Genomic DNA, 72089 nt, shown 5'->3' on the forward strand with positions numbered 1-72089 from the left:
AAGCTCTCCTCAAATAAAGCTTGCCCTATTAATATTTGCCCCTCTGTCATTCTACCGGCCTGCAATCTCCTTTTGGCCCCTTAATTTTTTTTTTCTCTCGGCCTCGACCCCTCCCCAATCTATTTCATCCAACCCTTTTTACTCCCCCAACTCACCATGATTATAATTTATAATCACAAGAGCCTGGTAATAGGCATATTGAAGGTCCTTATAAATATTGCTATTACTTTCATTTTAACAAATAATTTGAGTGCCCCCCCCCCCCCCCGGCGGTCATGCAGGTCGGCTTCATATGTTCCATAATGGTGTAGGCGGTCGTGGAATTTACAAAACATATAGTTGTTTTATATTTTCTGTTTAACATATACCGAGATGCTGATGACATTGGACAAACTTAACACGATATTTCCCAAACCTATATCTTTAACTATACAGTCAATGTTACACATTCTTGACATCAGTTTGACTTTTTGTAATTAAGGAAAGAAATAATAATCACCGAAAATGAAATAATTTATGTGTCAGGTATATTCCGAGCATTTTTAGACATCGGTAAAGTATGAATTTCAGAGACTGAGTATCAAAATAAAACACTAAAACTGCACAGTGGTCATCGCGAGGGGAAAAGGTACGTGAAATATACCACCTGACTCCAGTATCGGACTGGATAATCTGAACAGACAGCCAGGGCGATCAGCCCCGTCTGCACACGCTAAAATTTAGCATTCTGCGGCTCGCGTGCTAAGAATGAACTTGATTTGTCTGTTCATTACGTAACTCATCGTGAAAAATGTTATCCAACATTGATTGCTACACTCGTAATATTTAATGTTATGTATGATATACACAAAATTATGAGATGATAACCCTTCTTCGGGAGAACAATGGTATAGTAGTTCGAATCTAACTATTTTCTTTTAGAAATATAACAAAAAATAACCTGATTTTGAAGGCCTGAAATTTTCTTATGAATGATGGAGAAAATAAGCTACCAACGTTATCAGGTTGGAAAAATTATAGTTAATGTAATAAGATATTTTTTTAAACAACAAAAAATTATGGGGATATTGAAAATAAGGATTTTGAAATGCTATATAAAATTTACGCTATATTTTCATAAATTTTGGCATATTGTATCACTCATCAAAATGACTGGTAATTCGCCTTCTTACACACACTTGCTTATAGTTTCGATATAGGTTGATACATCGATAGTCAATATAAATGATAAACATTCATAGTCTTACTAAATTTAAACGATTTAATTAGTTTTTAGGATTTTAATATCGCAGACATTTTGGAGAGTGAGCAAGAAGATGCTCGTAAGTGTTGCTAACAAGATTGTTAGGCGACCTACCGCGAGAGGGCTTTTATAATGGCGGGCTCCGCTGAGTTGATGCAAAGCCTATAGGCGGTTCACGTACGTGTATTAGGATGGTAATTCTGTACACCATTGCATCTAGGTTGAATAAAATATTCATCACAAATATTTGTGCCTTATTGTCAAACCAAATTTTCAAGCAATTGGTATAATGTTTTTTTTCAAATCTGTGTTGAATATTATTCAGACATACAGCATTTGGATATAATGTTATTATTAAAAATGACAACAGAAAGAAAAGAAATGGGCATCGTCTGCTACATGTACCACAAATAGCATTTTAGAACTTTTATGATACACTTTGAGATAAAGGACAAAAGACTCCCAACTAACTGACAAATAATCTCAATCATATAATACCCCTCTAGTAAATCAGAATAATCCTCATTTAATCCCCAAAGCAAACAAACACATATGAACATGAGGGGAAATACCAGCATGTGCACTTTTCCTTCAGTAAACTAAATTCTTTGAGATAAAGAGTTTATTTATGATATCAGACCAGGGGGCCGTTTCATAAAGCTGTTCGTAAGTTAAGAGTGACTGGTGATCCTTTCTTACGCGCTAAACCATCGCCAATTCAATATACCATTTACCACAAGAAAGGTTCACCAGTCGTTCTTAAAGTCGCTCTTAACTTACGAACAGCTTTATGAAACACCCACCTGGACTATTTTGAGCCATGAATTACTGTCAGTCATCACTAGTTAGGAATCCATAAAACAAATATTTTGATCCTGTAATCACTAGATAATCACTCTTGTATATTGACAGATCACTAAAATTGGTGAAATTAAGAAAATGTGAAGGAGATTGGCACCTGTCAACATGATTTCTCATCTCTCAAATTACACGTATTCAGATTATTATTGCAGTTCTTCCTACAGATACATTCAAGTATTTGTTTCAATGATAATACCACCCCCCCCCCCCACAAAAAAAGAAAAAAAATATTGAGTTACAGGCATAAACAGAAAACATTGGAGTAAAAGGTTAGGATATCCGATCTAGGCCATTGTGACTCCTTATATTTCAGTCTATCATTTTTCCCCAATTTCACCCCCCCCCCCCCATTTTATCAGTTAATACAAATCAAGTTTGTATACATATTAAACAAAAATAATAAATCAGCTAGAGAGTGTCTAACAATAAACAAAACTGACTGATCACATTAAATGTAATATTAAAAGGGATGGTCCAGGCTGGAGATATTTATATCTCAATAGGAGCAAAATGCTGAAAAATTGATCAAAATCTGAGAACAAATAACGAAGTTATTGAATTTCAAAGATTTGCATTATTCCGGTGACGTGTCTTTATGAATATTCATTACGTGGGCTGATGTCGTATCCCCACTTGTTCTTTTGTATTTTTTTATATGAAATTAGGTTTATTCAAATTTTTTCTTTGACAACTGATTAAGTGCATTTGTTTATTACCGCAACTTATTTCATCATAATGGAGACACATCATTTACAGATGTATGAAAAAATGAAACAATTATGATTTCATGTAATAACATAAGAAAGTGGGGATGTGACATTAGCCCACCTAATCATGACGATGTGCATATAACTGTTTTCACAAAATATAGATAATCTTTAAAGTTCAATAACTTCGTTATTTGTTATCCGATTTTGATAAAAAATTTCAGCATTTTGCTCTGTGAATTTTACTCTATTTATTTAGATATAAATATTTTCAGCCTGGACCATCCCTTTAAAGGGTCAAGATTTGTTCAACTTGCTCTCATTTCTTTATTTCTGTATCAATTGTGTTTACACTTTGTACAAATAATCATTGGGTAACACCACACTTGTGTGGTTCATGAGGATGATAAGGTCATAGGTCATCTAAGGGTCATAATAAATCATACAAGACTCTGTTATTTATATGTGGTTCATAAAATATGGACATATGTAGTTAGAAATGAGGCAAAAATTTGGGGGATGGGATTGGTTGAGATATATTTGGGGAAAATTTGGAGTAGGCTAAACAAGATAAGGAAAAGAAATCAGGAAAGGGAGGGAAAAGAAATGTGTGTCAATGTATAACTTCCCTCTTTTATTTTTTGCTCTTCACTCATCTTCTCTTAGATGGTTGCCAAAGGAAATTTTTCAGGTTTTCTGTCCATTTGTCTGTCCCAATTTTCATTCTCATAACAAAAGAACTGTTGGAGGGATCAACTTTTAATATGGTCCAAGCATGCATACAGTAGTGTTGATATAGTGATAGGTTTGGGGTATTAAGGTCAAAGACCAAGTGTCACAGAGTTTTAAATTCCAAGCAAAGATATTCATTGACTAAAGATCCGGTATTTACAATAAACAACCAACAAATCCTCCTGTGTATAAAGCAGAAAGATACAAGGTGTACATACAAAGATTACTAGTATATTAAAATAATATCTTGCTTTTGCGATACCCGGGGCCCGTTGCAGAAAGAGTTGCAATCGATTGCAACTCTAAAAATCATGCGCAACTTGATTTTCAACCAATCAACAGCGCGCATTTGGGACTTGCGATTGATTTTTTGACTTGCGTTTAATCGCAACTCTTTCTGCAACGGACCCCTGAAGATGGACAATGAGCTGATTTGGAGATCATGAGGTCAAATTTCTAAAGGTCAGAGGGGTAATCATCAGCCCACCTAATGAATATTCATGAAGACATGCCTTGAACTGTTTCACCGGAATAATGCAAATCTTTAAAATTCTATAACTTCGTTATTTGTTATCCGATTTCGATGAAATTTTCAGCATTTTGCTCTGTGAATTTTACTCTATTGAAATATAAATATCTCCAGCCTGGACCATCCCTTTAAGATAATATGAGAAATCAACTGCAAACTTGGCACTGAGTGAAGATGGGAATTCAGGGTAACAAGGTCAAAGGCCATTATTTCAAAATGGCAGAGTCATCAATCTTGAAGTCACTGACAACATGATTTATGAAACATTTGACCTTGTCTTGAATGCCAGTCATTGACACACACATACATATATTGATTAACTACTTTAACACACCAGACATGATGATATAATTAAAGACACACCATAAATTGTTGTTTATAAATTAGCAAATTTATTACAAGCATTTCCCATTTTGTACACTAATATTGCTGAATTGAATTTAATGCATAGACAAAATCTGCCTCAGTAGGTAAAGCAATATTCTATTCCATATTCAACACAAGAGGGAGACTTTCACATGGCAAATAAAGCGATGTTTCTTCAATGAGGGGGAAGGGTGACTTTTACAAAACAAGACAAAGAAAATCATCATTTGGCTCATTTCTACAGAGGTTGTTTTTCACATGGAGGGATGTGCAGGAATGCAAGTTTATGACTAAAAGAGAGTGTTGAAAGAGGGAGTTACATAAAATAAGGGGAAGATGGCATCTTTCATCCCTTTGTAAAGTGAATATTTGATAATTACATATTCACTTTACAAAGGGATGAAATATAGAAGGCAAGGCGACAATGAGAGTGAATAAACTAAGAAAAACAATTAAGATATCAAAAAGAAGTTTAGATATTAACTCAGCTACCTGAAAAATAAAGAAAAGTATAGAATTTTAAGTTATGTTTTCGGTTCTTGCAGGTATCATTAACAAAGATACAATGACCTAATTCAGAAAAGCTTGAGAGATAGAGAGTGGGGAAGAAAAGAAAAATGCAGAAAGACGGGTTTTAAAATTTGAACAAAGTATTACTTGGAACAGAAAGGAAAGAGAATGTGAATAGGATAAGAGATGGTGAGTGGGTCCCGAGAAGTAGAGAGGTTGATAGAACAAGGTGGTTCTCGAAACAAGGTGGTTCTCGAAACAAGGTGGTTCTCGAACCAAGAGTCTCGCCTGATATCATGATCAATATAATATGCAATATGATCTTTTGACCTTAGCACCCTCATGGACACACGTGTGGTATTACCCACTGGTTATTTGTACCAAACACAATTGATGAAAAAATAAAGAAATGAGAGCAATTCAAACAAAAACTTGACATTTTGACCCATTTATGACCTTTGACCCGATCACCCTCATGGACACACATGCGTATTACCCCCCAAGGATCATATGTACTAAGTGTCAACATAACTGATGCAGAAATAAAAACAAGTTAAACAAAAACTTTAGCATTATCATTTGACCTTTTGACCCCTATATGACCTTTGACCCGATCACCCTCATGGACACACATGTTGTATTACCCTAGGATCATATGTACCAAGTGTCAACATAATTGATGCAGAAATAAAGAAATGAGAGCAAGTTGAACAAAAACTTTAACATTTTCGAACAGACTAACAGGTTAAGTGATTACGAGGTCTCTACCGAACTTCGTTCAGGCGAGACAAAAAGAGAGAATTATTGAAAAAGCAAAAAAGGGAAAGGGGAAAAAGTGTCTAAAAATGGAGACATACAAATGCACTCACACATCAGTAAGTATTAGAAGATGATTGAAAATGAAGAGTGGTTAAATAATTAAGGGAGTGACTATGAAAAAGTAATCACAATTTTAAAGGAATTTACACATATAAAAAATAATAATAAAGGAGCAAACAATAAAATAAAAAATTGAATTTCTGAACTATAAAACAGCAGCAGATAGTACAAGGCTACAAGCACCTACATGCAGTGAAAATCACTAGTTATAAATAAATAAGAGAAAGAAAGGAAGTTAACAGAGTCCTGAATTTTTTTTTATTTAGTATTCTGAAACTTTCACAACCAAATCTAGAAAACGCAGAAGAAAAATACACTCATTTTATGATAAATAAATAACTTTGGTTGAAGGATTTTGGACATTAATTAACAAATATCTTTACAGTATCATTTTAAGCTTAGAATAATTCAATAAAGAATGAGTTGTGGCTTTTGAAAAGGTTTTCATTGTAGTAAGAAAACCACCGGCAAATAACAAATTACATAAAGCTATATATACAACACTTAATTATTTAAATAATAAAATAGCTCATTTTTTAAATAATATATGGAGTTACATAATTATGAGCAATAGATATCAAGTGTCTGCAAGTGTGTATATACATTAAATGTAATGAGAAGCAATGGAAACTGGAAATAAAAGAAATTAATTTGATACCTAATATCAATGAGGGTGGGAAATAAATCAAGAATGAATGGATCTTTAATACAGAATAATATATGTACAACCAGTGTACAATAAATGTAAAATCAAAATTATAATTATAAGTACACTATTGTACAAAGAAAAGAGTCAACATAGACAAATAAAATAATAAAAGAAGAAATTCATTGAGTTGAGTTCAATGCATTGAAACAAATTTGGCATAATATATTTCCACCTTCGCATAAGTGCAGAATCAATTTTACTATAAAGCAACATATTTTTGTGTGCACAGATCAAAATCAACCTAAAACAATAGATGCTACTGCAAACATTTCCATGCTGATTCAATATTTGAGCATTATGAGCAATTCTGCATTGATGTAATGACATAAAATCTGACTGCAGTGAACTCACTGAGAAATTATTCATTCATGTAGGGTTTGATATCTTGCCCCTTTGAGACTAGTAATATGCTCCAGTCATTTTCTAAAAGTTTTTTTTACCAGAGTAAGTCTATAAAAAAAAAAAATTACAGGAACAATTTTAAAAATGAATTTTTCTAAAAATTGTGATTGTCAAGAGAATATATGAGAAATAAGATTGCAAGGTTCATCAGATATCAGAAAGTAGATCAGAATTTTATTCTAAAACAAGGAATAGAAAATATATTAGGATTTACATGTATTGTAGTCTAGATGTATCATACAAGCATGGATTGGAAATGAACTCATCAAACTGAAATACAAGTAGATCATTTGTTTGAGAGGCGACTACATCACAACTGGTATACAACATACAATGTATTCTCCAATTACGCTGGCTCTAACAATTAACTACATGATACCAGTATGGGACTTGTTCATTGCAATAAATTAACAATAGAATGTTTAACAGTCTCTTCTTTTGCACTAGTATGGGGAGTGAGCTTATTTGGTATTACAACACTCATCGGAGGGGACCTTAAGCCGTCGGTCCTCTGGTTGCTTGCTTACAAGCATTCATGCTTTCTTAGCAATCAGGTAAAAAATCACCACCAATCAATCAATCAAATGTTGGATTTAAGGAGGAAATAATCAAACAATATTAATGTATGATAGTAATGATACTAGTAGTAGAGGAAGTAAAGCAAATATTGCATGTAGAGTTACTGTCTATGACCATTTCTGTCATTTTGAGACTTTTCACACTCAAGGTGGAATGCAATTCTTATTCAAGCATTGATTTATACTTTTTGTAAATACTCTTGCATATTTTTTATATCACAAACAAGGAAATTTTGGGTGATTTTTCAAGACTACAATAATTACCATATATTCTAGGAACATATATTATCAAAGTTCAATTTCTTAGCAGAAATACACATTAATGACATCATAGGTGGGTTAAATTGAGTATACAAATATGTTTAGGGAATACAATGAGAATGAATAAACATTACCCTGTTATAAACTCTTCACTCTCCTGTCTCAATAGTATATTATGGTACCAATTATTTCAAGATCAAGATTTAAAAAAAGGAATACTAATTAGGAGATAAAACCTTGTTTCTCTGAAACTGAATAGTTTAGGTAAACCAACAGAATCACCTGGAAAAAACAGCAATGTGATTAATCACTAAGTTTTATGTTATAAAATCGACAACCTATATGGTTTTAAACTTAAATTGACAGAATAGTGACTATATCCTGCAGCTTGAAAAGCAATATCCTGACAGACCAATGTATGTTCATCAAAATTGAGTTACAAGGTTTTACCATATCACTAGCAATTGTATCTCAATATCAAGTGAAAATAGGACATTTCAACGAAAGCAACTTTTTGGCAATATGATCCTTGCCTGGATACACTTTTAAAAAGATAACATTAATCATACTACAATATAGACAAATAAAAAAGGCACAAAGTGCAAAAGTTCAACACACAAGTTAAAAAAAAACATAGAAAGCAAACAAATAATTCATCACATTATTATTTTCTGCTCCAGTCCTTTGCATCAATGCTTAATAGGCAGCCTTGCCACAAGTAATATATATATTTTATTATATCTATGTATATATATGTACAACATCCCTTTACAAAAGGGTCTCAAGAGTCAAAAAATGCAAAATTCTTTGTTAATGCTAACTGGCAACAACAATAATTTAACAGAAAACAAGCAAACAAAATCTTGAGTTAAAATAATATCCAGTGTATTTAATATTTCATCTCCCTTTTTCAGAATTTCAATAGAGATGGAAATAATGCTTTGGAATAAGTCTTGAGTTGTTAGTATGAGCTTGAGCTTTTGTGATAAAGAATGAATGGAATTTAATTAAGTCCACTACTGGGTCCCATATCACATAGATTTGCAACAATTGTAACTATCAAACGATCAAACAATGATCTGGATTAGACAACACCAATTGATCGCAAACCTTTTGAGACTAGGTCTACACATCATTATCTTCCAAAATAGTTGTTAGCACTGGGATGTTATTTAGAAAATAGTTTTTGTCATCTGGCTGGCAGAAGGGTGTTAGAATTGACATGAATCCCCATTCCTGTTTGTCAGGCAGAAAGACAAACCACACCATACAGTAGCGTGTGCTTTATACCAGCAACAAAGAAAATCACTGGTTATGTACAACCTGCTGCCGTTCAGCCAGCCAGGCTGCTCATATACACCCACCACCCTTGGGCCAGCCACCCTTGTCATACACAACATACGGCCCTTCAGCCAACCAAGCGACCATTTGTTTTTGTCCAGTCAATGTAAATTAGTAATTTTACTTGCAAATAAAATCAATACTTGTAAAGATTAATGTTACATATCCAAAGCTCATGAATTTAGTCAAGAGCTTATAGTTAGTACTTTTATAACTCAACATAATGAATTATTTCATAGTCTAGTGATTAATAATAAATGTCAGTCTTTTGGTAGATATGAGTAACATTGTTAATCAAGAGAATATTACCTGGAATAAATTCCTGGTTAGAGTTAGCGAAGAGGAACACTTGTTGTCTGTATGTTATAAACCTATCATGACCCATATACACACATAATAGTACTTTTCAAAAATCAATATCTTCCTTTACCAGCCCTATCTTCTGGGGACCTTAATTACATACATGAGATAAAGTCATATAAAATATGTATAAGATGAGGGCGACGTTGCTTCTAACGCCATATAAAAGAATACGTTCCCTATTTCATATTCAAGTGACCAACATCATCATTGCTCGAGAAGTTTCATGATCACAACGGATCAATGTATACTATACAACTTCCATTTTTTGTAAATCTGACTCAGTTTTCAATAGGATATACACATTAACACTCAGTCACTAAGAGTAAATGCATTGATTGTCAAAGGAACATTTCACAACTGGGCTCCATACACATGTATGTATCTTCCTTCAAAAAAATAGATTTGGAATATACATGACACACAGATTTTATGGCAGTGAATGTATAACAATCTACACAAAGTAATGTTCTTTCTTTTGATTAGTAGTGTATCTCTACATATGTTTCATGATGTAAAACTGTTGAGTTATTTAGCAAGTTAATATAAAGAAGAGAGATAAAGAGCAAAGTAAGGATGAAGGGAGAATAAGAAAATCACAGTGTTTCAGACAAATCCAACATTGACATGAATACGTTTTTCAAATGTGACAACTGATGATTAACAAATGTTCATGTTTTCGACATATATAATGAACATTATAATGTAAAGGTACATCATACATACAATGTCAAGCACCACAGATGTTTCTGCTTCAAATTTATAATGATTTTTCACTTTGAGATGATCATTATTTCCTTCACTGATTAAACTATAATATCCTATCACAAGTTTGGCACTATAAGTGAGTTTCACTAACTGTACATAAACAAAGGTGATCCTTTGAACCGTGTACTATGCATTTCCTCTCCAAACACTATAGAGGATATCCATATAGTGGAATCACACAGAGCTGTATATTCAAAGATTGGTGTCATTAAAAATGAATCTAATTATTCAATAATTTCACAGAACTTCAATAGTTCTCTCCAAGAATTTCAAGTGCATGTAAAGCTATTCAGATTCGCATGTATGCTCTCTGAAGTCTTTAATGGCACATACAATATGTATGGCCTCACTGTAAATATAAATACCCGGTACACTCTGGATTTACCCTTCAGTTATACATTATGGGACAAAGGTATACTATGTATTCACTCTGGCCATCAGATAGCATTGCAACTTTGACAGATTAGGGCAGTCATTCATGAACATTATGAAGTATTGAATAGCTAATCCAAAGTTGAATTAATAGAGATATCAGTTATATTGGCTAGTAGTTTATCCAAACTAGAGGCTATTATGACTTACAAGCATAGCGATCATGTGAATCCAGTTCCTGCAGACCTCTTTCTCTGAATAAGTTGACAAAACAAAGGGGCCAAGGTCTTCCTTCATAGAGATGCATTTATTACCACAGTTTTCCTAACAATGAGACTTAAAATCTTGGCAAATGAAGAAAAGGTTACTGACATTGTAGAATATCTCTGTGGTATTTCTCATAAGGTCTTTCAGACAAGCTAATGAGAAAATAAAGAGTCTGTGATGATACATCTAGCTCACACGGGTTGAATGCTTTTTCCAACGGCAAATAAATCACTGTACCTCTTCATATCCTTCCCATCTAACACCACACTATTAACACCTGACTTTGCTGGTAAATTGTCTTTAAACATGGCAGAATCTCGAATTGAGTCTCTATTGTTGCTATTTTTCACATCTGTGTTTTTTGTCTTAACAGCCGTAGTAGTGATGGCTGGGGGTGGCTGACCCTTACCCCCGATGGGTTTGACATTGACGTGATAGAGCAAGCGGTGGCGCCGCTTTGTGACGAAAAGAAGAAGTAGAAGGACTATACAGATTGCAAGGAGGATAACGAGAATTGACATAACGACTGGGTAGACCGGGAAAGGATGATGTTTAGCAGCAATAGGTGTCTGATTATCACCAGACTGTTCCGCAATGTTGGAATCTGTTGGTTTAATAGAGAGAAAGAGAACACAGAAAGAATACACAGATATTAATTACCTAGGGTTTTTCATGGACAAAGTTATATTTTTCCCCACGGGATAATCTTTTGCCTGAAGCGCGCAGTGCTGAGGGAAAATATTCTCGCGAGAGAAAAATATACCTTCGGAGGGGAATTGAAATGTTATCTATTAAACAGACCAGGTAATATCTCTTATATTATATATAAGAACCATATTGCCTTCGTCTAAAGACTCGGGCCAATATGATTTTGTTGCGGACAATACATTTGATGTTCCTCTCAAGGCCAGTCAATATGATATAAATATATAATGTCTATGCACACCCTGTTACCACGGCTTTACACAGATATTAACTAAAATATGGATATTCATAAACTGCATTGTTGGGTATCTTGACATGTAAAATTTTTAGTTTCAATTGTGCTTTAATGAATAATGTAAGAAAGCTAACATTTTAACATTTAATGATATAAAATATAAAATAATGCTTTCATTGACCATTAGCAGGTATAAAGAAAGCTAACCAAAGTTATCGACCAATCAAAATACTATTAATAATTGTAGATCCACATGAATGTGTTTTATAATCTAGCTGTCGTAACAGACTATTAAAAAAAAAATAGTATACATAGAATTTCATGTTAGCACGACTGTATACATTGCACAGATTTCCTGTGTGAAAAAAAAAATACTAATGATTATCCAAATTACCTTTATCATGATAAGGTTTTTTCGTCTTTGGTTTTTCAGGGCTTGGAACTGGCTCAGTTGCATCAAAATCTAGCAAAGACGGGGACAGAATGGCAACAAGCAAAAATTATTGGTAAAGGTATTGGTTCTGCAACATTAGTTGGCTACAGAACAGAGGTTTTAACCCATTATACTTTGAGCAACTATTAGATAAAAAACTTTCTAATAAGAACCTGTACTGTAGACAAAATATTATCAACAAATTTGTTATTCTCTTATTTATATAAAAGTTGTTCCTTTAAAATGAGAACTTTTCAAATGTATAACAAGTGGTGTGAATATTAATTAATTGCTCACCTTTTTCATCAGTGTGTGAAATCTTTGTAGGCCATTTGGTTTCAGGTTCAAATATGTCTTTATCTACAAATTCAACCAAATGATATTTCATTTGAAACAATTAACATTAATTACAAAATACATCACAGTAATGATTCAATTGACATAATAGGCTGGACGAAATGCTAGGTTCAGGTTGGTATAAGGGTGAAAACTCCATTAATATAGCAAAACATGCATTTTTATCTAAACTATCTATAACAGTATACAATCTAAAATTCAAAATCAAACTGTTTTGGGGAATATATGAAAATCTAAGGTAGTTTTTCACTTTATTACATATTTTTCTTTCCTTTTATTTTTGTAATCATGTCTGATTAATTAGATATCTAAAGAAGAAAAAGATGAGATAAAGAATGAATGGATTATGAAAATCTTGGAAAATTCTAAAAGTATAGTGAATTCTTGTAAATTAAAATTTGCAAAGAAATCTTTTAAACAACAAATAAAATTTAATGTCAAATTTTTGCAATTTTTCAATTTTCTGAGTCAAGATTTTGACATCATTTTTTTCTGAGACAGAACATTTTACTAAAAGAACATTTTTACTACAATAAATATTTTAGTTGCATATTTGAATAATACTAATAGATCACATTAGCCCTGAAAAATATTCTTGCACTGATAACGTTAACTTTAATAAACAAGATACTTTACAAATATTTATGGATAACATAGACATCTTGGCTGGTGACAGAAAACCAATTAAAAACAAAGAAAATGAACAGTCATCTTTATCACATATCTCTTAATATAAACACAGGTGTTTTGAGATAGGGAAAGAATTTCAGTAAGCTATGATAACAAACCAGGGTCACATCTTATGTAAAGTTTAAATCAATATCAGCTATGGAAGGCCAGTAATGCCAGAATTCATCGCTAAGTCATCACTATACTCGTGCACTGCATGCATCAGCAATTTGAGCAATTAAAAAATCATTTTTCATTTACAAAATGACAGAGCAGTCTGATTTAACCATGCTGGCATACTATAGTGGAGAATTTGCGGCATGAGTTTCAATCAGTATAACTGTATTTAGTCATGCACACATTGATATTTTTTTGCATAGAAGAATATTCCACAAATTGAAGTCAATGCATTCTTGAAAATGGGTGTGCTAAAACTGTTTTTTGTTATAGAAGTCTTAAACTTTGTTTGCACATTGGAGACATACATGCAATCAAGAGGATTCACCCTTTGACCTTTCTGGCATGCGGTATTCACTTGAAGTATTTGTTTGAAGAATTTAGAAATGTAAATACTTGTAAAATAATTTAGTGGCTCTTTGAAATTGAATTAAGTATCAAACTATGAGACTTAGTGTCTGTGTTGGTTTAGGAGACCACATAAACCTCAGAGCCAGCAATTTATGATAAAATGCAAGTTTTGAGAATTTACACAAATTGTTAAAATGACTACCACCTTGAAAAAAAAGGTAATAATCATTCAACTTGTACAGTGGACGTATCCACTCTGGAGAGTGCTCCAGGCACTAGGTTTTGGGGGGTGGGGATTTGTATCCACTCTGGAGAGTGCTCAAGGCACTAGGTTTTGGGGGGTGGGGATTGGTATCCACTCTGGAGAGTGCTCAAGGCACTAGGTTTTGGGGGGTGGGGATTGGTATCCACTCTGAAGAGTGCTCAAGGCACTAGGTTGTTGGGGTGGGGATTGGTATCCACTCTGAAGAGTGCTCAAGGGACTAGGTTGTTGGGGGTGGGGATTTGCATCCACTCTGAAGAGTGCTCAAGGGACTAGGTTGTTGGGGTGGGGATTGGTATCCACTCTGAAGAGTGCTCAAGGGACTAGGTTGTTGGGGGTGGGGATTGGTATCCACTCTGAAGAGTGCTCAAGGGACTAGGTTGTTGGGGTGGGGATTTGTATCCACTCTGAAGAGTGCTCAAGGGACTAGGTTGTTGGGGTGGGGATTGGTATCCACTCTGAAGAGTGCTCAAGGGACTAGGTTGTTGGGGTGGGGATTGGTATCCACTCTGAAGAGTGCTCAAGGGACTAGGTTGTTGGGGTGGGGATTGGTATCCACTCTGAAGAGTGCTCAAGGGACTAGGTTGTTGGGGGTGGGGATTGGTATCTACTCTGAAGAGTGCTCAAGGGACTAGGTTGTTGGGGGTGGGGATTTGTATCCACTCTGAAGAGTGCTCAAGGGACTAGGTTGTTGGGGTGGGGATTGGTATCCACTCTGAAGAGTGCTCAAGGGACTAGGTTGTTGGGGTGGGGATTGGTATCCACTCTGAAGAGTGCTCAAGGGACTAGGTTGTTGGGGGTGGGGATTGGTATCCACTCTGGAGAGTGCTCAAGGGACTAGGTTGTTGGGGGTGGGGATTTGCATCCACTCTGAAGAGTGCTCAAGGGACTAGGTTGTTGGGGGGTGGGGATTGGTATCCAATCTGGAGAGTGCTCAAGGCACTAGGTTTTGGGGGGTGGGGATTGGTATCCACTCTGAAGAGTGCTCAAGGCACTAGGTTGTTGGGGTGGGGATTGGTATCCACTCTGAAGAGTGCTCAAGGGACTAGGTTGTTGGGGGTGGGGATTGGTATCCACTCTGAAGAGTGCTCAAGGGACTAGGTTGTTGGGGGGTGGGGATTGGTATCCACTCTGAAGAGTGCTCAAGGGACTAGGTTGTTGGGGTGGGGATTGGTATCCACTCTGAAGAGTGCTCAAGGGACTAGGTTGTTGGGGGGTGGGGACTGGTATCCACTCTGAAGAGTGCTCAAGGGACTAGGTTGTTGGGGGTGGGGATTTGTATCCACTCTGAAGAGTGCTCAAGGGACTAGGTTGTTGGGGTGGGGATTGGTATCCACTTTGAAGAGTGCTCAAGGGACTAGGTTGTTGGGGGTGGGGATTGGTATGTATGTTTGTTTTTTCAAAATCTTTATTTTAGTTCTGAATGTTTTGCTGTAATTTGTCAAGTTAAGGTACTCTGGATTTTTTGTTAAAAGTTTGTCTTGTAACTTTGACTAAACCTTAATTATCAAATAAGAAAATAATCTTGTTTATTTGAAATTAGTAATATAATGAGAATGTTACAATCAAATACAAATTTGTAACAAACAATCTAGCAGGCTAAAATGAGCTTAAATTTTTCATATGAGAAAATACTGCATGAAACATTTTGGGGTCCTCAAATTGAGTCATATAAAGCCTTGCATTCTGATCACAATTGATTAATGGTCAGCTTGTTACAACAAAACAAAAGAATTCATTTCCTATAGCTAAATTGATCTATTAATTGCAAAATTGAATAATTAGATACAATCAGTAGCGTATGCATGTCAGTTTCTTGTAACATCTACAAATTTGCTTAATTTTCTGTCTTTTTTTTACACTAAACCCAGTATTATAGAAGGATTCTTCTTAAATCGCCTAATTGCCTTGCTTATCATCTAATAACTAAACATACTACTACATTCCAGAGAAAAGGACTTATCACACCTGCAAATAAATTTCAAGCAAACATTGTGGAAGCCAAAATAAATTTCAAGCAATTACTAACATTGTGGAAGCCAAAATTAATCAATTTTAAATTGAATGACAATTAAACAATTTGAAAAGAATAAATACAATACATTATATTTCATGTACAGAAATTTTCAAATTGTGGTATGCACAGACTTCATTGCACATTCTTTAAAAATATTTTCATGACTTGTGATATCTTGTTTTCTATGTCTTTTGTTTTCATAGGACAAAACAATATAAATATTTATGCATTATTTAAATAAGAATAAAGATGAAGATGTTGATGATGATGATGACGATGACGACGACGATGATGATGATGATGATGATGATGATGGTGATGATGGAGACAAAGACTATGATAAATTTTAGTGAAACCTGTATCTAAATCAATGATGAAGGATGCAGAATTACATTGTCCTTTATTGGCAATGGGTCCTAACAAGCATTTGGTGTGTTACATGAAAACCGATTCTCTTGATAGACTATTCAGTCAGAGGGTTTATTGATTGACATGAAAACGCCATCACTATTCAATACAACAGGCTGATAACAAATTTCAATAATTCTTTAAAACTGCAATACAAATGAAATTTACCTTGACAAACTGGACAACATGTCCCTGCTACATAAACCAGATTTTCACACTTCATAACAGGACAGTGTGATATTGTACATGATACTCTGCTACCCTCACAGACACAGCTGGTACAGTTATCAACTCTCCAAGTTTCTCCACTAACATAGATGTCACCTCCTGACTTGCATACAAGCCTTGTATCAGGATCTAATTAGTATGAGAAATATTTCAATTCAATTGAATTACTGAAAAGTTTAGAACAATGGTGCTCAGGGTTGTGGCAAAAAATTGAATCACTTTATTTACAGGTTAATTAAGGTTACATTAGTAACAGAGTGACCAAGTATGAACTAGATTGATGATAGATCACTGTACTGATATCACAATGGAAAAGACATACAGTTAAAATGCACTCAATTTAACCCATACCATTTATTATAGATCTAATGTTTAAAAAGCTTGTACATAAAACCTTTTAATTGTTTACAAATAAAAGATGGAAGAATTGTCTTTTTTTTTATTTACAGATGATTCTATACCATGATAATTTATGCATAATGTTCCAATGAACACACTTAATTTTTTTTTTTATCTCTTTAGATCATTGCACCATAATAAAAACATCATGACCTACACAAATTGAAGATTATTCTCTTGAATTTTGTATACAATATAGTATATTTGTGTTTAAAGAAATAGGATAGAATTGGGTAAATTCGAAAGGCTGTGAATGATTCTGGTTTAAATTGTAACAACAGTTATCCATATTTTGGATTACTTATTAAAGCAAAGTTTGTATATCCTGCTGAATAAATGAATGTTGTCTCTGACTCACCAATACATGCTGGACAGCATTGTCCTTTCTTAAGAAGTGGTTTATCACAATCAACTGGTGGACAGGTCTGTGAGAAGCACATAATCTCACCATCAATACATTGACAACTAGTACAGCTATCTTCCTTCCAAGTAGCACCATGTTGAAAGGTTACTCCATCAGGTAACATACAGGTATCTTCTAACGTAGGCTCACCAATAGCAACCTCAGGAAGCACTGAACAAAAAATAGACAAATTGTATGTTAAGTCAATAGAGGTATACAGATTTAACAACATTGACATTGCATAAGCACTCTGGTTTTCTTTGATGGCAGATGTTTCAAATTCATAGATAACACTAGGTGTTGGTATTGGACAAATTTTAGGCCAGCCAAAGTACAAAATATGTAACGAGGCTGCTTCTGGGTCTTGAGCTCTCAATAAGATATGTATTATTTTTGTAGACCAATATTCAATGTTGGAGCTAGGTAAGAGAACATAACTCAATGTCTTTAGACCAACACCACTGCTTAACTTGAAATCTCCCATTCTATCAAGCCTAAAAACATCTTGTAACTAAGGGTACAACTCACAAAGCATCTTTGACATAACAAAAAATCTAACAATCATTGCATGAGTAGGTTTATACATCAAATGGGTTACATTTGAAATGAATAGAATATGGGAAAGAAAAATACTGACCGTCTTCGCATTCTGCACAACAGCGAGAATTCTTGAAAACAGGATTGACACATGGCAACGGTGGACATACTTCTGATGAGCATAGCACTTGTCCTGCATGGCACATGCATGAGGTACACTGACCTAGCATCCAGGTCTCTCCTTCTATGTAGTATTGACCACTGGCTGATTGACAAACCTCAGAGAGAATAGTTGGCTGATGGGTGACATCAGAGTCTGTTTCAAAAAATAAATAAATTATCATCAAAATGATGTATAGCAAATTACATTCAATCTAAATAAAACATTGATTAACCCTTAACGTGCCATGAACACATATCTGTGCATCCACTGGAGTGCCACGAACACATTTTCGTGCAATGGTCATACAGCTATTGTTATGCCTATTGCATTTTGAGGAGTGCATTGTATGCATGAGTGATTCCATTGTTCAGTTCAGCTTATGGTCAAGAGGTTTAAAATTATTGTCTCAGGAGTGATTCCCTTTTTTTATAAAACAATTAAACATAGACTCTTTGAAAAAAAAAATGGCACTCGCTGATAACAGTGAATGGCACATTAAGAGTTAAAAACATATTTAAATTTGTATCCATTCCATAGATAGACAAAGAATGCACCATACAAGGAATTGACATACATATTTAAATATTAATTTAAAACATCTTTAATATAAATACATAATAATATTGAAAACAGCATTATGACTAAGAATGGCAAAAGACAAGGTAATAAATTTTCATGCAGAATTTTGAATTTTGAATTTTTAGCAAATAAAATTATTTAGGTTTCCAATTTTCTGTTATATATTGAATAAGAATTATGGTTAACCAAGTTACCAGAAAAAACAATAACTGAAAGCATTGTGAGCAGTATGTATTGAAATGAAACACAAATCGAATTTTCCGGGAAATTTCTCATTTTGCTAACATTACAATATTCAAAGTGACATTAAGATGGTCTGTTGAATATTGAAAGAGTAAGCATACCTTGGCATGTTGGACAGCACTGATCAGGTCTAATAACAGGCTTACTGCAGGCTGGTACCTGACATGTTATTAGACTACACATCTCCTGTCCATTACTGCAGTAACACTGACGACATCCATCATGCCAACTCTCACCATCATCATATACAACAAGATCTAAAGTTTGACATGAGCCTTCAGATGGAGTAGATGGTTTAGGATCTAACCCACTTGATGCTGAGATAAAAGACAAAAAACGAACAAAGAAAATATCAGTATCTCACAAAAGCTTACTAAAAACATTTTTTTAATGACAGGATAGGGCAGGATTTAAAAATCACAGTAGAAATTCGAATAAATTGGTGCAAAACTATAAGGCAAAAGCTAGTTACCAAAGAATTATGATGATGAGATTTTGCAGCTTTCAAAAAAAAAAAAAAAGCTAGTGTTCTAAAGGGGACATTATCCTCATTACCTGGTGCATCAGATAGTTCTTATTATTGTTGTACCGGGGGTCCGTTGCAAAGAGTTACGTTTACATGCAAGTAAAAAAATCTATCGCAAGTCCCAAATGCGCGCTAATGATTGGTTGAAAACCCAGTTGTGCATGATTTTTAGAGTTGCGATTGATCGCAACTCTTTCTGCAATGGGCCCCTGAGGTAGCATTTACTGAAAACAGGATTTTTTTGTCATTTCAATGAGAAGCACACATATTATATGAAACCTAAGTTTGAATGGGATATCAATGAACATGAAATATGGTTTTGTGAAACCACACCCTGGTTAAGCATGCTTCTCAGCAATCAGTTTAAACCAATAATCCAAACCATGGCAAATGATAAGGTCATAGTTGATGTCATACAAACATTTACATTTGCCCAACCCCCCCAATATTTCATTACCACTGACATATACAATATTCTAAAAAGATTCACAATAAATGATTATTAATGTAGTCTACTTCTTGAATTGTGATCAAATGCACAATATACAGTACCAGACTTCACTTTCTATTCCTGAACAAATAACAGCCGCTGAATGCATTACTCTCCAAATCCAACATTATACTAACAGACTGATACAGGAGAAATAGACAATGATGTCAACAAATCAATTGCACATCATTGAATATTGTGGTAAAGAGATATGACTGAAAGAGATTATGTGGTTAAAAGAGATGCAAGTGTTTGTGGTTATTGCGGTTATTGACTGAAAAGCTGATCAGACTAAGCGGTTAAATGCCCTGTCCTAACAGTATTATGGGTTTTGTCCTGAATCTTATGCCAGAAAAAGAGGGCTATATATAAAAACTGATTCCTAATCAGATGTTATTATCCACTCCACACACAAATATGAGACCATAAATAAACCCCACACAATTAGTTTTGTCACATTTATCTCCTGTCATTTGAAGTAAAAACAAATTCATATTGCTGTTGTGTAGAAGGTTATTTTTTCCCTTCAATTCCTATCTCTGCATCTTCCTTAATCTGTCTTATTATCTTACTATCTATATGTTATTTTGCTCATTCTCTTTTTATGATAAGTATAATTATGAATACAAAATTATTAAACACACAGATACAAAAACAAACACACACAAGACAATATAAAATTTGGCATAGAATAATCTCCTTAACATTACACAAATATTCTGGGTTATTTAAATTATTATCTGAGTGTTGTAACTGCTAACATATCTAGATGGAAAGTTCTGGAAAAAAGCATTGAGACTTCAATCCAATGTCTCTTCAGCATTCTCGTTGATTTTGGATGGATGATGTGAAATGGAAATGAGAATGAAAACTTACCCTGACATTTACATATCTGACATCCTCTATCATTGATCTCAAAGCCATGTGTACAGAGTTTCTTGCAGTCTGTCAGGAGAGGACACTTTCTACACTTGCACTTGAGACATCCATGACGGCCCATCTGATAACCATAGAGACAGGACTTTGTACAGGAATCCATAGGCTTGCATTGCTGGCAGCGACACGTATCACAACCATTCTCATCTTGACGGAAACCAAAGGCACACTTCCGCGTACACTCACTCATGTCCTCACAAACACTGATTTCTGGTGAAAGAACAAAATGGAAAACCGTATATTTACAGTTGATCTACAAATATTACAAACAACTTTTTTTTCTAAATGAATCATGTAAAATCTGGAAAATTTTTGAAAGCAAAAATGAGGATAAGCTGAATTATTTCCAATATCATAGCTGTTAATGTATTTTGGAAATCATTATCCAAGAAGAGTAATAATCTAGCATAGCCCTAAAAACTCAAGTAAACAGAAAAATCAACCAAAGTCAAACTTGTCAATTCTTGGCCATTCTGGCGAATAATTTTTTTTTATTTTTTTTATTGAGTCAACTGTTTATACAGGTATAGGGTGATTTTTTTTTTTCTTTTCATTGATAGAGTGTTGAAATGATATGGATCTGAAACCAATTTACTCTTAATCAATTACACTGTGAAGAGTCTTCTTGTGGTGATGTAGTGTTTGTCAAGTGTCAGTCTGATCTACATTATATTTTGTCTGGTCGTGGTCTGATCTTGGTCTGGTCATGGTCTGGTCTTAGTCTGGTCTTGTACTGGTCATGGTCTGGTTATGGCCTGGTCTTTGTCTGGTCATGGTCTGATCATGGTCTGGTCATGGTCTGATCTTGGTCTGGTCATGGTCTGATCTTGGTCTGGGCATGGTCCTGTTATGGGTCATGGTCTAATCTTGGTCTGGTCATGGTTTGGTCTTGATCTGGTCTTTGTCTGGTCTTTGTCTGGTCATGGTCTGATCTTGGTCTGGTCATTGTCTGATCTTGGTCTGGTCATGGTCTGGTCATGGTCTGATCTTGGTCTGGTTATGGCCTGGTCTTTGTCTGGTCATGGTCTGGTCTGGTCATGGTCTGGTCATGGTCTGGTCTTTGTCTGGTCATGGTCTGGGTCTGGTCATGGTCTGATCTTGGTCTGGGCATGGTCTGATCTTGGTCTGGTCATGGTCTGATCTTGGTCTGGGCATGGTCCTGTTATGGGTCATGGTCTAATCTTGGTCTGGTCATGGTTTGGTCTTGATCTGGTCTTTGTCTGGTCATGGTCTGGTCATGGTCTGATCTTGGTCTGGTCATGGTCTGATCTTGGTCTGGTCATGGTCTGATCTTGGTCTGGGCATGGTCCTGGTCTAATCTTGGTCTGGTCATGGTTTGGTCTTGATCTGGTCTTTGTCTGGTCATGGTCTGGTCATGGTCTGATCTTGGTCTGGTCATGGTCTGGTCATGGTCTGATCTTGGTCTGGTTATGGCCTGGTCTTTGTCTGGTCATGGTCTGGTCTTTGTCTGGTCATGGTCTGGTCATGGTCTGGTCATGGTCTGGTCATGGTCTGATCTTGGTCTGGGCATGGTCTGATCTTGGTCTGGTCATGGTCTGATCTTGGTCTGGGCATGGTCCTGTTATGGGTCATGGTCTAATCTTGGTCTGGTCATGGTTTGGTCTTGATCTGGTCTTTGTCTGGTCATGGTCTGGTCATGGTCTGATCTTGGTCTGGTCATGGTCTGATCTTGGTCTGGTCATGGTCTGATCTTGATCTGGTCATGGTCTGATCTTGGTCTGGTCATGGTCTGGTCTTGTTCTGGTCTTGGTCTGGTCTTCGTCTGGTCTTGGTCTAGTCTAACAGACGGGGGAGGAGCTTCATGAAGTAGTTTGTAAGTTGTGCGTCTCTTGACTGAAAATCCTCTCTTAGGTGCTAAATCAGGTTCTCAGTTATTTTATTCGCATTACCTACAGTTAAAATCTTTATTGTTAAATTATCATTATTAATTATCAATCATTATTACTACTAAATATCTCTATGAAACAACTCCTGTATTCAAGGTCTTGTAAATGTGGGAATAAAATAATCATACACCTATCTAAAACTAAAGCCTAAAAGGACTGCACGTACATACCTGGTAAACAATCACATAATGAACATCCATACTTGTCAGTCACATAGCCATTACTACAGCTCTCTACACAGTCTATAAGAGGACAAACAATTTCTATGTGCCTTGTACTTGTAGGTGTGGTCATTGTTGATGTTGCTGCTTCATTCCTTGTAGATGTTGATACTTCTGAACCTGAAGGCAACATTGTTGTTGGTATTGCTCTTGACGTTGATGGTGTCGGCACAGGTTCTAGGAGTGTGATTCAAAAAATTAAAGAAGTATAAACTGATCAGAGTGCATATAATTACGATGTTGCCTTGTCAAAGTTTGTTATTTGTTCAGTAAGGAGAGAGTGGGCAGGATAGTATCCAGTGAAGTATACACATCATAAACCTTAGATTAAGTTTATAGGGAATCTGTCATTGATATTTTCATAATACTATAATTTTTGTTGTTTTTTTTCTATTGTTTGGTTATAGTCAATAACCTCACGAAATCAACAGAATGATGTGAAGAGAGCATGGTGGGCTTATTATACCAGTGTGTGAACAAAAGCTGTGAATGCTCTCTCACTATCGTGAAAGAATTGATAATATATAGAGGAATCTTTCATGGATCAATGCGGTGTCTTGACATGAGCAACAGAAAGTACATAATATATAAATGGATGGATAGATAGAGAGATAGATTTAAAAAAAGATGGATTGATGGATGGAAGGGTGGGTGGATGGGTAGGTTGGCAGGCAAATTGGTGGGATCAGATACTTCAGAACCTACCTGGAAGACATTGACAGATAGGGCATTCATTCTCATCCTTCTCATAGCCATAAGGACACAGTAATGTGCAGTTAGACTGTGGTGGTGGACAATCTAGTGGGTGCATGGTTATGAAGTTAGTCACAGCTGACAAAGATAAGAAGTGATATTCATATTAACGGAGGTGCACTTGACAAAAGAACTTGAAAATCATAAGAGGTTATTATCTAAACCCTATGATCATTCGGTGAGACTTGGACATAACTAAAGCATAGTATCAGAATGAAGGGAAGAATTGATACCAAGATCCAGTGGTATATGTTGGCAAGCATCACAGGACAGACCCCAAACCCTCTATCTAAACCCTGATTCTGGAATGATATATATATATGTAGCAATTGCTTCTGATACATGTAATTAAGAAAACTGAAGTAAACTTGCAGCAATGAGTAACAGTTAGAACTGAGCAAAGGACACAGAGGGGTCCTAAAAAATACTTAGAATGGCCTTGATTTTGGCAAACAATAAAAAGATGACTGTGAACATAAATACAGTTCACATCAATGTGTTGGGACATATCTGATGTGACATTTCTACAAAAACATCTATGATCTCTAATATGCAAAGTTTGGTATCTGTTGATATTATACAAAAATATATACAAGGTTTCTCATACACAACTTGATTATTTGGTCATCAAAGTGAATTGTAGGCTAATAAAGCTGGTTATACTTACTATCACAGACTGGACAACATATTCCTGGTACTGTCCTTGGATTGTAGCATCTGACTACACAGCTAGAAGTCATACAAGCCGATGTGCCATCAACACATTCACACATAGTACAATCATCCTCATCCCATTTCTCCCCATGAATCTTGATACCATGTCTACTAGTAAGACAAAGCTGATTCTCCTCAAGGTTACAGTCTTGTTGGACGATGCAGTGTGCCCAACCAGTCTCACATTGACAGGTCTTACAGTTACCTACAGTCCAGGATTCACCATCTCGGTAGCTGCGTTCATGGTGGGTACAACCTTCTGTTACAATACCTAATTAGAAAAGAAAGATCACAATATTATTAGATTCAAAAGAGAAACCTCCAGGTACAATATATACACAGAAAGGATTGGTGGAAATAATATCATAATTATGTAGAGCCATTGCAGGTGATATGTCTTTACTCCAGTGTTAGAAGGGTAGGGGACAATGTCATGTACCCAAGATCCAAAACTAAGTATATACTGTAAATACGTTTTTTGTGGAATATAATACAATTTGTTCAATTAATTAGATGCCTTATTCCCAAACGACGATTGATTTATGGCTTGTTCGATAGACCTGTAAACAAAACTATTTCCATATTTTTGTATAAGGTTGAAATTGGCAACAAAAAGCAATTTTTAAGTATGGAAAGCTAATCCTGGGGGGCGTTTCATGAAAGGACTTGTCGGACATTTTATCCGACAAGTCCCATTTTATCCGACAGTTACCATAGTAACAGTACCTCTCAGCCAATCAACATCAGAGAAAGATGTCAGATCTGACAACTTGTCGGATGAAAATGTTGATGAAACACTCCCCAGGATTGTTCTTATGTGTACTTATATCAGGAACACCATCCATCAAGGGCTCTGACAACCACATACAACAAGCCATTTTGTAATCAGAAAAGCCTTAACAACTGTCAGGGTTTGAATGCAGTCTATGGAAGAAAACTGTAATCTGTGTCCAAGAAACTGGTCAATACAAACCTTCTTACCCTTCATGATCAACTTACATTTCACATTCACTTTGTTCACTTCACTTACCTCCCTTCTTTAAAGGCCAAGTCCACCCCAGAAAATTGTTCATTTGAATCGATAGAGAAAAATAAAACAAACATAACGCTGCAAATTTCAACAAAATCGGATGTAAAATAAGAAATTTATGACGTTTTTAAGTTTCGCTTATTTGTCACAAAACAGTTAAACGCACAACTCAGCGATATGCAAATGAGAGAGTCGATGATGTCTGTCACTCACTATTTCTTTTGTTTTTTATTGTTTGAATTATACAATATTTCAATTTTTACAGATTTGACAATAAGGACCAACTTGACTTAACCATAAACTTTTAAATAATGGTAATTCCACATGTTCAGGGAGTAATAAAATTTTGTTTCACATGACAATGGGTAGATAATTAGAATTTTTCATATTTCATATAATAAAATACAAAAGAAATAGTGAGTGGGTGACGTCATCAGTCTGCCAATTTGCATACCGTCCAGGATGTGTATATAACTGTTTTTTGTGAAATTAAGCAAAAGTTTAAAATGTCATAACTTTCTTATTTTACATCCGATTTTGATGAAATTTTCAGTGTTTTGCTTGTTGGATTTTTCTCCTTCTATTCAAATTAACTTTTTGGTGGGGTGGACTTGTCCTTTAATACATTCCATTGTGTAATGACCCTAGATTTCAATTTGACTTGCAGGTGTACATGATGAAATTTCCCTGGGCAATTTGTCAGCAAACCTACTTTTCACATTAAGTTTGCAATCTACTTTGCAAGTTGATGTTCTAGTTTCTTGCACAGAACTGACGGCCCATGTCAGGTAGATTCTTATCCCATGTGGTCGGGTTTTGCTTTACTGATCATATACAGTAAGTTGGACATACAGATTCTTATCAATTGATTTGATGACAACATATTATACATCATGCATAAAACAGAGAATTTACCTGAACATTGTTACTCTTAAAGTCACACACTAAAATTTGAGAGTGAGAAAGTTGTATTTCATTTTCTGATCTCTTCAATTAATAATACGAAAATAAAATTGCTATATTGGCAACCATCACAACAGGTTGCTTAATATTGAACTAAAAATCACATATATGAAACATGATGAAATCTCTGTCAATTAATGAATGTGTTTGAAAACTGAATCTACAATAAATATCAAATACATTTTGATTAGGCCTGAGTAGAACCAGTCAGTCCGGGACACTGGTGCAATTTCTTCCAGACTGATAGACTGCTAGAATAAAGAAAAACATGAAAAATTCAGTATCTTCAAAGACTGTTAATATCAACCACTTTTCAAAGCATTATTCCCTTATCTAGATCTATATATCAAAACTTTCACATGATACTAAATTTCAAAGTAAAGCTATGAAAATAGTAATGAGCAAGATTTTTCAATTTTCTTGCTTGAATTTTATCAGCCCAAAACATTATAATCCCTGTTAACGAGCACAGCCATCTTATTCTGGTTGTGATCGCATTTGTTTATAATTGCAATTCTGCAGAGGAGTAACTAAAAGTGGAAAAATTGCAATCAGATTAAAATGGATGTGCCCATGCACCTGGGATTAAAACAATTCGGGCCTATAAATTGAAGCAAGAAGATTGAGAGATCATGCTCAGTTCTATTATTTTCATAGCTCTTCTTGGTTAATTTTAGGTTTGGAAATTTAGTCTCATGTGAAAATTTTGATTTACAGATCAAGAAATAAAAAGTGATTGAAATTCATAGTATTTGGTGACACTGAATTTCTCATGTATTTCTTCATTTTGGTGGTCCACAGGTTAAAAAAAAAAACAGGATGTCTCAGGCCTAATTTTGACATTTAAAGCTTGGAAATATATACAAAAATAAGTGTGCATATCATTTCATAGAACACAATATAGCAATTTAGCATATACAAAGTACTCCTCCCATTTTTTGCTAAATTTTCAAACCTGAAACTAATTCTCTTAAAAAAGGATGGAAACGTGAGACATAGGTATTTGATTCAGTAATTCTACTTGGGGTAACACTAAATCCATTCTCCTGTGTCTCCACATAGAATGGGGGCAAAAGAGACTTGAAACCAATACAACATCAAAGGATCCTTGCGCCCATTGTCTTTTATAAAGTATCTTTAGAGCTTAGGGAATTAAACAATGCTTGCACCTTGGACACTCTGGAGTGAATTTCATGCTTCTTTTCAACTTCACATTCACTGATATCATGGCATGGAAGCTCACCGTGAAATTATCTTGTTTTAAATGTCAACAAAAGCATCATGACAGAGTTTGGCTGAGATGTAAAGACCATGCTCTTTATACTAAATGTAAAAGCTTATTTAATGCAGAGACATGTTTTCACTAGATACAACACTTTGTTCACTTTACATGTAGATGTTGAAAATTCATGTTCTTAATAGTTTCTAAGGCATGTTCACACTAGATGTTGTAAATGAATGTTCTCACTCAATGTCGGGTATGTTCTCACAAGGTGTAAATGCATGAAACACAATTTTGTAGATATACTCAAGTAGTTCAGAGTAAATATCAAGGTGATATTCACTAATCATTGATATTGTACTATATTGTTTGAATATAGTTTTGCGAAATGTTTTAAAAAGTCTGTACATAAAGAAAATGACTTAATAAAAACCTAGACATGCAGCGAAATAATGACCTATTGGTATAGGAGTCTGGATTTAGACTGCTTTAGATTTGATGGAATTCCCTGTTGACAGTCATCATCTTAAACTAATCCAATGAAGTGGTCCAGGGTAGGTGTTTCAAGAAGCTGTTTGTAAGTAACATATGATTTTATGAACGACTGGTGACACTTTCTCGTGCCAAATGATATAACCCTGTATAGCTAACTTAGTACCTGAGGTGTTCCAGTCCTCTGTAAAGTCATGCGTAACTTTAGGAACAGCTTTATGAAACACCCACCAGATGTAGTCTGTTGACATCATCAGCAGAATGTATAGCTCTACTGGAGATACTGTTGGGCAATAAGGTCAATGCTCTCAGGAAGTTTGAAACATTCCATCTTGTGACTCAATAGTCTACATAACTCCAAGAATACACTCTACCTCTGGGTACTTCTTTGCAATATTTCAATTCAAACCATGAACCCATAGATAAAGCACTGTTATACAGAAGACGTTACATGGTCTTAAGAAATAGTTTTCAGGATAGCTTCTTGAATCACTTCATGTGTCCACCTTACTACCGTAGCGGTCGCTGATAGATTGGTCTAGCATGAATTATTCAGGAAAGGTGAGAGTGAACCAGGGGAGTGTTTCATCAACATTTCCGTCCGACAAGTTGTCAGACCTGACAACTTTCCTTGATTCTGATTGGCTAAGAAGCACTGTTACTATGGTGACTGTCGGATAAAGTGGGACTTGTCGGATAAAACGTCCGACAAGTCCTTTCATGAAACGCTCCCCAGGTCAGAGAAACCTAACTGATGATACTTACCAACAACACATTCATAGACATCACAGCATGATCCAGGTTCTATAGTACCACTGGCTATTCTCCTAGGAGAATAACCTTGAGAACAGACTGGTGTCATACATCGCTCTAGGGCACAGCTACATCTATCATGTAATAACAAAGGTAAAATCAATGGGTTAAAATCATGCAATCGTCTCCATCAACTATCTTTTCATTCCAATCGTAGTTACAGTAACTTAAGTGTAATCCAATGTCATTGCCACAGATGGATGGGAGGTGGTTTGTAATAATCAAGGTTGTCAATAGTCCTGCTGTGATTACATCAATTCTAACAAGTGTTTTATAGTGCCAGCTTCTTGCTGTTGCTTGACTGTCATATGGGTTCTGAATATCAACATTTATAACAATAAATCGGAGTTACAACAGTAATTCAGTAATCTTTATTTTCATCACTTTTTTCACCAGATCAATTTTTTTCATACACGAATTCAGATAATACAACTAAAAACTCCTAACTGCTTGTCCTCTGTTTATATCAAGTTTTTGGGGGTGGTTTGGGTGTCTGTTTATCAAAATGTTCACATGTCTAAGGGTGTGTTTATGATTCCATTGCGAGGACAGAATTGGCATTTCCAAATGCAATTTCAGAATGCTGATTGCAAACATGGTTCTGGGAGTGCTGTTTATGCTTAATTTTTCCAGAGGCAAAATCGGAATCTGCAGCTGGCTTCACATTATAATTTACATTGAGCAGGAAAGCGAAGTCGAATTGGGCACATCCTTTTTCAATTTTTTTTTGCAGAGTGTTGGAGTGGTCAACTGTTATTTTAACTTTGAACAACTTCTGATCTTTTAGTAATTGCATGGAGCTAGATGGCACCCCGGGGGGGGGGGGGGGGGGGCTACTCGAATTATAACATGATACCTACGTGCCACACCAAAGTCGAAAAAAGGGGGCTCTGGAACTAAATATTGGTCTTTAAAATGGGTGTCTCCAGAATGGCCCTTGAATCAATAATTGCTAAAAATGCATTGCTTTGGAATTGACCATATCAAACATGGGGGTCTCTGGAACTCATTGATTGAGCTCGCCGCCCCGACCGGCTGAGTAGTTAATGATGGGCGCGTACTGGAACGAGAAAGTACAAATTTGAGGGTCTCTGGAACAGGGGAAATAGGAATTTCTATGACTTTCTAAATTGGTGATGCTCTGGAACGGAAATTTAGAATGAAAATCGGGGTCTCGACCGCGCCATATACATATCATACATTTATGCTAAGTAGCCCCCCAGGGAATGGCATAGCCATTCCACCATGGTGAGGGTAATTGGAAGACAAAATAGAGTATGTAAGTACACATTCAAGCAAATAATGACATCAGGTTTTGTTTGGCTCAGTGATGTCTCCTCATTAGAACTCATGTTCAGTAAGTATGATCTCTTAACATTTATTCTGATGATGAATAAGAGAAGGATTAACTACAATAGCACTTTATTCAATAATCATACCTGCAAATTCTTGCTCATTATTAAAACCAGGGAGTTGAGAGGTAATGATGCAACTGTATTTCCTCATGGATGCAATAGCGTTTTGACCTAATCACGTTTGAAAATTCTTATTCTGGCCTAAAAAGTGGAAGCATAAATGCTCCCTAATTTCATGGATATAACACATGTTTCTATGGGCTGTCAAAGAAGTTCCATAGCAGGAACCTTACTGACCTGCTTGGTAGGATACAGCAGCCATCATCTGACATTCCTCCCATCACAGCCTTAGAATCAGGAGGACACATCTCTTCAGAGCTATCCGGACAAACAACTCCATTGCAATGATTGGGGTCCACTGAAATAATAAAAATAATAATAATTAACAAATAAGTATCATAACCATAACAAATAAATATTGAAAACAATAATAGTAAAAAAAAAATAATAATATTAATAATAATAATAAAAGTAATAACAAGTAATTATTACAATAGTATTCCGCTTTTTGTGTAGTGCTTAATACACCGGATTGAGGTCTCCAAGTGATAGAAAGTATGATAGTTGTAAAATAACTAATAATCATGTTCATCATTATTAGTCCTAGCAGCAGTAATGGCAGTAGCAACAGCACTAGTCATCATTGTCACCATAGAGGTTGTGGTAGTAGTAGGAGAATTGCAGAAATAATAGGAGTAGTATTAGAATTAGAGGAAGTAATCATAATGTGGTGTTCAGGTGGTTTTCAGGAGGTGCAAGTGGTGGTGGTGGTGGAGGGGGTGCTGGTAGTGGTGGTGGTGATGACAGTGGTGGTGGTGGTGGTGGTGATGACAGTGGTGGTGACAGTGGTGGTGGTGTTCAGGTGGTAATGGTAGTGGTGATGGTGGTAGTGGTGGTGATGGTGGTAGTGGTGGTGGTGGTGGTGATGACAGTGGTGGTGGTGGTGGTGATGACAGTGGTGGTGGTGTTCAGGTGGTGACGACAGTGGTGGTGACAGTGGTGGTGGTGTTCAGGTGGTGATGGTAGTGGTGATGGTGGTGGTTGTAGTGGTGGTGGTGATGGTAGAATTTGAACTTAATTGATAGTACATTACATATGGGAATAACAGTAGACCAACTGGTATTAGACCAAAAAATATGAGCAAACAAAAAATCAGATTTCAAATGATGAATCACCATAATTACAACTGATACTTTTAAACAAAAACTTCTTAAATTGGCCATAACTGGTATCATGCCCTCCATCCTGTGTCAAGGAATAGGGTGGTCTTTGATATGATCCATAATTTGGTATCGCTCTCTTAGAAATGGTAGAGAATAAAATTGAAATGACATCCCAAAGGAGTTTAGCACAATGAACAGCAATTTTAGTTGCAATTCATCATCTTCTTTCGCTAGTCTTCTTCCAAAAAAAAACATGCTATAATTTCAATATCTCTTTCATTTTACAAATTGAGGCACTTTAAACAAATAAGCCATAAAACCATCTAGATGACATCAAAAGGTAAGTTCAGAATTAAAATGAAGGAGATCAAGAAGATTCACTAACAAGGGCTAATTTAGATTTTAGGAGCAAAATGGAATTTGTCCCATGGACCTATGTACTTTTGCCTGAAGCAGATATAGATTGTACTTCAAGTCTATCTAACCTTCAAAATGTATTATTAGTATTATTCATTATTTTCACAGTTTCTAACTCCTTTTTTTCTTAGAAGAGGGCAAACTACCTATGAACTTTAATCCAAACTTGAACATTTCTTTTGAATGTTGATCTACGTTCTAGACACTCTTCATTTACTAGCTTGGAAATTCCTAGAGATCTTACACTGTGTCTATAAATTCTGCCACCTAGTTTTCACTCACTACAACACCATTATCATGATAACAATAGGTTTTCACAAGCTCACAAAAATGAATTGATTATTTAAAAAAATACTTTATACTATTATAGTCTAATATAAGAGGAAAAGTAGCATTATTGCTTCCAAAAACTGAAGAAAAAAAATATGTAAAGACTCCATAATTGAAATAAAACTCTGTGGCTGGTATTGATTCTAGTTTGTGATGGCATTCTGTAAAAAGTGCATGGCTCATATTGTATGAAGGAAAGAAGACATGACAGGGGTATGGGAATAGAGGGGAACAGAGTTCATATTCTGATGAACTAGAGTAAAAAGATGATTGATATGGATTATTTCATTTCATGTAGGTCCTTGTCATCACATGTCCTAGGATTAGGATCTTTGAAATGGTTTTCTTTTAAAGGAATTGTGGACTAATGCATGCACAGATAAAGAATGTAATTTGTAGGCTTTCAATATATCAGAAAACGATCTATATAAGCTGCATTCACACTTGCCCAGTCACAAAAATAAATAAGTTTTCAGGCTTGAGAATAAGACTTCATTTTTTGCATTCACACCTACCTCAACCAGATAAAATTCCTGCAATTATGAGCTTGAAAGAAGATTTTCATTCCCCTACAACATTCTTCTTGCCACATATCAAAAGTTATCACAAGTTTTTTACCAAGGTGATAATCTCCTTGATTTTTTAATTTGACCAAGAAGAAATCCAGGCAAAGCTATTCATAATTGTGAAAAGTAATTATTTCAATTTGTTGTCATTTCTTTTAGGGATAACAAGTACTTTTTACACTGACACAAGTATTTCACATAATCTAGGAGATGTTAAAGCATTTGTAGAGAAACATTATTCAAGTAAGAATGTGGAGCATATAAACAGAACATGGGTTTGGTTTCATAAAGCAGTTTAATACTGGTATAGAAACATGGCAATCCAAAATTCCATATGTAAATCTAGATTTAATCATTCCATTTTTATTGAATTAGCTAGAAAAATATCATTTATGCAGATTAACATTCTTATTGAGCTCACAAAAATGACTCTTCCTCATCAAAAGCAAGAATAATTTTTTTTATTACAATATAATTGGGATCATTTGAAACCATCACAAGTTTTTTAATATCTGTAAAAAAAAATGACACATCATTTGGTATTTCTTATTCAAGTCATTCATAAAGTCATATGTAGACCCTTTTTTTAAACAGAGTCATTGCACACATTGAGAACAATTGTTGCAAAGGAGGTGAAATATGGCATTTCTATCGGTAAATATACATGCATATAGCTCAAAGAATAAAATAAAATTGAAGGACCAATGGATATTGGATATCTCTTTTATTTATTCATTGTATAATAAAGAGCAACACAGATAAATGCCTTGCTCAAGGAATTGGTTCCCAAACTTTTGTGTGTTAACCAGGTGCCTTAGAACATCTTAGCCTCAGCACCAATAGATGGTAATAAATTAATTACTGTGTTATGTGATTAGACATCACCTTTAGAGTGTAGACTGTTCTTTGAATTCACATTCACATGAGCAAAGATACATCTATACCTGCTACCATCTAACAAATTTCAGCTAAAGAATCATGGTGGATTAACTGTTTAAAGGTCTATCAATACCCATCTAATTCTGATATACTCACTGATTGGTCTGCATTCATATGTAGCACAGCATGATCCCGGCCTCCCATTACCAGCACTCATCTCATGATACTGGTAACCCTCAGCACAAACAACATCATGACACGCCCCCATGTCACATAAGCACTGAGGGGGGCGAGGGCAGCATTCACCTTCTTCCCGTTGAGCCTCTATCTTTAGACTATCTGGCGGACAATGGATATCAAAAACAATGTCGCAGCGTGCCTGAGAACAGTCTGCTGGAGTTGGCTCTGGAAGACAAAATTGGAAACATATATTTCAACATTAATATTAGGATTTATGCATATTTATAAAGCATATAAAGCAAATAATGTATGTGTGTGTGTGTGATTTGTGAAATCAAGAAGTGAAAGCTGATAATACATGTAAACGTGGCTGATGTACTATAAAATAGGTTCTGGTGGGTGTTTCATAAAGCCGTTCATAAGTTAAGAGCGACTTTAAGAATGACTGGTGATCCTTTCTTTTGGTAAATGGTATACACCAAATGTTCATTGGCGATGGGTTAGCACATAAGAAAGGATCACCAGTCGCTCTTAATTTAAGAAAAGCTTTATGAAACAGCCCCCTGGACCCTGTTACATGAATACCTGTAGACACATATGATTGGATAAAACAACTTTTCCTATGATCTTTGACCTGTCCTCAGCACTTGGCAGGCCTGATATCATTTCAAGCACAGACATCTATTGAATACATCTAATACTTCCTTTGAAAAGCAAAGTTCACCAACTTCATCTACACAATAACACTAAATCCATGGAAACATGAGCGGTGTGGGCAAAAGAAAAAAAAAAATGAGGCAAAATACAAAACAGAAAATGAGGCAAAATAAAAAAATCTCGGGTGATCCCAGGACAATGAAATTTGCTCATGATCAAGCCCTAATGAAAATTTGAACAAATTTGAACAAAGGACGTGATCATATTTGAGGGTAAACATATGGCAAGAGAAAATGGCTCAACATTGTGCCAAGGCATTTATTAGGGAAGAGAAAAAGAGAAACTCTCCAGCTATTTCTAACCCAGAAAATTATCATCATCAGATTAGTCTCACAATTATTTGTAATGAAGATACAGGCTATGTCATGGGGTCTTTAGATTACAATTCAAATCAGAAGACTTCTACAAAATAGTACATTATTTGGTGAATGATCCAGCTAATTTTTGCAAGTGAATACAAATAATTTATTCATGTTACTATACCATGTTCTGTAAAACAACAAGATCTATGCCATATTCCACACTCGAGCAAAAATAGCCCTCTCGGTCTGATTTTGTCTCTTCAATCTTTCAATCTATGTTGGCTGATCAGACTAGAATCTAAATGAACAAACTTGGTCTGATGGAGATCCACCCTAATCAGCCAATAAAAGCCACATTATAGTCATGTCTGGAAGCAAGTTCACTGAGTCAATGTGAGGAGGTAATTGGTTTCCAATGATCATTGTTCTGCATGAATAGCATCTAATCAATCATAGATGGATGAACTCAAACCAACATCATCTTCACTTTACATAGAATGATAAATAGTGTTTGCAATTTCAGATGATAGCTGACAAAGATGCTGGGAGCCAAGATGCAGAAAGGGAGATATGCCAATCAATAATAGATCTGCTCCTGACATTTAAAAAAAATTCCAGTCGGACTTTGTTTTAAAAAAAAATTTAACAGTGTGTCCATAAAACAGTCTATAGCCATTTAGGGTGCGTTTATGCGCCACTTTTTTACCTTAGAATCATGATCTGAATCATGATTCAAATCATGATTCTGCAGAATCACGATTGCGTTTTATAGTCAAAAGTGAAAATAAACGTCTTTCAAATCACAAACAAGAAACACAGAAAAAGGGGCATTTGGAAAGATGTTTCTGTAGAATCACGAACAAAAAAGGTTGTATGAACGTAATCGTGATTTGAATCATGATTCTATGACGTCACTATGTCGGGCTACTTCCGGCTTGACTCTGCTACGCTCAGTCTGTGTACATAATTATGTGCCATGCATGTATTTCTTGTCACATGCATTTATTTGAGTTCTGTGTGGGTCATTGCATTGTCTTCTGCATTTCATTTTGTTTTTTTCATGGCTTCAACTTTAAGCTCTAGTAAATGAACTGGAAAGTTAAAGACGATGAGCTCAGTTTTTATAACAGTGCCAATATTAAATTGGATATATGCTGAAATTTACTTCCGAACACCATTTTTGATAAACCGACTAGATGAATAAAAGTAAACAATATTAGGTATAAAAGACTGAATTCTGAAAGCAAAATGTGTTTTTTCGAGAGCTGAAACCATGGAAATAAAAGGATTCTTACCTTTTATTTTAGTGACCGAAACACGCGCAAAAAGTTGACCTATACTTCCTGGGTCAAACTGCAAAGTATGGTCTGATAAGCAGGTAAGGCACTAGCCTCTTGTCGAGGCCCTGTCGGCTGCTTTCCAAACGAACATGGCTAAGCAAGGGAGAGAGCGAAGCAGAGCGCTGCGAGACAGGGCCTCTAGACATCTGGGCTGAATTTCTTTTGTTTATTATTGTTTTTTTACCAATATTCCGACCAAGAACTGGTCGGTGAAAATCATCCAATGAGAGCGCGGGCCGCTATGACGTCATATTGAATATTCATGAGCTCATCTTGAATGGCGACCCGTGGATTCTTGGCGAAGAGTGACGACAAAATATGAAAGAGCATTGAATATGCCTCTAAAAATGCTGAATATTGACCGATTTAAGGATTTGCAATTCTATGAAATTAAATCTGCACTGACAGGACGAGATGTTTTGTAAATATACCCACAGGATATGGAAAAAATGTAATATTTTTCAGCGATTCCACTATGCGTCGATTATCGATCTCCTCTGTGCAGTGAGGGATTAATGCTGGAGTGGAGCTTCCCCTTGACTCGAGTCTGACCAGCGGCTGACCAGTATCTCCCAGGAAGTTTTGGGGTGGTGATGGGTCTGCATGTTACGGCCAGTACTATAGTAGTAGCAGTAGTATAGTACCACTACTTGTAGCATTTTGCTGGTTATATCCCCTTTAGTGTCCCGCAATTAAATGAATCCCCTGCAGAATAGTGGACTACTATAGTATTCCGAAACCCGGACGAAACAGCTTTGACATTTCATTAGTTTACTAGGTGACCGGTAATATCATGACTCATGTATATTCATTAGGAAGACGTTCCTCGTGAATATATAATTCAGCTCATATGTCAAGAGGCCCTGGCTCGCGCCAGGCCTAATTCGAATTAGGAAATCCCTCGCTTCGCTCGGGAAGCAGCCGCCAAGGCCTAGACAAGAGGCTAGTAAGGCACGAGACTCAAGCTCGCTAGCTTAGCAGCTACCCACAGCGCCCATGCCCAAATACACGATTGGAAAGTAAGTTCCTGTATTTTGCCTTCACACTGCCAAAATACCTGTAACATTGGACCAAAATCCCCGCAAATTTTGTTGTCATTTATACAAGTACCTAGTATTTAGCAGGTAATTTCTTTTGGGGATATTACGTTAATTTGCTTTCACATTGCCAAAATTACCTGGTATTTTCTGATGAGGGTAGATCAGGGAAAATTTCCCGATCAGAGAATACCTGGAACTTACGAACTTCGAGGCAGTCTGAATATGCCTAGAGACTAGAGAATATAGGTAGGCAGGTGTATGATAGGGAGTATCTTATAACAAACAACTATGCGTCTTGTCACTTCTCATCACATCAACATTGTATTTACAGCTTCCAATTTACACTTTTCTTGTCTATTCTCTGCTATCTTGTTACCCCTCTGCTCCAATCTTAAAACGTCTACATTGAATATTAATCCAAAATAATTGTATTCAGGCAAGGATCCAAAATTAAATTTTAATTTCAATCGAAAGGAACTGTTATTTTAATTACTGGAGAGGGTCTGTTTGGTGTGATGGCATGAGGAATATTTTTTTCAGTTTTTCAAACAACTTTGCTGTGATGTGTTTGTAATTAAACCAAGATCTAAGTAAACTTGCGACCTTACAAGTAAAAGCTTACTTAGCAAGTAAAATTTCATGATTGTGTTTTCTTTTTATATTTTGAATATATGTATGTCATTGTAATTTGATTCATCCCTAAATTTTGGACTTTGAACTATAGCAGTTATAACTAGAACTGCAATCGTTTCAGAATGATGTGCATGCATTGACGCCTGTGATTTAATAGAGGGCAAGAAACAGGAGATAGAGAGAAAACTCTAGATGATATACATTCTGAAAATATTAGAGGGCGCTATTTCTTAAAGGAAATGGTCACTGATGTGTAAAACACAGTTGGATTATGTGAAATGATACAAATGGCAAACCCTGAAAATATGAGATCAAAATGAATTCAAACAAGGAAGTTATGGCAATTTTACAATTTTCTGACTTTGCAATAGAGGGTGCTATTTCTAAAGGTTATAGTCACTGATGCATACAAAAACATTTGGCAATTTAGGGATGATACCATAGGCAAACCCTCAAAATATGACACCAAAATGAATATAAACAAGGAAGTTATGGTAATATTACTATTTTTGACTTTTCAATAGAGGGCGCTATTTCTAAAGGTAATGGTCACTGATGAGTAACAAACCAGTGAATTATGAAAGATGTTACCTTAAGCAAACCCTGAAAATATGAGACCAAAATGGATGAAAACGAGGAAGTTAGGGTAAATTTAATATTTTCCACTTTTCAATAGAGGGCGCTATTTATTAACGTAGTGGTCAATGTTGAGTTTAAAAAAAACATTTGAATTATGAGGGATGATACCATAAGCAAACCCTGAAAATATGAGACTAAAATAATTGAAAACAATAGAGGGCGCTATTTCTAAAGGTAATGGTCACTGATGCGTAAAAAACATTTGGCATTTTAGGGATGATACCATAAGCAAACCCTGAAAATATAACACCATAATGTATAAAAACGAGGAAGTTATGGCCATTTTACGATTTTCCTACTTATATTTCAATAAATATGAACATTTTGAATGTAGACTATCTTGGACTTGAATTTAGTGCAAGAAGACGGCATTTTGAAGGGCAGATCGTATTTATATATGAAAGAGCAACTCTTAAACTATCTACTGCAATTTGTTAGAAGTCTGTAGCATGCAGGATACGGGAGTTAGGACGGGATTATAATTAGGAATGGTAAGCAAATGGACTTAAAATTTACAAAATGGCGCCTGGATGGTCATGCATGAGTGATTTTGGAAAATGAAAGATGAGGTGCACAACTAGGGGTGCTGGAAAACATGTCTACCAAATTTGAATGAATTTGGATGAGGGACGGAGCCAGCGCAGAGCTAACAAAAACTATGTGTTAAACGAATGGGATTTTGTGGAAGAAGCAGACAGAAGACAGAAGAAGAAGACGACGGAATAGGAATACGGAACAGAGCATTGTTGCCTGTAGGCGTCAATGCAATAAACTGAACTGAGTTCATAGCAATCTACACCATTCTACACAAGTTTTATCTAATACTTTTACCTTACAAATGGTAAATTAGTGTGGATCCTGTAACCATGTAATGAGGTAAAAGCCTTAGTGATATCACAATGAATCTCAAAATCAGATATCTGTATTAGATCAAACTAAACTAATTTCAAACTAAAATCGTTATTTTCTCAAGCAAATTTAATATTTTTTAAATTAAAAGATATAACTATGTATTTTTCTACCCACTTGTTAATCTAAGACACATTGATTTATTTCATAAAATATTGAAATGTGTTTTTGCTTCATTTAGCAAAGGTTCTGGGTAAGATAAAGAGAACGCTGGTTGTACGGCATAAGGTCTGTACAGTGTGCTTAGTTTGTCAATTACTGTTGCATGGGACACCATAAAACCATTATTCAATTTAGCAGTAAATTTGGGTAAAGGTTAAACAGCAACATCGCTGGAGACACCAGCTTATCTAATCACCGAGAACAAATTTAATCAATTTTTGCTAAAATGAATGGTTTTATACAGTGCTCAGCCACTGCACTCTTAAGGTAAGGCAAACAAAGTTTGTATACATCAAGATCTAGTTATAACTAGAGCGACCAAATTATACAGATGGAACAGGAAGGCAAATACTTGATTCAAAACCCTACATTCGCTTGTCATGAACAAAAGACTGTAGTTACATAGCTCATTGGAAATACACAATCAAATTTAAATCACACCTTGCATTAGCATAATACAGTGATTGCAAACCTATTGATATTTGGGTTATATTTGATGAGGAATTTTAATGCACTTCTTTTCAATTTCAACCAATCTTGACGCAAAAAATGTATTCAATTCAGAGAGTCATTCCGAAGGGAATATGAATGTTTCAAGTCCAAGGGGTGTGTGAACAAAAATACCTGAAAAGTTTGTCGCATTGTCACGCAAGGCAATAAAACACAACCCAGAAATCTTTTTACTGCCCTGAAAACCATTCATAACTTCACAGCGATGACAAAAGGGTCCATGCTAACACTAATATTGACGCACCCTGAAGGATGCTGTAGCTGAAGCAAATATCATTTAGTGCAGATAATGAGCCTCATATTGTATTCTTCTAAGACAATGTTTACCTGAAATGTTTAGTCTGGTAGAAGAAAACACTTGGTTGCTTTACTTATCCCACTCTGAGCAAGATGAATAGAAGACACACCCATCCTGAGTATATATTTACAACACAATTATCACTTCAATTTAACCCTCTGAAGGAGCGCTTCAATATCATCTTTGATTCACAATTCATATCATACAACACATCACTATGTTCACACTATCTGTTCAAAGAGGGTCAAACAAAAATTATAAAATAAATTTATAAATGTATTGGCCTAGCTTTGGTTTTGCAGCAATTTTGGATGGCTTTAGTATTTGACTGAATTTTGAATACCAGGATAATTAGATATAAAAGGAATTATGGAATTAGACTTTTCAACACTTTTGAATTTCATGAACAGACATCCAACTGTCTCTAAAATCTAACATGAAAAAAATAATAATTTGTAATTGATCATGGTAGAATTCCTGATTAGAAAATACCAAGTATTTTCTGTGATTAACTGGATATGAAAGGACCTCAACATTCATTATGGAAATGCAGGGATATGACACAATTGTTATGTTGTGTAGTAGAAAATAAGATGGCATTCCTAGTAAATTGGTATTGATAGTCTCTAGAAGGTCAGTGTCAGGTCAAATCTAAAATGAGAGCTAAGGCTAGATAGATGATACTAGGAATGGTCATTTAGACTAGAAGTGAAGTTCAATCTGATGTCAGGTTGGTTTTAAAAAAGAATAAAAGAAAACAAGTATCAATGAAGGTTGGGTGAAAAAACCATCAGCGGATAACAGAAATGTGAATTTATTTAGACTTAATTTTTTGTGGTGTTGCTTTCAAGCGAGTTTTAAGCTAACAAGAATGTTCATATAAAAATGCGTGTTCAAACAAAATGTTGACAAAGATAATTTTCAATGAAGAAATACTATGCAACTTGGGAATCATAACCCAATAATATCCATCCTCATCCAGGGAGGGGTGGGGGGCCATTTACATTGACGAGTGGATACCATGCGCGACCAAAAAAACACTTAAAAAGGATGTCTTTTTCAAGATAGGGCATACGTAACGTAATAAGGGTGTCAAAAACACTTTGATACATGGTATCAACTCGTAAAAACACGTAAAAAGGATGTCTTTTTCAAGATAGGGCATACGTAACGTAATAAGGGTGTCAAAAACACTTTGATACATGGTATCCACTCGTAAAAACACGTAAAAAGGATGTCTTTTTCAAGATAGGGCATACGTAACGTAATAAGGGTGTCAAAAACACTTTGATACATGGTATCCACTCGTAAAAAACACGTAAAAAGGATATCTTTTTCAAGATAGGGCATATGTAACGTAATAAGGGTGTCAAAAACACTTTGCGATGGTATAAAAACTTAAGACTAAATTGTTTTATAAATGTTGATGAGTGCATTTTCAGAATATGGAAAATACGTGTTTAGGGTGCTTTTCGAGACCCTATGGTTGCGCATGGTATCCACTCGTCAATGGAAGTGCCCCCCCCCCCCGATCCTCATCTGTCTCACAATGTATTCTAAACAAATTAAACTCAAGATGGGAAACATTAATCTGTCAAGATTGAAATCACATCAAGTTGAAATTCAATAGTGACTAAACCCTGTAATGTGTAATTAAGCAAATGTGAGAGGTTATCCTGAATGCAATCGAAAGGGTGATGAGCAGTTTATGAAGTAGGTGTAAAGAATCATTTACCTGTATACCCCTTTCATATTGCGCTTTTCACCGGCGAAGTTCACCAGCGAAGGGGAAAGTGTCCAGTATGAAAGGTACACAGGAGAACTTCACCGGTGAAGTTCACCGGCGAACTTCTCCACCTCTAGAGGTGGAGAACTTCGCCGGCGAAACTGTTTCACCGGCGAAGTTCGCCGGTGAAAAGGCCAGTATGAAAGCAAACCGGAGAACTTCTCCTCTTTAATGACGTCAGAGGTCAATTTTTTTCTCTCCCGAAGTCCCCTGTACCGAGATTCCGCGCGCAATAGTTGCAAGCTCAGCTGAATGCTATGGCCAAGTAGATACCCTCAATCATAATATTTTTTTACTAATAGTATTTATTAAAAAGCACTTTTTACATGTATAAAATGCGCTAAAATATAAACACAAGGTGATATTGTTTGTTTTTATTGTAATACTTCCAAAATATGTTGTAATTAATTTTTTTGATACCTTTTTGTAATAGGTAAAAAGTAATGTTTACAATATTCTTTTGTTTGTTGTGCAATTGCCCGTTGACTTTCGCCGGGGAAGAAATGTCAGTGCGAAAGGGTACATTTTTTTCTTCGCCGGGGAAGTGAGGAATGCGAGGCGATGAAATTCGCCGGCGAAGTTCGCCGGTGAAAAATGAAGTGGGCAGTATGAAAGGGGTATTAGCACTATGAGGCGATTATTCTTTGATGTTAATAGGATGACAGACAATGGTGTTAAAAAATAAGTGTACCGCTGACTTCTGATCAGGGTACAATTTATTGTATTGACCACATCTAATGCACATCAATCATATATTTCAGAGCTGCTAAGTACTCAAGAAAAAAACAGCTGGATCTAGGAAATTATCTTTCTCTACATTGCAATTGGACTAATCATTATTCATGGAGAAGGAAATCTCATGATCGGTCGGTTGTGATCGATGAGACAAAATTTTTTAGGAGATAGTGACCCTGAATATGAATTGATGGACATAACGTTTTAAATGAATATACCCATGTATATCTATGCTCTAAGCCTGTGTCTGAGCTGAGGTGTGAATAGTCTATCCTAACAATGATAGCAGACTGTACTATCCTAATGATGATAGCAGACTGTCCCCTCAGAAAACAGTCTAAACAAGGAGTCAATTGCACACAATCAAAGGAGGTAAACATTAAACAGGGAGAGGAAATAAGCCCAATATCTTGTTCTTGTTAAGGCCGTCTGCACCATCCCGAGTTTTCAAATTAGCGCGCTTTTTCTGATCCGGCAAATTATCCCGATCTAAACAATCTCGAGATTATTTGCAATGGAGACGCAATTATCGCACTAGTTCGTAGGATTAATCTCGAGATTGCAATCCCAAGTAAACTTGAGATTATTTGCAAAATATCGCGCTATTTCACGAATTATCGCGCTAATTCGTAGGTGCAGATGCACTCGGGATTATCAATTCACGGCGTCAGACCATAATGCATCGAGGCCTTGCTTGAGCAGGAATTGCTATTCTTGCGAGTTTCGATGGTGGAGACGGGGTTTCTTGAATCTCGAGATTAATCGCGAAGAGGGCCGATCGGGCTAAAATCTCGAGATTGGGCAAACTCGGGATGGTGCAGCACCGCCTGTTGAGGGAGTGTCCTAGAAATCACTGAGATTTGGCAGCTACTGCATGTCATCTCAGATCGAAAAGGATATCAATAACATTTCAAATGCAAGTCAGTGGATAAGGCTTAAAATAACCAGACCTACTAATCTTATGGGTGGTGGTCTGTAATTGATTTCCATCTCAATGGGATCACTACATCATGATGTTGCACAATTTCTCATTAGATATAGGAAGTGGCATTGGGCGCAACTTCACACATGCCTCTCGGGACATTAAACCTTGTTGCCATCTAGCCCCCTTCATCTCGAATTGAAGCACATTTATTAATGTTTGAACTTGGATGAGAGTGCATGGACTACCTGCTGTTCTATTCTGTTGTTTAGTCAGAAAGAGAAAAATGTGAATTATGTAGCATAGTTCCCATCACATCTGACCCCATGGACGGCTCCAAACTCAATCTGATTTCACACGGGAGCACAAACCAACTTTTCCAATGTAAAGGGCAATGTGAATGAATGCCTTGAAACACAGAGCCCAGAAAAATGTTCAACCACTAGGCTACATATATAGCCTATATTATATCAAAGGTGAAAGGATGCCGTTGGCTGAACATTCATGTATTAAAAAGATGGCACTTAATAGCCACCCTTCACTCACTTATTGCATTTAGGACCGTTCTGCACAATGCATGGCGCACGATGTAACACATAATAATTAGCCACATTCTAGGACCAATGCAACAAAATCTTCTTTGATTGCAAACGTCAAATGGCATTCACAATATCAAGTATCAAACATGAGTGCAAGAGTAGAGTATCCTGATTTAGTATAAAAAATGGAAAATAGTGCAAAATTTGAAACCGCAGCATCGGCATTCTACACACAGTAGCACGCCCACCATGCACACACTCTTGTAGAATGCTTCTTAAAGAACGACTGTTTCCTAAAAAAGCAGTCTTGAAAATCACGGTGGTTTTCCAATCGTATTTGGAAGACCAAGACCCTTCAAGTGTAACCACTTCGAGTGTCACAATTACATGTTAACCTGGTTTCCACTATTTTAAGGACACAGATGAGAATTAAGTTTATGTCCAAAGCACCTCCTGATGTATATATACTGTATGTTTGCATGTTTTTGCATCTTAATATGAAAAATATGTCTCCTTTCTCTTAAATTGGGAAATGATATTGCCAAACAGTCTACCTTAGTATCACTTTTTGCATATTACTTAATACCGTAGACCTGTCAAAAGTGGTCGGTCCATCACAAATGGGATAATACATTTCCTGTGAAAACCTTCTTGATATGTTGACGGGAGCTAGTGTTCATATTCTTGAGTATCCTAAATCAAAACCAGCAGAATAAGAATACATACTTAATGGTTTTCAGCTTGTACAAACAAAGATTTAAAAAATCTAAAAAGTTACCATTTAATAGGTCCATTTTGAAAATTAATTTAAATTATTAAGAATATCAACCCATGCAACACTATGAATTAATGCAGTAAATTCTGTTATTCAGGACTTTTGCTCCGGCGACAATTGCTCCGCTGCAAAGTCCACACATTAATGGAAAGTCGAACTTCAACCCTGGATTTAACACTATATCCCCTATCCTAAAACTAACCCTAAACCTAACATAATACCCTTTTGCAACCCTAACCCAATATCTTAAACGAAATAAAGCCTGGAGCAATTGTTGCTTATCAAAGGACTATAATATGTGCATGGATTCTGTTAGCTGAACACTGAATCTTAGGTTGATCTTTTTAACCAATGTTTCTATCACTTTCTTCCAATGCTTGGTAACAAGGGAGAGCAAGGGATTTTCTTTCATGGTGAAGCCTAGAACTTGAAGCCTCTGATGAAAGGTACAATACCATAAAGGTTTACCCTTACTCTAGACTGTCATGAATGGGTGAAAATGATTTATTTATGCTACAAAGAACAAGAGAGGAATGGTGAGAGTAATGTTCAAATGACAGGTGTAATTCCAAACTGTTATATTCCCATATTTTGATCCCATTAATGTCAATGTCAGTATCAACAGTTACATCCAAGGTGATGACAATCCTCAAGATTACACCATGTTGACAATCTACATGCGCTGACCTACATCTTTTCTTTTTTTGCAACCAATACATCTTTCAGCATGATTAACCAAACATTTGAGATTAGTGGCAAACACCTTTCTATCTGGCACATACACAGAACATTCTAGCAAAATTGCAATCCCAACATAATATTGTTTTATTTGACATATTTCAATGCATAGTGGGGGAACGTGTAGGTAATTGTCTGGCCAAGGTCCAAGTCACCCTGTTGATATGATTCTATTATTGCCCATAAAATCTCAAACATTCTTCAACCCCATCCTCCTTTTAAAAAAAAAATCAGTACCACATCATATATCATCCAATCTACTTGAACTATTCCATGGCATGGATTCACAATATAATACCACAAACCTTTATACTAAAAATCAAGTGTACTACACCCACAAAAATACAAGTTCAATTATTGAAAGGAAATATAAGTGTCATTTTTATAATAGTAAGCCTACAATGAATATATTTTAATGTTGAAAAGATTGTTTCTTTTGTGATCAAGTATTAATCAGACAAAAGTGCCTCCAAAACTTACCCTTGCATGAAGTTAAAAAGCAAAGGAGTGCCAATAGCCTCCAGCGGTTATCAAAAAAACTGATTTATTTGTACAGGGTAATATCATAAAAGAGTCACTTTTATACCCCTTTCATATTGGGCTTTTCACCGGCGAACTTCACCGGCGAAGTTCGTCAGCGAAGGGGAAAGTGTCCAGTATGAAAGGTACACAGCAGAACTTCACCGGTGAAGTTCACCGGCGAACTTCTCCACCTCTAGAGGTGGAGAACTTCGCCGGCGAAACTGTTTCACCAGCGACGTTCGCCGGTGAAAAGGCCAGTATGAAAGCAAACCGGAGAACTTCTCCTCTTTAAACACGTCAGAGGTCAATTTTTTTCTCTCCCGAAGTCCCCTGTACCAAGATTCCGCGTGCGATAGTTGCAAGCTCAGCTGAATGCTATGGCCGAGTAGATATCCTCGAACATAATTTTATTTTTTACTAACAATATTTATTAAAAAGCACTTTTTACATGTATAAAATGCGCTAAAATAAAAAACAAAGTGATATTGTTTGTTTTTCTCGTAAAACTTCCAAAATATGTTGTAATTAATTTTTTGTATACCTTTTTGTAATAGGTAAGAAGTAATGTTTACAATTTTCTTTCGTTTGTTCTGCACGTGCCGAGCACTGACTAAATCAAGGGAATACTGACACTGTTTACTAGATCTAGCCGTCATCTTGACAACTTTACTATAAGTTAGATCTCCACAATTAAAGGAAATAAATAATTGTGGTGCCGCGGAAATGCCGAATGGGGCCAATCGCCTGTGACTTTCGTCGGAGAAGAAATGTCAGTGCGAAAGGTACTTTTTTTTTCTTCGCCGGGGAAGTGAGGAATGCGAGGCAGAGAAGCTCGCCGCCGAAAAATGAAGAGGGCAGTATGAAAGGGGTATTAGTACATGCCATGTCCGACCAGGAACTGTGGATATGGTCAGACCAAGTCATACCTCCTTGGTCTTACCAGCATTAGTGTGGCTAGCTGGTCTCTCTTGATGAATCCACCCTGGTCCCTTGAAAGAGATCACTTCCTCTTTCTATGCCATCATCACTAGCTAATTTTGGAAGGCGGCTGCTACCTGTATGGTATTACATCTGTCTGACCATAAGAGCATTTGGTGAGATATTCAATGACGGTGATACTTGGTACTCATCAAATCCTCCTGAACTCCTTACACGCTCCAGGGCCCCAACTTACAAAGAGTTATGATTGATCCGACCAACCACAACTATGGAAAGTCAGCAACGCCAACATCTAAAACGTATGTTTGTTCACAATGATTTCTAGATATAATGTATAACTCTTCAAGTTTTCTTGATAATTTTGTGTGTTTTCTTTGTTTACAAAGGACATTGTGCAAATTTCCTGTACGAATAATTATGACAACGATGGATTTCCATATAGTTGAGGTTGATCAGATCAATCACAACGTTTTGTAAGATGGGGCCTAGAATTCACAAACTCAATTCAACCTACAAAATCCTTCATCTCCATCTTTAAGAAGGAAAATAGACACTGCCTAACTGTGAGTAATTCACACAAGAACAGAAACCTAAATGGAAATATTGAATTGCAATTTGAATATTTAAGCTTGTAAATGGGAGACAATATAAATGCATGATAGTGTTAGCAGGTTCTATTATCTCTGGCCCGAAGTAACATGTTAAATGATTCACATGATTTCACTCAGTGAATCAACAATTGCATCTCTGAATAGCTTCTCTGGACCAATACCCTTTAGAAATAAGTTGATAAAAGTTTTCACATTTTGCATACACAAGCTGCAATGCATCTCAACAAACTATCACATTTTCACTTGTGTACAACTCATCAACACAAAGAAAGAAAATAATGGTGTTTGCGAAAAGCGAATGAAGGAAAGGTGCAAACATACTGCAGACATTTCTGGGGCACGATTACAGAAATCTAGTAGGTTTTTCTGAATGAGGATTGGAGCAGGTTGTCACTATATATGTTCCATATGCTTGACCTAATAAACAGGAGCATATTTGCCTTTTTGTTGGACCAAGACAGAGTTGTGTTACATGTGGTTGATATGTGTGGACTTGATGACAAGTCTTCAGGAATGGCTATTTTGAGGGTTAACATAATTTGAGACAACTTTTGGAATGTTAATAGCATGTCCACAACCAAAATATATTTTGTTCTCCAAATAATTGCCATAACACTTCTGCTGATGTGTTGTTGATACCAAATGTAGGTAAATATGGTAAGAAAAGAAACAGTAAAAAAATGAAGAACAGATGGGACAAGTGTAAAATAAAAGCATCTCAGTATTATCAGGATACAATCTTAAGAAAAGTATCTCAGTATTATCAGGATACAACCTTAAGAAAAGCATCTCCGTATTATCAGGATACAATCTTAAGAAAAGCATCTCAGTATTATCAGGATACAATCTTAAGAAAAGCATCTCAGTATTATCAGGATCATACAACCTTAAGAAAAAGCATCTCCGTATTACCAAGATTCAACCTTAAAGGAGAATGAAACCCTTGAAACCAGCTGAATCCATATCAAAGAGAAAAATCAAAGAAACATATTGTTGAAAGTTTGAGGAAGATTGAATGAATAATAAGAAAGTTATGAGCATTTGAATATTGAGATCACTAGTGCCATGTAGATCCTCCCATCGGCAATGCGACCAAGATCTGTGATGCCACACACGTACAACTCCCTCATTACTTTAGTACTTATTTCACTTATATTCTCACTTTTATAGAGTCTATCACAAGGTGAGGTGTTCTCTTTATGAGATGACAAGTACACAGGTTTCACAACATTATATCATTGATGAATCGTTTGTCATATGATTAGAATGAGCAAAAAGAGATGTTTTGGGGTATATTTTCAGTGTCCAAATGGGAGAGTTGTACGTGTGTGACATCACAGATCTTGGTCGCCTTGCCAATGGGAGGATCTCCATAGCATTAGTGATCTCGACATTCAAATGCTCATAACTCTTTTATTCCTAGTCCTATTTTACTCAAACTTTTGTTGATCTTATTCTTTGATTTTTCTGCTTTCACAAAAGCTAACTTGCTCCAAGAGTTTCATTCTCCTTTAAGAAAAGCATCTCGGTATTATCAGGATACAACCTTAAGAAAAGCATCTCAGTATTATCAGGATACAACCTTAAGAAAAGCATCTCAGTATTATCAGGATACAACCTTAAGAAAAGCATCTCAGTATTATCAGGATACAACCTTAAGAAAAGCATCTCAGTATTATCAGGATACAACCTTAAGAAAAGCATCTCAGTATTATCAGGATACAACCTTAAGAAAAGCATCTCAGTATTATCAGGATACAATCTTAAGAAAAGCATCTCAGTATTATCAGGATACAACCTGAAGAAAAGCATCTCCGTATTATCAGGATACAATCTTAAGAAAAGCATCTCAGTATTATCAGGATACAATCTTAAGAAAAGCATCTCCGTATTACCAAGATTCAACCTTAAGAAAAGCATCTCAGTATTATCAGGATACAACCTTAAGAAAAGCATCTCAGTATTATCAGGATTCAACCTTAAGAAAAGCATCTCAGTATTATCAGGATACAACCTTAAGAAAAGCATCTCCGTATTATCAGGATACAACCTTAAGAAAAGCATCTCAGTATTATCAGGATACAATCTTAAGAAAAGCATCTCAGTATTATCAGGATACAACCTTAAGAAAAGCATCTCAGTATTATCAGGATTCAACCTTAAGAAAAGCATCTCAGTATTATCAGGATACAATCTTAAGAAAAGCATCTCAGTATTATCAGGATACAACCTGAAGAAAAGCATCTCAGTATTATCAGGAAACAACCTTAAGAAAAGCATCTCCGTATTATCAGGATACAACCTTAAGACAAGCATCTCCGTATTATCAGGATACAACCTTAAGAAAAGCATCTCAGTATTATCAGGATACAACCTTAAGAAAAGTATCTCAGTATAATCAGGATACAACCTTAAGAAAAGCATCTCAGTATTATCAGGATACAACCTGAAGAAAAGCATCTCAGTATTATCAGGATACAACCTGAAGAAAAGCATCTCAGTATTATCAGGATACAACCTTAAGAAAAGCATCTCCGTATTATCAGGATTCAACCTTAAGAAAAGCATCTCCGTATTATCAGGATTCAACCTTAAGAAAAGCATCTCCGTATTATCAGGATACAACCTTAAGAAAAGCATCTCAGTATTATCAGGATACAACCTTAAGAAAAGCATCTCCGTATTATCAGGATACAACCTTAAGAAAAGCATCTCCGTATTATCAGGATTCAACCTTAAGAAAAGCATCTCCGTATTATCAGGATTCAACCTTAAGAAAAGCATCTCAGTATTATCAGGATACAATCTTAAGAAAAGCATCTCAGTATTATCAGGATACAACCTTAAGAAAAGCATCTCAGTATTATCAGGATACAACCTTAAGAAAAGCATCTCCGTATTATCAGGATACAACCTTAAGAAAAGCATCTCAGTATTATCAGGATTCAACCTTAAGAAAAGCATCTCCGTATTATCAGGATTCAACCTTAAGAAAAGCATCTCCGTATTATCAGGATTCAACCTTAAGAAAAGCATCTCCGTATTATCAGAATACAACCTTAAGAAAAGCATCTCCGTATTATCAGGATACAACCTTAAGAAAAGCATCTCAGTAATATCAGGATACAGCCTTAAGAAAAGCATCTCAGTATTATCAGGATTCAACCTTAAGAAAAGCATCTCCGTATTATCAGGATACAACCTTAAGAAAAGCATCTCCGTATTATCAGGATTCAACCTTAAGAAAAGCATCTCAGTATTATCAGGATACAACCTTAAGAAAAGCATCTCCGTATTATCAGGATACAACCTTAAGAAAAGCATCTCCGTATTATCAGGATACAACCTTAAGAAAAGCATCTCAGTATTATCAGGATACAACCTTAAGAAAAGCATCTCAGTATTATCAGGATACAACCTTAAGAAAAGCATCTCAGTATTATCAGGATACAGCCTTAAGAAAAGCATCTCAGTATTATCAGGATACAGCCTTAAGAAAAGCATCTCAGTATTATCAGGATACAACCTTAAGAAAAGCATCTCCGTATTATCAGGATACAACCTTAAGAAAAGCATCTTCGTATTATCAGGATACAACCTTAAGAAAAGCATCTCAGTATTATCAGGATACAACCTTAAGAAAAGCATCTCAGTATTATCAGGATACAGCCTTAAGAAAAGCATCTCAGTATTATCAGGATACAGTCTTAAGAAAAGCATCTCAGTATTATCAGGATACAGCCTTAAGAAAAGCATCTCAGTATTATCAGGATACAACCTTAAGAAAAGCATCTCCGTATTATCAGGTACAACCTTAAGAAAAGCATCTCAGTATTATCAGGATACAACCTTAAGAAAAGCATCTCAGTATTATCAGGATACAACCTTAAGAAAAGCATCTCAGTATTATCAGGATACAACCTTAAGAAAAGCATCTCAGTATTATCAGGATACAACCTTAAGAAAAGCATCTCAGTATTATCAGGATACAACCTTAAGAAAAGCATCTCAGTATTATCAGGATTCAACCTTAAGAAAAGCATCTCCGTATTATCAGGATTCAACCTTAAGAAAAGCATCTCAGTATTATCAGGATTCAATCTTAAGAAAAGCATCTCAGTATTATCAGGATACAACCTTAAGAAAAGCATCTCCGTATTATCAGGATTCAACCTTAAGAAAAGCATCTCCGTATTATCAGGATTCAACCTTAAGAAAAGCATCTCCGTATTATCAGGATACAACCTTAAGAAAAGCATCTCAGTATTATCAGGATACAACCTTAAGAAAAGCATCTCAGTATTATCAGGATACAACCTTAAGAAAAGCATCTCAGTATTATCAGGATTCAACCTTAAGAAAAGCATCTCCATATTATCAGGATACAACCTTAAGAAAAGCATCTCAGTATTATCAGGATACAACCTTAAGAAAAGCATCTCAGTATTATCAGGATACAACCTTAAGAAAAGCATCTCAGTATTATCAGGATACAACCTTAAGAAAAGCATCTCAGTATTATCAGGATACAACCTTAAGAAAAGCATCTCAGTATTATCAGGATTCAACCTTAAGAAAAGCATCTCAGTATTATCAGGATTCAACCTTGAGAAAAGCATCTCCATATTATCAGGATACAACCTTGAGAAAAGCATCTCCGTATTATCAGGATTCAACCTTAAGAAAAGCATCTCAGTATTATCAGGATTCAACCTTAAGAAAAGCATCTCAGTATTATCAGGATTCAACCTTAAGAAAAGCATCTCAGTATTATCAGGATACAACCTTAAGAAAAGCATCTCAGTATTATCAGGATACAATCTTAAGAAAAGCATCTCCGTATTATCAGGATACAACCTTAAGAAAAGCATCTCCGTATTATCAGGATACAACCTTAAGAAAAGCATCTCAGTATTATCAGGATACAGCCTTAAGAAAAGCATCTCAGTATTATCAGGATTCAACCTTAAGAAAAGCATCTCAGTATTATCAGGATACAACCTTAAGAAAAGCATCTCCGTATTATCAGGATACAACCTTAAGAAAAGCATCTCAGTATTATCAGGATACAATCTTAAGAAAAGCATCTCAGTATTATCAGGATACAATCTTAAGAAAAGCATCTCAGTATTATCAGGATACAGCCTTAAGAAAAGCATCTCAGTATTATCAGGATTCAACCTTAAGAAAAGCATCTCCGTATTATCAGGATACAACCTTAAGAAAAGCATCTCAGTATTATCAGGATACAACCTTAAGAAAAGCATCTCAGTATTATCAGGTTACAACCTTAAGAAAAGCATCTCCGTATTATCAGGATTCAACCTTAAGAAAAGCATCTCAGTATTATCAGGATACAACCTTAAGAAAAGCATCTCAGTATATTATCAGGATACAACCTTAAGAAAAGCATCTCAGTATTATCAGGATACAACCTTAAGAAAAGCATCTCAGTATTATCAGGATACAACCTTAAGAAAAGCATCTCAGTATTATCAGGATTCAACCTTAAGAAAAGCATCTCAGTATTATCAGGATTCAACCTTAAGAAAAGCATCTCCGTATTATCAGGATACAACCTTGAGAAAAGCATCTCCGTATTATCAGGATTCAACCTTAAGAAAAGCATCTCAGTATCATCAGGATTCAACCTTAAGAAAAGCATCTCCGTATTATCAGGATACAACCTTAAGAAAAGCATCTCCGTATCATCAGGATACAACCTTAAGAAAAGCATCTCCGTATTATCAGGATACAACCTTAAGAAAAGCATCTCAGTATTATCAGGATTCAACCTTAAGAAAAGCATCTCAGTATTATCAGGATTCAACCTTAAGAAAAGCATCTCAGTATTATCAGGATTCAACCTTAAGAAAAGCATCTCAGTATTATCAGGATACAACCTTAAGAAAAGCATCTCAGTATTATCAGGATTCAACCTTAAGAAAAGCATCTCAGTATTATCAGGATTCAACCTTAAGAAAAGCATCTCCGTATTATCAGGATACAATCTTAAGAAAAGCATCTCAGTATTATCAGGATTCAACCTTAAGAAAAGCATCTCAGTATTATCAGGATTCAACCTTAAGAAAAGCATCTCAGTATTATCAGGATACAATCTTAAGAAAAGCATCTCCGTATTATCAGGATACAACCTTAAGAAAAGCATCTCAGTATTATCAGGATACAATCTTAAGAAAAGCATCTCCGTATTACCAAGATTCAACCTTAAGAAAAGCATCTCAGTATTATCAGGATACAACCTTAAGAAAAGCATCTCAGTATTATCAGGATACAACCTTAAGAAAAGCATCTCAGTATTATCAGGATTCAACCTTAAGAAAAGCATCTCCGTATTATCAGGATACAATCTTAAGAAAAGCATCTCCGTATTATCAGGATACAACCTTAAGAAAAGCATCTCCGTATTACCAAGATTCAACCTTAAGAAAAGCATCTCAGTATTATCAGGATCATACAACCTTAAGAAAAGCATCTCTGTATTATCAGGATACAACCTTAAGAAAAGCATCTCCGTATTACCAAGATTCAACCTTAAGAAAAGCATCTCAGTATTATTAGGATACAACCTTAAGAAAAGCATCTCCGTATTATCAGGATACAACCTTAAGAAAAGCATCTCCGTATTATCAGGATACAACCTTAAGAAAAGCATCTCGGTATTATCAGGATTCAACCTTAAAGTTGAATTAAGAAGAAGGTGAGTTTCCATAAATATGGGTTCCACACACAATATATAGTATATATCAGTTGTTCAAACAGATAGCATGTCACAAAAATCCTCTGCCTTCTCGATATTTTGCTTTGAAAGTCTATGAAATTAGCCACCTGTCAGAGCCCGAGAGACAAGTGTACAGAAAAATCACTTTGAGTGTGACGTCATCGGGGGGGGGGGGGGGGAATATAGTATAAGAGGTGTCCGGGTGTAATACAGAAATGCTATGCAGAAAGACAAAGATGATTTTACAATTTTTTTTCAAAGCAACTCAAATCAAACAAATAGGAATCATATGTACAAATCTTTACTTTCCCTGTATAAAAAACATTATGAATAACTATCATGAACTCTTAAATCATGATGTAAGATTGCAAACAGTGAGTTATTGAATGAAATTTTCACTATTTCTCATTTATTTTATCACGATGTTCCATCAAGTGAGTAGCTGGAAAGTAATTCTGGCGGCTAGCTCAGCTCTGCGCGCGCTGCACGCCTATACAATACACACAACACCCAGGCATTGAGTGTACTGTAGTGGTCTGGTACTTCGACCCGCAGTTCATGACCATGCAGCGATCCCCTGGCGTCTTTTTCTTCTTTCCTTTTGTCTTTGACTCCATTTTTATATCCTCTGGATCATTTCCACTCATAGCTCATTCCACAGAACAATCTAGAATCAAACGTACAATTCTTCTCGGCCTTCCGAGTTGTTTTCTATATTTAATTACGCTAGAGGTCATCGTCACACATACAAACGCAATTCGCAAGTGATTTGAAGACAGCAAGAAAGGTATGCGGTATGGTAGCTCGACAGCTAGCTGAGCCGCAGCGGGCGGCCGGTCGGCACAAAGCAATTCCGCAACCTACTGTGTTTTTTGCAAGAGCCGCGTCACACGCAGATAAATATGTCATAATAACACGTCTGCTACGTTATCGACCGGTGAGAAGATCTCGATCAAATTTCATATTATTCGCCTTGAAATTATTCCTTTAGGGTCTATGGTATCATTCTGAGGGAATTTACATATTTGGAATAATAGTACGGCCATAAATATACTTTTAATCATTTCCTCTTTGCAAGTTCTCCGGCTCACAGATACAACTTCAACTGCAGTTTATTCCATTATGACTTGTTCTGCCACGGACACAGTCCCGAACGAAAACAAGGCATTAAAATCGTCTAAAATCGCTACAAAGAAGAACAGTTTTAACAATGTAGGGATATATTATTGACTATATGTCTTTGAATAATTATTACTTCCTTTCAGTATCGTTCACATAAAATCAATAGCGATAAAATTAAGTTTTGACACAAAAGTAAATATGAAGGCGTACGTGCATAGTACACAAAACGGCACTGCCTTGTTTACTACACCGGGACCGAATTCCCACCGTGACGTCACAGTCAAAGAACACCCGTCTCGGTAGGCATTGCAGGAGCCAACTCAGGGAAAATGGGTAGGGATAAATCGTTCAAATCCACTATTTTGAAAAAAGAAAATGGGGGGTCGAATCACCTCTTAGTGTTTGGGGGGTTGTAAGGTTGCTATTAATGTAAATATCTCAATATTTGGAATCGTCTTCTTAATTCAACTTTAAGAAAAGCAAAACAGAAATCAGAATTCCAGTGGAAGATTATTTGGCAAAAGTGATGCACAGAGTACGTAAGGAGAATAATTGCTCTGCATTGAATACGAATTCATATACCAAAGTCAATACATGATCTATATTCTTCACTTCATTTCATACTACCTAAAGAAGTACTGCGCAAGCCAAGTTCACATTCAAACTATAACGTTGACAAGAGAAGTTGCTTTCTCAAACCCATTTATACATGCTTTCAACTCCATTTTTTCTCGAAATATAGAATAATTTTCACTTTAAGTACTTCCACGAGAAATATTTTTAAAGTTCCTTTATTCAACCATCTATCAGTCAATACTAATATGATATCGGATGGCTAAGAATGGAATACCAGAAATATTCAAAGAGTTTGGGAATATTGGCCCTAACGAGTGGAATATTTCTGGTATTTCATGAAATAAAGCCATCCAATATAATTATCATCATCTACCCCCCCCCCAAAAAAAAAAAAAGAGGGAGAACTTTGATCGAACTTGTCATTATTACCATTACTTACCACATACGGCATCATCCCTTCATAAGATCAAATATGGCAGTTGACATGCGACTCACATGTATTTCATAATGTCACTTAGCATCATTGTACTACTCTATGCTGCGCATCGCATTGCGTTCATTGTTGTACGCATTGTATATTTCACGCATTTGTGCATGCGCACTAGACTATTGAATATGGTGTCATATTCAACAGCAATCTGCGACGTTACTACTACTACTACTGATGCTGCTGCTGCTTCTTATGATCGTGAGAAGGGTGAGGGTGACTCCCACCAACCCATCGACCTCCAAAATACTGCACAGGAATTGATGCACACCAAGATACGCGTTTTTAATGCTTCGCTAAAACGCTCTATATAGATGATAATATTTTATCTCTATTAATGTCTGTTAAAAGAAATTATTCACATTTCTAAAAAAAATCCATTAGGCCTCATCATCCATCTATAACACTAAAAGGATGAATTGATAAATTGAAATGAGAGATAAGCATTAAGAAATAAAATGCATGAAACCATGACACAAAACTGTAATGACTGATCATATTTTATTGGCTTACAATATGATCTGGAACTGATTGGTTAAATTTTAAACTCAATAAATGAATTTAACAGGAATGCTCAATTTATAACATATCTTGCTTAACATTTTATCATTGTTGTTAGAAGTTGAAAACTCCCTTTAATCTCTTAAAGAACAATGGCAAGTTCATATACATGTATATGTATTAGAACAGGGCTTACAAAATTCATACTTTTTTAATTTTGTTTTTACTATGTACAGTCAATAGTGGGCATCAATATTCTTATATGTCGCTGGGCACAGATCTCAATAGTACAAAGTGAAAGTTGAATTTGTGCTTCAAATACAAATTGACCCTAAGATTATACACTAATTAGTCCTTCCTTGGTTTTATTAAAAAATAAACATATGACTGGACAGCAAGGAAGATCATTAGAGGCTACCAATCTATCTCCACAATGTACAAAAGTGCATTTCTATTCCTGGGACCTTCATCACAAAGCTTGGCAATTGATGTTAGAGATGATTAGTACAAAAGATTGAACACAGATGATCTATGGAATCAATCACAGAAATCAGCCTTGTGATCAAACTATAAACTTTGTTTCAGGAGACCTTGATCATTAAGATGCTCTACCTCATGCAAGCCTCATCTTTAATCCTCTCCAATTAACTTCCCATACAAGCAGGATTGGGAATTATGTTTTGATATTAGACAAGGTATCACCTGTATGAAAACCATGTGATCATCTGGTGGAGCTATCTGACGGTGAGTAATCGCAATAGATAAGCTCTTTACAAGGGAAGAGATATTAGTCGTTGGATTAATTACACTTAAAAGGTCATCTTGGAGTAGCAAAACACACTTTGTTTTACTTTTTGTACATTTGATTAGATCTTCAGATGAAGGCACATTAAGAATCTTAATTGTCTGCTACAGAAATCAATCAATCAAATGAACAATTTGTCTTATGGTATATCTTGAACAATATTGATAATTAAAACAACATTTGTAATTAAGTATAAATCATTAATGAGTTAATTACTGAACTGACTTGATCTAATTTCTAATGTGTCAATACACATGTATCATACATTGATTTTTATTTGAAAATATCCAAAGTGAGCAAAGACACAAATATCAACTTTTTTCAAGGAAACATAAGGTTTTTAATCTTAATCCAATGAATAATGAACTATGAAGTTATCTGTCCCTGTAACTGTCAATCATTATTGTAGTTATCTGTGATTTGTCATGCTGAGACAGACATCATAAACATACAATAATAGATAAACCAGATATGGACTACTTGCTCTCTGTCTGACACTATTCCTTGAATGCATTCTGTATCGGTGGTACTTGGTACTAGTTACATGTATGCAATAAGCTTTAGTAGATAGTTCAGTACAAAAATTGTTTGGGTCTTACAATGAAGCCTATCTATTTCGAAAGAAAAAAAAATCACATTTTTTGTAAATGCTTAAAAAAACCTAATGTATTTTGGCTGTGTTTTTACACTAATACACATTTAGAATATTATCAATGATGATAATGACAATCACAATCAAATCCTCTTTCCGCAATCATGTTTTCAAACTTGAATGACTGCCCCCCCCCCCCCTTTTATAACATCTCCTATCCCCTTCTCATCCACCATAATCCTCAATAGTCTCCTCTACTCTCTTATACCCCTTTCATACTACCCTCTTCATTTTTCACCGGCGAACTTCTCCGCCTCGCATTCCTCACTTCCCCGGCGAAGAAAAACATGTACCCTTTCGCACTGACATTTCTTCCCCGGCGAAAGTCAACGGGCGATTGCAGAACAAACGAAAGAAAATTGTAAACATTACTTCTTACCTATTACAAAAAGGTATCAAAAAAATTAATTACAACATATTTTGGAAGTATTACGATAAAACAAACAATATCACCTTGTTTTTATATTTTAGCGCATTTTATACATATAAAAAGTGCTTTTTAATAAATATTGTTAGTAAAAAAAAAAAAATGTTCGAGGGTATCTACTTGGCCATATAGCGTTCAGCTGAGCTTGCAACTATCGCGCGCGGAATCTCGGTACAGGGAACTTCGGGAGAGAAAAAAATTGACCTCTGACGTCATTAAAGAGGAGAAGTTCTCCGGTTTGCTTTCATACTGGCCTTTTCACCGGCGAACTTCACCGGTGAAGTTCTCCTGTGTACCTTTCATACTGGACACTTTCCCCCTTCGCTGGCGAACTTCGCCGGTGAAAAGCGCAATATGAAAGGGGTCTTACAACCCCTAATATTTCTCCTCATGTTATCTCCCTTCCCCTCTCTACCAGCCACCCCCCCCCCCCCTTCTCCATCCACTTAAAGCCCAATAAACCATTCTCCTTCATACACATTTCCTTTTCATGCATTCACTACTGTATCTTTCATACATTTCTCCCATGTCTCCAATTAGAAATCTTTCATCTTCCTCCTGCCAGAAGTTCATCAAATCTCTCACTATGTATATCCACATTCACTGCCAAGCTGTCCACCCTAGTACTCATTATCTCATAACAGTTTCTAATAGGTTTGCATTGTCAATCATCATTATCACAGCAAACCAACATTCTGCACATCATCTGTAGTGTCTGCCTGGTATGTATCTCTGGGTTCAGACTGTTGCCCAAGGGGAGGGGACAAGCTCTAATCTGTGTACGATCCACCATTTACATCTGTCTCCAAGGCTTGGACACAGACTCTTAAGTCTAAACTGTGCAGATAATATGCAGATTATGTTTATGAGGGTCGCATGGTGCTAAAACATGACTAAATGGTAGGACCATGGACCTGGGAAGAAATCACACATGCAAATTTCAATTAAAAAAACATCTTTGCCCAACTGATTAACCCTATGATAGGCAACTCTTTCATCCAAATTTCATTGCTGAGACCTTCAATCAGGGGCTTTCAGACTAGATGATTGGTAGACGAAGAGGCATGGGATATTCTCCTCCTATTGGATAATAGTGTGAACCCTAAGAATGACAGGGATGTTCTCATAGCAGCATGGCATTCATAGCAGATAAGATCTACATACTCATCTCACAATAAGAGCAATCAATCACTGATGAGTATTTCCCAATACTGTGTATGGACAGTGACCTGTCACACTGTTCATTTAGGCATTTAAAATCTTGAAGGTCAAAAGCCTGAAGGATGGACTACAAGAACTGTAAAAATAATTTGTGAACCAGACTGCAATCAACATCATTATTTATTGAATTTAAGAAAGAAATTGATGATTGATTGTAATTTTATCAACATGATATAATATATTCCTTCAACTACATTTAACTGTTTTTGTACAAAATTTATGGTTGGTGATATTTCTCTTTTCTATTTTGACAACACACAACAGTCATGATACATCATTCTGTCTACTCCACTTTGTTCATTCTAGTCATGGTTAATATGATATTTACAAAATTTATGCTTGCTGCTAAATACAAGATTCTATCCAATACACTTGTTTGTCTGAATCACAGACATATGCAGCATTTGGGGTGTTTCTTTCACCTTCCTTAAAAACTTACATGTACATGAGTTTTGATTTATGCATAAAATGTTGGCTCAGCAAAATGCAGTGCATTCCTTTATTTTACATTATTTTATAACCTACAATTTAAGAAACTGTGCGAGGGTTAAAGATCACAGCACAGCAGTTACCGGGATATTTCATAGGTCAAAGGACAAGCCTATCCTGCACATGACATTGTTCGCGTTCATATCACAACGTTATCAAATGCCAATATTGACTATTGACTCGACAGACTGTTTGACTACTTGGCAAACCAAAATATTGTTATCAAACTACTTATGTAAAATAAAACTTTTTTTTTCGCATTTCCCTCAAATCAACTCTTCCCTAGATGCTAGAGCAGATCCAATTTCTATAAAACTCCATCACTTCATGGTGAACAAATCCAACAAATATGGGGAAATTGACAGAATAGGATTTATGAGAAGAGGTAATAAAGAGGTACAAGCAAGGCCAACCAAAATCACAAATGTAATAATTCTTTTTTTTTAATGGTTCCACTGGAATTCATTTAAAAGATCTTCATATTTGTTTACCATTTTCAACTCTTTCCAGTTTCTACTAAAAAAATACTGAGGATATGAAGGTGTTCTATACAGTGTCAAAATATGATATAAAATAAAATGATTGGCACATCAATACAATGCACTTCTATATAGGAAAATTTTACAAACGCTTCTGCTTATAAACATACACAAATTTTGTTTTTTATCAGGTAATCTAAAGATTTACCAATTTTATTTCAATTTTGATAAAACTTTCCCTTTAGACAGCGATCGGTACTCAATACTTCTAAACCTTTATTGCCGTCATATACCATGATTTGTGACTGAGATTCACTGGCGGATCCAGGGGGGAGCAAAGCCAGCCCATGCCCCCCCCCCCCCCTTGAGAGCCACAATGAAGATTTGTAATGTAAAAATGCCATTAAAACGGAAGTGTGCCCCCCCCCCCTTTTGAAAGTGAAGACTTTATTTGCTTGTCAAATTTTTCCTTGGGGAAAATGTGCCCCCCCCCCTTATGTAAAATCCTGGATCCGCCCCTGCTGAGATTTGTCAGTGATTTTCACTGACAACTGTTATAAGCTACTAAAAATTCTTGCATCTGATTGGCTCAGAGCAAAAAAATATCAATGACAAGACTCTTCAAGAAACACTCCAGAGGGACTTGAAACTGGATTTTTTTAAATCTATGATACTAACAAAAAAATATGGAAATATCAAAGCTATGATAGAGGTAGAGAAAGAAAATGATTTCATAAATTCATATATAAACATATTTATTTTATTGTTGAATTAAATATTCAAAAAATAAAATTGATAAAGGTGAGGATGTAATTCAGTCTATGCTGAATACATTCTATCCAGTACTGTTCAATGATAGATAATATAAACAAATATTTTGAATTTCAATTCATAAAAAGAGATATTCATAATAAATTGAAAATAATCCTTTGAAGAAAAACAAGGATAAGGGAGGAAATATTACCAAGTTCTATTAACTATTACACGCTAACACAGGTCCCTCTGAGAAGAATTTAAACTGTTGGTCCTCTGATTGGCTCCTGCTTATTAGCAATCAGCTAAAAACTCATCATCCGCACCACCACACAAACTGTATCAATCTCTTTTTTTCTATCCCATGGATTTAAAGTGGAGCTATAATTAATTTAGATATAGGTAAGTCGAGAAATAAGTGAATTAAAGAACAAATTTCAAATTGATTTTAAGAAATAGTGGTTAAGCAATTATTAAATGAAAGATGATAGTGATAAATTACCATTTTTATCTAGAAAAAAAAAGAAAACAAGAAATCACAAAGATAAAATGCTAATGATAGGGTAATAGTGCATGTTAGATCTACATTACCCATGATGCTTTGAGTTCAGGTGGGCCTGGGTTGGGGTGATGGTAGGGTATGAAAATAAAAGTCAATATGTATGCACACTTGTCTTATTAGAAAATAAATACCTTGTATTTTGAGAGTGTGAAATTAAAGCAGATATCCATGAAAGAAAATACCCTCAATTTACTTTTCAATTTTCAGATAACATCATTCAGAGAGATTTAATGGTCAGTGTTGGGGGCTGATCTGTGATGTTTAAGCAATTTACAAGAACTTTTGTCCCATCAAGGACGAGAGGCCAGGTGATTCTTTAAAGAAATGAAAATGTAATTCACAGGTGGGGGGTGATTGCCAAGTATAAAATCCCCTAATTTTGACTGAAATTAAGGAAATATAGAAAGTTGGTAAGGAGATTTAAGAGGTCTTGTTTTGCTTAATGCAATGATTATAGCCTTGTTTGATAGTCTGTTCACATCATCATTATGGTCTGATCACGTTGCACCATTACCAAATTTCAATCGAATAAGTATTTTCCATTCTATATAAATGAGTAAAATGACCTATCTCAAATTGATTTTTCATGGAGCTCAAAGGAAGGTTTTTTCAACAGCCTGAGTTTGCTCAATCTCAAGACTCCAGCTTAATCACCTAACTCTCTATAGGGGGTTTCAAATCGCCTCGATCATAAGAATCCCCGTTAAATTACAAGAACTTTTTTAGGCTAAAAAATACCCATTAATTATTCCAGCATTCACTGGAAAAAACATACACTTCAGGATAAGTTCCTGAAGTTACAAGCATGTGCATGTAAAGATTTCAGACCAACAATCAAGCATTTGCTAAACGTTTAGTTCAAAACAGGTTTCATCCTTTGATTCCTTTCTCAATTTCATTCAAATGCCATTCTTTTTACTTGATAATCAATTAGATGAAGGAAAGAATGTGCATTACCTTGAAACATGGACCTCGTACTCAGAGTAGTAGGTCCATGCTCGTAAGAGCATTACATGTACATAGCAGTCCAATATGTTCACATGCAAATCTAACAGTCTCTTACGTAAATAAGTGAAATAAAATCAGATAAAGAGTCAAAAATATAAAATATCGCTTTTGATCAGCTTCCCCAAATTGAAGAATGATTGTAATTGATATTGTATGGTTGCTAACCTAATTCATTACTTTTGTATGGATGCAATTTGAATTGTCTGTTAAACCATACAGCTTACAATATATGACCTTCAATATTCCAATAACTAATCAGTATTCAGCTCTTACAAGTACACTACATTTACATCTACATTAGATGAGCTTTTTTTCAGCTTTGTAATAAAGTCATTATCTTGTCAAAGGGGGGGGGGGAGATTAAGGTGCATGAAACCAATTAAGAAGGAAGATGGTCACATTCCTAAAATCGAAACAAACAAAAGACATCAATCCCTAAAACCATCTAGGGTTTGTAGGGTTTGGGGGTGATGTCTTTTTTGTTTGTTTGCATGTATATGAAAATCATTTCATGCTTGACTACACTGAACAAAAACAAGTGGAATGCCTCCGGCAGTCTCGCCTACATTACGCGATTCAATATATATAGCGGCAGTGCTGACTTTGAAAACAGGCATTGAATAATTATTCACAAAAGAGAACATTCATATGATAATAAAATACTATGTCCATTGACCCAATATGACCTTTGACCATGATAATGTGATCTAAGATGTGTGCAAAACAATAATTTATACTTGATTACCCTTATGTCTATGTTTCATGAACTAGATCCATAAACTTTCAAAGTTACGATGGTAATTCAACAAATATCTCCAACATGGCCGAAGTTCATCGAACCTAAATGACCTTTGACTTTGGTCATGTGACCTAAAAATCGCACAGGATGTTCAGTGATACTCGATTATTCTTATATCCAAGTTTTATGAACTAGCGTCATAAAAATTCAAAGTTACAAAGGAAATTCAACAAATAACCCTAACATGCCCAAAGTTCATTGACCCTAAATGACCTTTGACCTTGGTCATGTGACCTGAAACCAAGGCAGGATGTTTAGTAATACTTGATTACCCTTATGTCCAGGTTTCATGAACTAGGTCAATATACTTTCTAAGTTAGGATGTCATTTCAAAGACTTAACCTTAGGATAAGATTTGATGTTGACGCCGCCGCTGCCGTCGGAAAAGCGGCGCCTATAGTCTCGCTCTGCTATGCAGGCGCTTTGCTATGCAGGCGAGACAAAACAAACACATGAGTACATGTATTTACATGCACGTATGCCTCATAAGCCAAGGGCTAAGATGTTGTTTTTATCTTTTTTTATAAATATCACTAGTCAATCAAGATTTTAATCCAGAAGGGTCTGGGACCAAATCTGTTTGACATTTTGATAAAATATTCGATTTGAAGTTGATTTCAAATGCAATGTGTCAACTAAAATTTTGTGATCAATCCATACCAATGTTTATTTCTATTAAATGCAGTCATGCCCATGATAGACCATAATTACATTTTATTTAACAAATAGACATATAATTAATCTTGTTTTAAATGACTTCCCAAAGTATTCAAATCAGGATGATGCTCTATAAAGCTGTTTTAGCCTTTAAGTAAGCTATACCCCATATATTTTCCTCAGTGTCAGACTTAAGTTTGGACTAGATTTCCAAAACAAAAACCCTAATCATAATTATTTTGACAAATTCTAAACTTTACATTGAAGTGCCTGTAAACAACAAGAATTCTATTCATATTTCAAATTTAAGTATGAATCTGAAAAAAGCACTCAAAAACTTGATTCAGCACCCAACACCATGATCCATTTATTCATTAAGTCTTTATGAAACAGCCCTATGCAACTATCCTATTCTAAGTTGAGATGTCAGTAAATGTTTGAAAACTGTGCACTGATCATCAAATAATATATAGGCCTACTGACAATAGAATACAAGATCATGTTGTAAAGTGAACAGGTACTTCTAATTGTCATGTGGAATATTTGTTTTGATCAGGTGTTTATGGGTGATTGATTGTTCCATTCCAGTGAGCACTTAGATGATATAGTCCAACGAGCATCTATTATTTGATTTTATGCCATAGTATCATGTTTTAATGAAAAGTGTCAATTCTGATAATATTGTACAAGCAAAACATTTGTTTTCATTAAAAATCATCATTCTTATATCCTTAAAGAAATTGTAGCTTTTATAAGAATAATGAAAATAATCTTATTTGTCCATGATGTCCTGTGGATAAATTCCTATACAAATTTCATTTTGAGTTTTGCTATCTGATTTGTGTTTGTGTTGCCATTATTCTTGTTCAATGTCTTCATTGAACATTGAACGGTGTCTTGGCTCAGTTGGGAGAACGTCCATCTCACAAGCCCCAGCTGCATCAGACCAAACGGCGTTATGGGAGTTGCTGCTACCTTGTTTGGCGTTCAACATAACAAGTCGAGGGAATGATTTCTTAAGTCAAGAAAACAAGTTATAAGTCAAGTAAACAAGTTACAAGTCAAGAAAGAACAACAAGTTATAAGTCAAGGGAACGAGTTATAAGTAGAGGGAATGATTTACATATTTGAGGGAACAAGTTGCAAGTTTGAGATATATAGCAATTCAAGATTATGAGTTAATAATAAGTCATGGAAATGAGTCATGTAAGTTTATGAGCTCTGTACAAAGGCTTTAAAAATGATCTGGAATATAGATGATATCAAGTACTGAATAGGCTAGAGTACAGCCAAATTTGTCTTTTAAGGCCATCAAAGGGAATTAGAAAAAGTGTCCACTGGAAAGAGGTGGCATTTCTTAAAAAGTCAGGTTTACTCTACAGTATATTTAGATTTAAAGCTATGATAGTGTTATTTATTAAAGTGTTATGGCTGCTGCAATAATAAAAGTGCTGCAATAACAAACATAAAAATGTCAATATTCCTAACAAAAGAACTTTAGGGAAATATACAGGCCCTGAACCATTCAACAAACAGGCAAACATAGGACCAAAAACCAATTCCATCCTTGCTATTTTGAGGAGAAACCATTTATTGGAGTTCATTACTGAGATGTAATAGAACAGGTGTAGATATTGGTGAGAGTTGTAAATGAGATCCAACAGAGCAGTAATGTCTACCAAAACTTGTCTCCTCATTCTCAGACTCCCAGACATTGTGTTGTACAGTAGACCAAAGACATCTGGTAGAGAGTTAGTCATATACCAAACACATAATACTTATCCAGCTCACGACAATGGCACTGGTCTGACAGTCCCAGACCAGTAAAAATTGGGCCAGTAACTTTTCAGAAATAGTCCTGACGGACCAGTAAATCTCAAACTGATATAAATAATATTTCATCCTCTTTTGTAAATTACAAAAATGGTTCTGGCATCTTAAAAATGGCTCTTGTGAATTATTTGTGTGTGTGCTATTTGTCTGTATGTTTTTTTTGGGGGGTGGGGGCAATAAAAGCAATAAGAGACAGCAAAATAAACTCAAATCTTTTTGTGTTTTCCTTTATTTTGGGGACTAGTAAACTTTAGGTTCGGACCAGTAAAAAAATAGAAAAACTGGGTAGGCCTATCCACTGGTCCGACATGAACAGGTTGGAACAGTAGAAACAAAGGGTTAGTGTGGAGCCCTGACTCATCACGATCCCTAGTAAGGGAAAACTAATATTTTTGTTTTGGTACATTATTCCTTATCTTGAACCTCACAAAATATCACTTAAAAATGTAGCTGAATCAGGTTACTGTGATGATAACAACAACAAAAATACAAAGAAAGAGGATTTTCTGTTTTATAACATGCAACTGAAATCATCTTCTCTTGACACTCTGCTACGTTTTCATTTTGAGTTGTATTTCTCGCTCAAGAAATTTGACCTATAGAATGCTTAGTTTATGTCAAATATGTTTACTTCTCATTTTATGTTTAATCAACTTTAATAAACCATTCTTGACTTTTTGAAATTCAATAATTTCTGACCAAAATTTCCTCATGAAGATAAATTATATCCAAAATAAACAATCAACCAAGACAGTAATAAAAAAAAGTCTTCAAAGTTTTAATTATTGAAGAACATATCAATAGATTTTCATTATCTCAGAGACACTACACAAATTACCTCCTTCAGGGTAAATATTGAGATTGTAAGCAATAAAATCTATTGAGGTTCCTGATGAAAAAGATAACTGTCTGATTTTGAAGTGGTAGAAAATGGCCAACCTGGAGCCAATGAACTGATTAGAATAAAAGAGATAAAAATTTCAAATTAAAAAGAGCTTTAGCAGCACTATCAGCCTCTTAACCCTAAATAGACTGGGCTATTTCGACGCCTAAGACTGGGGGGCTGATTCAGCCTCCCCTTATGATCTCTCGGCCGTTGATCGCGCAATCGCGATGAAAATAACTTGATAAATAGATTTTTAAATAGTAAATAAAAATAAACAATCATGTCATCAATCATAATCACAACTCTGTTTTAGTAAGGAAAACAAATTGTGTATGTTATTGGCAATACCTGGGCAATTGCATCATCATTGCTCTAATTAAACATAAAGAGAACATTATTCAATCAAATTAGACTTGGTTAAATATAGAGTGTCTTCTAAAGCATAATATTAATAAAGGTTTGAAGCAAGTTACTATCGCCTATCATTTTTAAATAATAAAAAATCCTCAAAATTATCAGTAAGTTCATCACTTCATGAATACATTAAAAAATCAGCGAAAGAAACCTGTAGGTATATTTCCATCTCTACCAATGATGTCATAATAGCAGATGAGAGACAATAACTGTCATATTCCACACTTCTAAGTAAATATTTACAAGTAATGGAATTCTCCTTTGCAAACTAAAATTGGTATTTTTCACATCCATGCATGGACAATGGCATTGAAGAGAGCAAATATCATTGTAAGATCTATCAATGTAAAATTATAAAGCTAAATGCCATGTCATGCCTGATAAGAAGTTTGAATATATTCCTTTAAAGGAATTGTCTGCATGTAGGCATCATAGACTGTTAAACCATGGAGCCACTAACACATGGTTTAACTGACAATGAGTCAAATGCATAAAAAGTAGCAATTGTAGTCATTGCTTCAAGCACAAGCAATCGCTAGCCATGCGAAAGGTCACACCTTTAATAGCAATTGCTCTATTTTGTATGCATAACCCTTTGCCTTTTCTTGCCTTCTGATAGCAATTGCTAGCAGTTTGAGTGACATCATGCTGGTGCAAACACAAATCACAGATCAAAAGCGCTGGACTTGTATGCAAAGGGTCACCTGAACTGGCAGTACAAATTATACTGCTTCTCTCATGTAACATCTTTTCTTTTAGATGTGGTGTCAAACTACTCCTTTGACTCGTTTCTAATAAATAAATTTGTAAGTGACGTTTGGTTAGCACTTTTGAGGAAGAAAACATACAGGATACAACTTGGGGTTCTCTCTCAGGTCAGTGCATAAACATGATTACAAAAAGTGGATGCCCTGATCAAGCAAACACTTAAGCTGGGATGATGGAGGTTGGTAAAAAAAAAACAAGCAAATGCATAAACGCACAAGCAAAAGGTTTGCTTTTTGCATATTCTTTTAGCAAAGGCCTAGCAAAAGCAATTGATATTTTTTATTCATCTGACCCAATGTCACCCCGTACAAAATTCAGATAGACACAGGTGCAATGTTGTTCACACATCTGTTCATGATAAAGTTGATAATAGTCAATCTAGCATGACATTTACCCCTACGTTTAAGCTATATCCTTTGTACTGCAATCATTTATATAACAGAATGATATTTTTTGTTTAATCCATACTGTGCTTATAAGCACTTACAGATTATCACCACCACAGCAGTCCTCTGATCTAAGGCTTACCTGTTTACAAATGCATTATACATACTTCCCGAGGAGTCATTTGTCGCAATAGGCAGTGCTGCACCAGCACGGGTTTTCACAATCTCGAGATTTTAGCCTGATCAGCCCTCTTCGCGATTAATCTTGAGATTCAAGAAACCCCATCTCCACCAGCGCAAGAAGAGCAATTCGTGCTCGAGCCAGGCATCGATGCATTATGGTCTGACGCAGTGAAGAAATAATCCTGAGTGTGTTTGCAACTGCAAATTACCGGGATAATTCGTAAATAGCGCACTATTTTGCAATTAACCGAAGATGACTTGGGATTGCAATCTTGAGATTAATCCAGATAACTATCCTGATGATTGCGTCTCCATTACAAATAATCTTGAGATTGTTCAAATCGGGATAATTTGGTGGATTAGAAATAATGCGAATATTTGAAAACTCAGGCTGGTGCAGACCTAAAGTGACACACATATATACTAGACAAGTACATCCACATCCTACCAGGTACCCATTTGAGAACTGGGTGGGGAGTAGCAAAATGTAGCTCGATGTCAAGGAGGCTGCAAGTAGCGGGTGCACTGGTGGGATTTGAACACACATGCTCTAATTTGATAGTCGGGGGGTCACAACCACTACACTATGACATCTAAAGAAGACATAGCATGAGATAACTTAGTAAAACTACTTTAAATCTAAAGTTATCCATTGGAGGTACCAATCCTTTAAAGTCAAACAGGTGTAACCAATAGAAAATATTCATGCCATGACACTCAGTGCATGGAACATGGACTACAAATATTTTCATACCTTCTTTTAATGCCAGTTCAAATATGTCGTAGCAACTGTTCCGGACAGAACATGAAAGTGACGCGGATTAATTGGCAAAGTCAATATTTTGCAACTTCATTCCTGTAATATGATTTCATTTTTAATTCCATGTGACAACTTTGTCACAAAAGCATTGTTGCATGACTATAGCTGTAGACTATTCTAAGGTGTGTTAAACAGATAGATTGATTATTGGCAGCATTGACACTTATCTTCTACTCATGTTCATTTAGTCTATCTCTGACATAAATTATTAAGTCATGGGGAAGCTGTCCTTCGCTTGAAGAACTTTGGCATCCCAAATTAATACTTCGGTCACATTTGCTCATTTTTTGTAATCATCCACATATTTAGGTGGTTTGAATAAAAATGAATAAAAAGGCAGTTTTCGACTCACCGTACGGCTGCCGTATATAGCAAATTTGACCGAGGTATAAATGACAATCCTGAGTTTGGTCAAATTTGTGCTTTCTGATCATTATGTGAGCATTATGCAAATTACATGCAATTCAATTTCCCCATGATTTAGCAATTGCATGTTCCTTTAATATATTTAATTGGCTTGTGTATCTGCCACCTACATGTACCTGTCTCTGCCAAATAAAAGTTTTGATGATTTTTTTTTTATCAAACCATCACTCATATTTCTTTCTCTCATGGAAATATTGCTGGAAGCAGATAAGAATTTTACTTGACCTTTCTTTAAAAGAGAAAACACAATATTTTGTCACTCAGATTTATAGAGCTGTACAAGCACCTAACAAGGACTATGTCTGCAAAGAGAATTTGACATTGGAAGGCATAACAAAGTTCTACCAGCGTCTACCAGCATGTCAAAAATATGAAAACTGCATTCCCTTAAATGCCTACCAGGGGGGATTTATCTGATTTGAACATTGTATTCCCAGTCAACAGTGTCCAGATTTGAAGGACTACACAAGCAAATAGTCACGCAGAAGAAGTTAGAGTTGAAAATAGCTAAGGGCCAGGGATTAAACCATGATCTTGAAATTGGAATTCGATATCAAGTTGGCCAACATCAAAACAGTTAATTCTACTGAATCGTGAAGAGAGAATAAATTTGGCATTGCTGAAAAACAACTACATGAGGATAGATGAGGAAGTCTTCACTATTTACAATTCTTTTGACCTAATCTCTGGATAAGATCTGTACTTTCTACAAAAACAATAAAGGGTCACTAGAATAAGACAAAGACTTGTTCAGTTCTGCTGTAACAACCATGGAGGCAGAGGTGATATATGCTTTATATTATCAGTGAGAGCAATTACTGATTCCGTATTAGCAAAGCTCATATATACTATTTTTCTAAAATTCTCAAAATCAATGAACAATAACTGAAATATTTTACGGCTAAAGT

General features: G+C 35.6%; 1 protein-coding gene across 1 annotated transcript; it reads right to left on the minus strand.

The window, feature by feature from the left end:
- Positions 1–7097: 7097 nt before the first annotated feature.
- Positions 7098–34291, minus strand: LOC129265188 (cysteine-rich motor neuron 1 protein-like). Its single transcript, XM_054903201.2, has 14 exons — positions 34045–34291; positions 30771–30891; positions 29071–29192; positions 24552–24869; positions 23837–23962; positions 23081–23308; positions 20944–21213; positions 19153–19368; positions 18167–18382; positions 17485–17700; positions 16668–16856; positions 12556–12618; positions 12220–12288; positions 7098–11489 (listed from the first exon to the last, which is right to left on the minus strand). Exons 1-14 carry the CDS (start codon positions 34154–34156, stop codon positions 11077–11079), a joined length of 2679 nt encoding a protein of 892 aa, XP_054759176.2. The 5' UTR covers positions 34157–34291; the 3' UTR covers positions 7098–11076.
- Between the last annotated feature and the right edge of the window lie 37798 nt (positions 34292–72089).

The sequence above is a fragment of the Lytechinus pictus genome, chromosome 7 (assembly GCF_037042905.1).
Source record: "Lytechinus pictus isolate F3 Inbred chromosome 7, Lp3.0, whole genome shotgun sequence".
Taxonomy (NCBI): domain Eukaryota; kingdom Metazoa; phylum Echinodermata; class Echinoidea; order Temnopleuroida; family Toxopneustidae; genus Lytechinus; species Lytechinus pictus.

Excerpts from the sequence above, each read along its gene's own strand:
- LOC129265188 (XM_054903201.2), bottom strand. The coding sequence starts at position 34,156 with ATGGGGGCGTGTCATGATGTTGTTTGTGCTGAGGGTTACCAGTATCAT. Across the intron at positions 17,701-18,166 it reads TTGTGCAGAATGCGAAGACG|TGCTTCCTGAGGTTGCTATT; the intron begins GTCAGTATTTTT and ends TTTTTTGTTCAG. Across the intron at positions 12,619-16,667 it reads ATGTTGTCCAGTTTGTCAAG|ATAAAGACATATTTGAACCT; the intron begins GTAAATTTCATT and ends TTGAATTTGTAG.